We start from the raw sequence: 69,128 nt of genomic DNA, 5'->3' as shown, positions 1-69,128 counted from the left end.
CATTTAAAAAATTCAAAGAAACAAAATTACCTCCAAAAGAAGAGTTTTATTCGATTTTAAATGAAACACACATATCTGACAACGAATATGAGCATGCTAAAATGTTTGGAATAAATTTGAAATAAAAACAATAGGAGAATATCATGATTTGTATTTAAAAACTGACGTATTACTTTTAGCTGATGTTTTTGAAAATTTTAGGAATTTTGTCATTACTTTAGTAGTCCTGGTTTAGTTTGGGATGCAATGTTAACAAGAAACGCGGCAATGCCACGAAACCAGGTTTTCAACACTTTTCATAAGAATAAACAAGAGTACCAGAATGTCACAATATACGCCCGTCACAGCAAATTTCTTTACTCTAGCACCTGTATTTGCAGATATAATTTTAATTTTGTGGTTGTTTAGTAATCATTGTAATTCTTTTGTTTTTCCAAGTCCACAAAAAAACTCCTTACCAGGTAGAGATACCTTAAAATACACCTAAAAATAGAAAGTAACAACTATGTTGTACCACAGAAAAGTGGTCTTGGTTTTTCCCTACGGTCAATTATAAAAAAGTTACAATATAAGTTATTTATAGTAACAACTAAGGGAAGTTAATCTAAAAAAAAAAAAAAAAAAAAAAAAAAAAAATACAAAAAAAAAAAATGTAAGTCCACACAGAAATCCTTACCAGGTAGAGATTGGTCAAAATACACCTCAAAATTGGATGTAACATGCATGTTGTACTACAGAAAAGTGGTCTCGATTTTTCCCTACGTCTAGTAATGAAAAAGTTACAATATAAGCTATTTATAGTAACAACAAAGGGAAGTAATTCTAAAGAAGGGAACTGCGCAAGACACTTCGTCTCATGATGGTGTATAATTGTGCCAAGTTACATCAAAATCCCTCTATGCATGAAGAAGATATGCTCCGGACAAAGTTTTCATTCTTGTATCCTTTGACCTCTAAGTGTGACCTTGACCTTAGACCTAGGGACCTGGTTCTTGTGCATGACACTCTGTCTCATGATGGTGAACAATTGTGCCAACTTTCATCAAAATCCCTCCATGCATGTAGAAGATATGCTAACCCTAACCCTAACCTAACCCTAACCCTATTTTTAGTAACAATGACCTTGACCTTGATCCCAGAAACCCCAAAATCAATCCCAAGCTACAACTTTATATAAGTTTTCTATACACCAAGTTTCATCATGATAGCTCATTCCTAAGTTAAGTTATTGACCGGAAACCCTTTTTCTATTTTAAGTAACAGTGACCTTGACCTTGACCCCAGAAACCCCAAAATCATTCTCAGCCTTTGTCTTGATATAAGCTACATACATACCAAGTTTTATTCAAATATCTTTACCGAAACAAAAGTTATTGACCGGAAACCCTTTTTATATTTTAAGTAACAGTGACCTTGACCTTGACCCCAGAAACCCCAAAATCAATCCCAGCCTTTGTCTTGATATAAGCTACATACATACCAAGTTTTATTCAAATATCTTTACCGAAACAAAAGTTATTGACCGGAAACCCTTTTTCTATTTTGAGTAACAGTGACCTTGACCTTGACCCCAGAAACCCCAAAATCAATCCCAGCCTTTGTCTTGATATAAGCTACATACACACCAAGTTTTATTCAAATATCTTTACCTAAACAAAAGTTAGTGACCGGAAACACCAGTTTGACGCCGCCGCCGCCGCTGCCACCTGCCCGCCCGACCGACATCTACCCCAATCTAATAACTCAGGTTTTCGTTGAAAACCTGGTTAAAAATGAATAAATCTGGATTTAATGACTGATATTGATATGTATCTTTTTATTGAAAAGGGACTGAGAGGAGGAATAAGTTATATAGCTAATCGTTAAAACAAAGCAAACAATAAATATATGAAAAACTATAATCCAAAATTTAAATCTAAATACATTATGTACCTCGACGCCAATAATCTTTACGGTTGGGCCATGTGCCGACCTTTACCCTCTGGAAATTTTAAATGGATCACTTTAAACAATATAAGAAGTTAATTGCAAAAGGTAAAACCAACTTTATAATTGAATGTGATCTTGAATATCCCAAAGAATTACATGATCTTCACAATGATTATCCCTTAGCTCCTGAAAAGATACTTATTCAAGATCAATGGCTTTCAAATTATAGTATAAATATTTTAAAAGAATTTGAAATAGAAATAAGTAATGTAAAAAAAGTAGTTCCAACGTTAATGAAAAAACTAAACTATGTTGTTCATTTTTAAAATCTTGAACTATATGCACAGTTACGATTAAAAGTAACGAAAATACATAGAATTTTAACTTTTGACGAAAGTCCTTGGTTAAAAGGATATATTGATTTTAATACTCAAAAAAGATCTAAAGCAAAGAATTATTTTCAAAAAGACTTTTTAAACTCATGAACAACTCTGTATACGGTTAGACGATGGAGAATTTGCGAAAAAGAATCAATATTAAATTAACACATGATGAAAATCTTTTATTGAAGTATATAGCAATCCTTCATTTATTAGTTCAACAATGTTTAATAAGAATTTGTTTGGTATTCATAAAATAAAAAAAGTTTATTATTAAACAGACCTTGTTATGTTGGAATGTGCATTCTGGATTTATCTAAATATTTGATGTATGATGTATAAAGATTCAGCAAAGCTGTTATTCACTGACACTGATTCATTATGTTATGAAATAAAAACCAAAGATGCATATGAAGATTTTCATAAGGACAAAGATTTATTTGATAATAGTGATTATGATAGTAATTCAAAATTTTATTTCGATAATAATAAAAAAAGTAATTGGTAAATTCAAAGATGAGGCTGCCGGCATTCCCATTGTTGAATTTGTTGGATTAAGAAGTAGAATGTATTCATATTTATTAGAAAATGCAGTTAAAATTAAGAAATGTAAAGGAATTTAAAACATGTTGTAAAGAAAACAATAGCTTATGAAAATTATAAAGATACTTTGTTTAATTCAACCCAAACTAACAATACCTTTAAATTTATTTGTTCTGATAAGAACAATCTTTCCAATTATGTTATTAATAAAACATCTTTATCATGTTATGACGATAAAAGATATATTCTTGATAATGGTATTAATACATTAGCCTATCGTTAAATTAAATTCCACCATAAATTGTTAATTGAATATTTTTAACGTTTAAACCATGTATATAAATAATATCATTTGTTTGAAATTGGTCCGCATAATTAATAGAAATAGATTAATTTCTTCTGTTATGTTTTACATTGTAACTTTGAAGAATTTTATTTTCTTTGTTTTTTAATTCTAATTTAGCTTCTCCTTTATCTAATTTAATTGCATCTATAAGAATAATTAAGATGCAATTTTGTTTAATTGTTACATTACTGTGAAATCATTTAAATTCGCTGGCATGAAATTTCGCGCAAATGTGAAAATGGACTGCTTCGCGCGGGCTTTAATTCGCGCATTTTCAATTTTAGAAATGAAAAATAAAATTAAAAAATAATAATAGCGTGGTCTTTAATTCGCGCATCGGTCCTAGCGCGAAATACGCGAAAATTCGTCCTAAGCGAATAAAAATTATTTCACAGTATTACAATTTTGAACTAAACCAGAACTAGCATTACCAACATTCCATTTAAATAATCCAACAGCATCTTTCTGTTGCAGATGTTAGAATCAATGGAGGTTTTCTTACTATTTGCCTTTCTATTTTACTTACTTTTTCATTGATATTATTAAATATTCCCATTATATAAAAACAGTTAAATAAATCAGTTGACTGGATTGACATAAATTCCTGGTTCTATAGTAAATTCATCATAAGCTTTACCAGGTATTGTTGATATGTCTGAATCTGGTAAAATTGTAAATGTTATTCCTTTGCTTAAATTAATTTCTTGTTGTTTTTTTTCTAAAAAACCAGTGTTGTATTTTTAACTTTAGGTGATATATACTCTTGTCCGTTTGTGAAACCACTCCACCATTAAAAATCAAACGATTTTGGACCCTAAATGCATTATCTTCCGATCCTTGGTGGCCGAAGATTTCACATCCTCTTACTTTTTTAATAAAGCTTTTATAATTTGTAATCTTATTAACTCGTATTCCAAATAATGCAAAAGAAAGATCTGAGGTCTTTAATACCTTTTGTTGTAACTGTTTATCTTCAATATTATAAAATAACGACGAGCCAAAATCTTTGTAATATTTTACATGTAGTTGCCTGCTATTGTAATATTAAAATAAAAAACACTTCACGTCTTACTTTTTGTATTTCTTCTTCTATTGCTTTATAATTTTCATTAACTTTAAGAATTACTTTAGTCAAATCAGTAAATCATTTTGTTGTAGCAACATCAGAAGCAGACAAATCGTTAACAATATTTTTTATCTAGCTAATTGTGTTTCCTTTTCATTTTTTTAAAAAAAAACAACATTTTTTACTTTTGTAATTTCTTCAGCATTAGAGGCAATTGCTTCAGCATCAGAGGTAATTGATTCTCCTTGTTTAACTGATTTTTCAACACAAAGTCCAGTTCATTTTTTTTTTAATTTTATCATTAAGCTGCGCTCTATCTTTTTGTAATAGACCTGTAAGTTTAATTAATTCCGCGTGCTTTAAATTATGACGTGTGTCAACAGTAGTTGTTTCTTCAAATTTTCTAAGTTAGAATTTAAGTATTTCCAAAGATTATCTAATGTTTTATCATGGTCATCACCTCTTTGTGAAGCTGCCTTTTCAAGTTTAGATTTATATTCTGAAAGTTTATTTGAAAATGTGTCAAGAAAATCTTGGTTCTTTTTTGTAAGGTCAGTATTTAATTTATTTACTTCTGTTCTGATTTCTAACTGATACATATTTTGTAACTTTTTCTTGGCTTCAGTAACCTTTTCTTTTTAGTTCTTCATGTTTAATCATACTATCTCTTAATTCCTGAGTTTGCTCATGTAAATTTTTTAATTAACCCGGAATACTTCTTTCAACTGTAAAATCAGATTTCTTTTCAAGTTCTTCCATTGCATCAGACATAGCTTTCATTTCTTTTTCAATTTTATCTTGTAACTCAACCATTAATGTTTCATTGTTTTTTTAAGTCTTTTGTTAATTCTTCAATATTCTTTACTTCTGCTTCTAGTGTCTGTTTAATAGATTTGATGTCTTCAAGATTATTGTCTTCTATTACACACAAACCGTCTTGAAACTGCATCACCGGGTTTATCTGGATTTCCTTGGTTGATTATTTCATTACCTCCCATATCTAACGATTTAAACATTTTATTGTCAAGTTCTTTATTTCTGTGAAGAAACGATTTCGATTCCTTTTTAAGCTTTTTGAATTGTTTTTAGTTGCATAATCACTTAAATCAATATCAAATTTAACTTTACTTATACTGTTGGGTTCACTTATTTGTTTTACATCATTTAAAACTCCCATCTTTATAATTCCCGTAAAGTTTTTTTTTTTTTTTTTTTTTTTTAAACTTCCATGGTTTGTCAACATATAAGAAATCATATTTTTGTTCTGTTGCATTAGCAAAAGAATCGTAATATATATTTTATTCATTACACATGATATTATTTTCCTTTTTACCTGGACTTTCAAATAAAAAATAGTGTGAACAGTTAATTCGAATATCTTTCGGTGTTTTATAGTAAGACTGACTTATATAAATAACAGAACAGTTTTTGTGACGTTCTTGAATAAGTATTTTGTAATTTCTTTTTGAAACCTTTTTTCTTCACATATAAAATCATCAAATATTACTACTTTTTGTTTTGTTTTTTTTTTTGGATTCAAGATCATTAACATCAATTATTTCATTATTAGAATATTCAAGTATTTCATTTGGGTCTAATTCAATTTTTTTGCAATTAAAAAAGTTTGTTTGTTTGTTTGTTTGTGTTGGGTTTAACGCCGTTTTTCAACAGTGTTTCAGTCATGTAACGGCGGGCAGTTAACCTAACCAGTGTTCCTGGATTCTGTACCAGGATTCTGTACCAGTACAAGGGGGCCTCCGTGGCCGAGTGGTTAAGATCGCTGACTTCAAATCACTTGCCCCTCATCGATGTGGGTTCGAGCCTCACTCGGGGCGTTGAATTCTTTATGTGAGGAAGCCATCCAGCTGGCTTACGGAAGGTCGGTGGTTCTACCCAGGTGCCCGCTCGTGATGAAATAATGCACGGAGGGGCACCTGGGGTCTTCCTCCACCATTAAAGCTGGAAAGTCGCCATATGACCTACCATGTGTCGGTGCGACGTTAAATCAAAAAAAAAAGTACCAGTACAAACCTGTTCTCCGCAAGTAACTGCCAACTTCCCGACATGAATTATCAGAGGTGGAGGACTAATGATTGCAGACACAATGTCGTTTATCAAATAGTCACGGAGAACATACGCCCCGCCCGAGGATCGAACTCACGACCCCGCGATCCGTAGACCGACGCTCTACCTACTGAGCTAAGCGGGCGGGTTAATTAAAAAAGTAAGTAAGTAAGTTATATTTGGCACAAGTGTACATGACATGGCAAAATAGCGATAAAACAAATGACAAATCAATGCATAATAAATATTACATAGTGACAAACCAACAAATCATTAGACAGTTATATCATATTACTCAGCAAAGCCATGTCATGCTCACCAATACCAGGAATAATACAAAAAAGATGAAATGATTCTTCTTATTTCCATTGTGGTCCCTGTTATTGGCGGCATGACACAGAAAGTCATGTTTAACTGTTATATTTTGAGTAATAAAGCAAGATACATAATCTTAAATACTGAATAATTTATGAAAGCTAATTGAGATCACATATATGTATCACAGTAAAGGATTTATCACATAATATTTCATGAGGAATGATCAGTGAAGGATAAGATGATCACAAAGTTGTCAGCCAAAATAGAAAACTCACTACTTCTGACGAAAATAAAAATATTTATACTTTAAAAATGTAAGAATAGCTACATTTAAATGAAATCAGTACAGCAGCAAAAATAAAAAAATATAAATGACTGAGATAAGAATTATATTTCTAAGACTTGTCTGTTTAAATCAATTAAAAGATTTTAATATGCTACAACTAAAAGACTATTAAAATCAATTAGGCATTAAAAAGGATTTGATGGCATGCTTAAATGAATGGGAAGATTCAATATCCCTATGATGTTGAGGGAGACCAACCAATTTAGAGACTTGAATTGCTCTGACCCAATATGAGACCTACTATCCATGTTCAAAACAAATCTGATCATTTTGTTTTGAGTAGTTTGAAGCCTATTTTTCCAATACTTGGTCAAACTTGGATACCAACTAGAGCATACATTGTATTTAAGCAGTCTATTAAATCCTGATATTTAGATTGTTCTAGGATTTTAGTATACAGGTATAATTTATCATAATATATGAGGTTTTCGATGCATAAGCATTAATGTATTTGTTTTTCCTGATCCGGACTATCCACATATTAACATTATAAAAACATGAATCTGGCATAAAAGTATAGAATTGCTTAAAGTTATTAGGTTTATCGTTTTTTTGTATCATAACTTGGAATTTTCATTATATAATAATATTACATTACCTTATATTATTATATACATGCAAGCAAAACTTAATGAAATCATTTTGATTTTGAATTTGGTGAATCAAAAATTGCTCCAGTAGGTTTGGTATTTGATTTAAGTAGTTTAAAAATCCTTATTTCAATTCATGATAATTTTTTGTTGAATTTAAGAATATCAAATTTTCATACATTGCATTGATTTGAGAAAAAAGCTTTGAGAAATACCAAATGGGGAACTACAACACCAAATATAACTAACTTTGTGGATACAATTTACATTCATTGTGATCTTATTGATAATTCACTTGTTGATGGTAATTTTAGTGGTATTATCTATACTTTAAATACTGCAGATTTAACAAGAGTTTATCCATTTACAAAAGAACCACAAAGTGTTGGATATTCTGAAATTAATAAAATTATTATCAATTCAATTAGAATATATATTACATATGTGTTTGGTAGAATAATCAATTTTAATGAAGTTGAAACAAGTTTTACACTAATTTTAAAAGAAAATATAAATATATAATATACAAAAATGTTTATGATAAAAATAGAGGAATATTTAATTAGGTTGATCCTTGGGTAGGAGAAGTAATTATACATGACTCAGGTATCTTTGACACTTTAACAAAATTGTTTTCATCTACTGTTGCATCTTCTTGGTAATGCTGGTAAAAAAGCTCTGAAAACAGCAGGAAAAACTGCACTTGAAAGTGGAACAAAAATGATTGGAACGGAAATCGGGAATTTAGCTGCTAATAAAATTACAGAAAAAAATAAAAGTTTTAAAAAACCTGTAACACCTGCTGTTGGTAATTTAATTGCTTAGGAATTACAAAAACAAATTCAAATTATGAGAAGGATATTGATATAAGAATCAATAAAATATTGTCAGGTTCAGGAGTTTTAGCTCCTTATGGGTTTAATGCCTGTTCAGAAAGACGTAAACGTATTAACAGATTAATTCATAAAAAATAAAAAATATATAATATACATGTTAAGAACAAATCAGTATTGTGGAAGATACAAACTAACTCCTATTCAATGAGATACAGCTTTATTATTCGTCTTGGGAAATAATGTTAAACAGCTAAAAAGTGGATATCATTTTACAGTTAATGATAGAAGTTCATATTTTGATTGGTTTCATATTTTAATTGGTTTAATGGTTATTTTGAAGTAAGTTTTAAAGTTTATAAACTTGCTAATGGTAAAAATTATGCTGATGGAGATCAAATTGCTTTAATTAATAATGCAGCTTCAATAATTGATCAGCTAATAGTTAAACAAAATGGAAAAATTGTCTATTATTGTAATAATTTATATAAGGTAATAAATGTAAAACATTTACTTGAAGTATCTAAGGATTATGCAGAATCAACTAGAACAACTGGAATTTATTTATTTAGATAAAATGCTATTGCTGAAAGCATAAAAAGACCAAGATACATATAATTCAGGTTTTGCTGCTAGGAAGTTATCAATCCAGGGTGGTAACGAGACAAATGCTAAAATTCCGTTGAATAATTATTGATTTTTTTAGGGTTTGGAACTAAACATGTTACCCCCGAGTCAAATACAAATAACACTCCAATTAACAAATGATGATGAATTAATTTACAGAGCTAATGCTGCCGACGCAAGTAGGGTAATTGTAACTAAATTTATCCTGTGGGTTCCACGTTTAATTTTTGATGATTATGGAATTAATTTAATTTCTGAAAGGCATACAAAAGCAATGTGGAATCACCTCCAATAAATGTTAACCCAGTCAACAGATACACAACAGACTAATATAACTTTAGAATAACAGCTGGTGTAACAAAACTCGAACATGTGTTTGTTTATTTACAACGACCTGATAAAAGTAATTGACAAGAACATGATCCACATTTATTAGATGCATTTAAAATTAATGCAGCAACTGATAATTGTAGGTTGGAATCTTGCCGTCTTGAAATTGGTAATGGTGTTTTTTATCCCGAAACGGAATATACAAGTTTATCAAGAATTTATGATGATGTTATTAGTTATTTTCATGAACAAATTAATAAAACTACTGGAAGTCTCTTAAATTTTTCAAACAAATTTTGGATTTGTTCATTTTAACTTAGAATTTAAAAAGGAAGGAATTGCAGAAGATACTAAGCATATTACATTAACAGTTAAATTAAATATTCCGCCAGCAGCTAATATCCGTGTTTACGCAATTGTATTGTATGAAGAAATAGTTGAAATAAATACTGTTAGAAATGAACTTGTTGTTGTTTAAATTATATATATAATATATAATGACATCAAATTATTTTGAATATTAAGTAAATTTATCAGATGGACAAAATGATAAATGATAAAATCCCATATACTTTTAGATTGAAATATGAACAATTGCGTGGAAACTTTCCTTTAATTTTAACAAAAACACAAATTAATCAAATTGAAAGGTCTATTAGGAATAAGTAGGGATTAGAAATTACAATTTCCAAAAAAAAGACGTATGTCCAGTCAAGGTCAAAATGGGGGGTTCTTGGGAGCTTTGGCTGGTTTGTTAGGTCGAACAGTACTTCCGGTAGCTGCAAAAATTTCTCCAAAAATATTAGGACCGTTAGGCGTCGGTGCTTTGTCAGAACTTACCAGTACTGGTGTCAGTAAGTTACTTGGAAATGGTATGATTTCGGTAGCTAATAACATGACATCACCTTATCTTACACCTAATCAAAGAAAACAACTATTGGGAACTGGTGTAATTAAATTAACACAAAAACAGAAACAAGATGGTGGATTCTTAGGTATATTGGCTGCTAGTCTTGGAATACCTTTGATTACATCCATTCTTAGTGGAAAAGGTATACAGATTATTTTTCAACAAAGACCTTACAGACGAATTCCTATTGTAAAAAAAAAAAAAAAGAACAATTTCTAACTTTGAAATTGAACAATGGGTAAAACATTTAAAAATTAAACACTTTAGGGGTGTATTTAGTAGAAATGATTTACCAAAAAAAAGCCCAAAAGGACCAAAGGTCGAATGTGGAATAATCAATTTGGACGACTCTGTTGGATCTGGAACACATTGGGAATGTTATATAAATAAAATATACTTTGACCCATTCGGTTTACCACCACCAAAAGAAGTAATTAGTTATATTCCGGGTGTAAAATACAATAACATTCAATATCATGACAAAACAAGTGTATTATGTGGTTACTATTGTTTACTTTTCATAAAAATGTTACAATGCAAATACCGTTGTATAATTTACTGTACAAAATACTAAATATTTATAATCAAAGAGAAAACGAACAAACAATTATGAATTATTTAATCAATAAGAACAAAACTATTGTAAATTGTTTTTCAGTGTGGAGTTTAAAGTTTTCTTCTGGGTTTTTAATGAAATATGTTTTATATCAAATATATGTTTTCTTCACTTTGTTAAATCCTGCAGTTAAACCAAAGGTTTTCATTTGGTTAAACCAAAGGTTTTCTCAGTACTTTGAAAAAAACTGTGTTATTTTGAGTTTATCAGCATTGGTCAGTTTAGGTCAAGGGTAAGGGTTAAGTTGGGGTCAAATCGGGCAAGAACCCTCATTTCTTATACTACTCAGATATAATGTCATTTTATCGATACTTTTATTCTTACAACATTTCATCAAATATATGTAACACTCATGGTAATAACTTGTATGTACAAGAATGTCAAATACTTGTGTATTTCTTTCAGTAAATGAACAATAAATAACGATAAGTGTGACAATGTTCCTGTATTCTAAGTTTACAGATGAAATTTAAAAAAAAAACGATAATGAAAATGGTCAAACAGGTGTCCCGAACTCACAGCCTCGAGACTGGTAGTTGAACGTTTTGTCAGCACAACTATATCTGCATGCACGACCTGGTGGTAAAGAAATGTTTATTTTTTATATGGTTTTCAATATTTATATTTTTATTTAAGTTTGGGTACCAAACATTTATTTACGGAAGCATACGGATTATTCTTGAGTGCTAGTTCAATAGTTTCGGACAATACTAAATAATCCTCATTAGACAAAATAATAATGATTAGTTAGGTTATTCAGTTGGGGGAAAACCAAGCCACCAGTCAAGAGTCAATTGAGGGTGGAGATCCCGGTCGTGTCGTGGTGAGCTATCCGTAAAATCTGTAATGTTTTTGCGGTTTTGTTTAAATAGACCACAGGCGCCGCAAGCCTGTAAAAAATCTGACACTATTTCACAATGATCTTGAACAGACTATTTTGACTGCCTATGTTACAAAGTTATGGTAAAGTAATAAGACAGCATATATAGTCATGCTACTAACAGTAAGAAAATTGTTTTGATCTGTTGTACACTTAAATATTTCTATTTTAACAGCAGAGATTTTTTGTCTTCCCTTCTGTTATTTCATTAAGAAACATATATTTGATTTGACCTTTGTGAAACTGTGTGCTTCTCAACTTTTAATATCAAAACTAGTCTTTTTGCCAAAGCTCAGAACAAAAAATGTCACAATACTCTTGGGTATTTATCCAGTTGATCTATCCAGTTCTTTCCTTGCAAAACACTTATATTTGACAATTATAATTATATATCATTTATATATTTGACAATAGACGGGTAAGTTCAATTACATCTATAGTCATATCGCTAAGATGCACATCTCCACTTACAGTATATTAGCTTTGTGCTGAATATTCCGTATGTCTCAAGATGGAACATTTTCTGTCGAGTGAGGAGCTTCAATTTCCCAGTAGATACCCAGTACTAGTATGTCTCGAGATGAATCCTTTCCTTTCCAGCGTGGAGCTTCAATTTCTCGATAGATGTCCAGTATGTCTCGAGATGAAGAGTATGTCTCGAGATGAACCCTCTCCTTTCCTGTGTGGCGCTTCACTTTCCCGATAGATATCTAGTATGTCTCGAGATGAACTCCCTCCTTTCCAATACTGAGCTTCACTTTCCCGATAGATATCCAATATGTCTCGAGATGAACCCTCTCCTTTCCAATGTTGAGCTTCACTTTCCCGATAGATATCTAGTATGTCTCGAAACGAAACCTCTCCTTTCCAATGTTGAGCTTCACTTTCCCGATAGATATCTAGTATGTCTCGAGATGAACCCTCTCTTTTCCAGTGTTGAGCTTCACTTTCCCGAAAGATATCTAGTATGTCTCGAGATGAACCCTCTCTTTTCCAGTGTTGAGCTTCACTTTCCCGATAGATATCTAGTATGTCTTGAGATGAACCCTCCCTTTTCCAGCGTGGAGCTTCAATTTCTCGATAGATGTCCAGTATGTCTCGAGATGAAGAGTATGTCTCGAGATGAACTCTCTCCTTTCCTGTCTGGCGCTACACTTTCCCGATAGATATCTAGTATGTAGAGATAGTACCTAAGTTTTTCAAATCATAGGTTTGAAGTTAAAAAGCTTTGAAATGAAGACAAATGTCCATATATTTCTCAAAAACAGAAATATAGACAATATTTTAACCAGAAGTGCGGACTTATGAGCATTTAATATTTTCATGTTAACGAAAATTTTGTGATCAAGGAAATGTAACTCTTCTTGAACATGGAGAGCATAAACATCAAAGGGACATAATATAGTCAATATTTTCTAATTGGGTGAATTTGATTTAACATTCAACTTCGATCTGGATTGCTAAATAATGATCCATGATACTGTGTGCTAAAAATTTAGAACATCTGGAACAGTCTATTAACAGCAAAACTATGCTTTAGCAGAATCTAAATAGTTAAGCTCTAACTGGGACTCGAACCCAGGACCTCTCACACCTAAGGCAGACACTCTACCACTTCCCTATAACAGCAGTAGCTAATAGCTATGCAGTTTAATTGCTGGATTACATTGCGTGAACTGGAACAATAATCGGTGAACTCCGGATTATCGGCGTACTCGCTTTGTTACCTAACGGCAATTTTTGTGTAAAAAAAAAATATAATCTAAAGCTGCCAACGTCATAATCGGTCAAATCTGCCCAAATTTCTCTGACGTGTTGTTCAGAGTATGAACTTACTAACTGGTAGTACCAGTGAAATATTACTTACACTGAATCTTTTATATGTGCCCTTTTTGCAGCTGTCGAACGGCAAAGACGGTGAGTTTTGTCCAAATATAAGTAATTATTTTACCAGTTTTGAGAGGATTTCAATTGATGAGAAATTACAGTTACAAACTAAATACCTTTCTGCAACACATGGAGTCATTAGTATTCACTGTCAATCAGTATTATGACTAAGATCGACTGTCATTCATTCATTTCAAAGTTTCATATAGACAGAGTCCGTTGTTTACATTTTTATCGTAACCGGTGCACTTGTAAAAATCACTTTAGTTTGAAAAATCAAAGTATGCGAAGAGCTATGGTACGGTCTCTATAGTATGTCTCGAGATGAACTCTCTCTTTTCCAATACTGAGCTTCACTTTCCCGAAAGATATCCAGTAGGTCTCGAGATGAACCCTCTCCTTTCCAATGTTGAGCTTCACTTTCCCGATAGATATCTAGTATGTCTCGAAATGAAACCTCTCCTTTCCAATGTTGAGCTTCACTTTCCCGATAGATATCTAGTATGTCTCGAGATGAACCCTCTCTTTTCCAGTGTTGAGCTTCACTTTCCCGATAGATATCTAGTATGTCTCGAGATGAACCCTCTCCTTTCCAGTGTTGATGGAGACAGAACCTCTCCTATCTAGTGTGGAACTTTATTTCCGCAATAGATACTGAGTACATCTATAGATGAAACTTTTCCAGCGTGGGACTTCAAGCAGATACCCAGAATGTTTAGAACTGAAACCTCTACTTTGAGTGCGGTGTTTCATTTTCTCAGTAAATTCCAAATGCGTCATGAGATGAAACCGTTTCCAGAGCCAAGCTTCAATTTTCCCAATCAGTCTGGAGATGAAACCTTTCCAATACGGAGCTTCATTTTACCAATAGGTACCTAGTGCTTCGAGATTATTTGGCTTCAGCGGTCTAGTCTTGAGTCTACTTTTCATACCAATCAACTAAACATACCATGCAATTCATAGAATTGTTGATAAACTCGACAAACAGCCTGTTAACAGCAATAGAAACAAGAGGGTCATGATGATCCTGGATCGCTCACCTGAGTAATATGAGCTACATGTTTCAAATTTCAAACTGATGATTTTTAGAATTACCCCGGGGTCATGATTTGAACAAAGTTTTTAGAAGTCTACTAGGCAATGTTACATATCAAATGTCTAAGATCTAGGCCTTCTGGTTTATTTTTAGCACATTTATTAAGATTTCTCTATGTACAATCAAGTAACCCCTGGGGCTGGGTCAATTTGACCCTGGGGGTCAAGATTTGAACAAATTTTGTAGAGGTCCACTAGGCAATGCTACATATCAAATATCTAAGTTTTAGACCTTCTGGTTTATTTTTAGAAAATTTTGAAGATTTTTCTATGTACAATCAAGTAACCCCATGGGGCGGGGGTCAATTTGACCCCGGGGGTCATGGTTTGAACAAAGTTTTTAGAAGTCTACTAGGCAATGTTACATATCAAATATCTAAGATCTATGCCTTCTGGTTTATTTTAGCAAATTTATAAAGATTTCCCTGTGTACAATCTAGTAAAACCTGGGGCTGGGTCAATTTGACCCTGGGCGGTCAAGATTTGAACAAATTTTGTAGAGGTCCACTAGGCAATGCTTCAATCCAAATATCTAAGCTCTAGGCCTTCTGGTTTATTTTTAGAAAATTTTGAAGATTTTTCTATGTACAATCAAGTAACCCCATAGGGCGGCAGTCAATTTGACTCCGGTGGTCATGATTTGAACAAATTTTGTAGAACTCTACTAGGCAATGCTACATGTCAAATATCTAAGATCTAGGCCTTCCGATTTATTTTCAAAAAAAAAATTAAGATTTCCCTATGTAAAATCAAGTGACCCCTGGGGCGGGGTCAATTTTGACCCCAGGGGTCATGATTTGAACAAATTTTGTAGAGGTCTACCCGACAATGCTACATGTGAAATATCTAAGCTCTAGGGCTTCTGATTTACTTTAAGAAAATTTTTGAAGATTTTCCTATGTAAAATCAAGTGACCCCTGAAGAGGAGTCAATTTTGACCCCGAGGTCATGATTTGAACAACTTTAGTAGAGGTCCAGAAGGTAGTGCTACAGGTCAAATATCTAAGCTCTAGGGCTTCTGGTTTTTGAGAAGAAGATTTTTTAAGATTTTCCTATTTAAAATCAAGTGACCCCTGGGGCGGGGTCAATTTTGACCCCGGGATCATGATTTGAACAAATTTTATAGAGGTCCACTAGGCAATGCTTCATTCCAAATATCTAAGCTCTAGGCCTTCTGGTTTATTTTTAGAAAATTTTGAAGATTTTTCTATGTACAATCAAGTAACCCTATAGGGCGGGAGTCAATTTGACCCCGGGGGTCATAATTTGAGCAAATGTTGTAGAGGTCTACTAGGCAATGCTACATTTGAAATATCTAAGCTCTATGCCTTCTGGTTTACTTTTAGAAAAAATTTGAAGATTTTCCTATGTAAAATCAAGTGACCCCTGGGGCGGAGTCAATTTTGACCTCGAGTTCATGATTTGAACAACTTTAGTAGAGATCCACTAGGCAATGCCACATGTCAAATATCTAAGCTCTAGGGCTTCTGGGTTTTGAGAAGAAGATTGTTTTAATATTTTCCTATGTAAAATCAAGAGACCCCTGGGGCGGGGTCAATTTTAACCCAAGGGTCATGATTTGAACAAACTAGGCAAAGCTTCACACCAAATATCTAAGCTCTAGGGCTTCTGGTTTTTGAAAAGAAGATTTTTAAAGTTTTGCATGGAATTCAATTCTTTGAACAATTTTGAAAAGGGCCACCCAAGGAACATTCCTGTGAAGTTTGGTGTAATTCTGCCCAGTGGTTTTCAAGAAGAAGATCTTTTATAGAAATTGTTGACGCACAACGGACGACGCAAGACGGACGACTGACGACGGACGACGGACATCAAGCGGTCACAAAAGCTCACCTTGTTACTTTGTGACAGGTGAGCTAAAAATACTTCAAATAATTATATATCGGTTACATGAACTGAATACAATTGTAAAATAATAAGATAGTAACAATATTTGTTTGTTTGTTTCATCTTTATTGTATCACCTTTCAAGAAAAATTTCAAAATACTAGTATGTTTTATCAAAAAGGGTACTAAAACAGTTCCCTGATCTGTAATGTTGTATGCAGCTCAAATGTATTTGTCCAGGCCGTGATCCCAAGGAAACCCAATACATCAATGCAGATCAAGATTAATTCTGCTTTAGCTGGATCTCCAAAGAGCGTAATGCATCACTGAAGATCAAGATTCTGCTTAAACTGGATCTCACAAGAGCCCAAAACATCACCGCACATTTAGGTTCTGCTTTACCTGTATATCGATCGAAGGAGCCAGTACATCACTACCTATAAATATTCTTCTTTACCTGGATCTCACCAGACCCCAATACATTCCTGTACAAAAATCAAGGTTCTGCTAAACCTTGAGCCAAAACATCACTGCACGTCAAAGTTCTGCTTTAACTGAATCCAACAAGAGCCAAATACATCTGCCTTAACTGAATGGCACAAGAACCCAATACATCACTGTAGATCAATTTTTTGCTTTACCTGTATCTCACAACAACCCAATACATCATTGCAGATCAATGTTTAGCTTTACCTGTATCTCACAAGAGCCTAATACATCACTGTAGATCAATTTTTTGCTTTACCTGTATCTCACAACAACCCAATACATCACTGCAGATCAATGTTTTGCTTTTCCTGTATCTCACAAGAGCCTAATACATCACTGTAGATCAATTTTTTGCTTTACCTGTATCTCACAACAACCCAATACATCACTGCAGATCAATGTTTTGCTTTACCTGTATCTCACAAGAGCCTAATACATCAAGTAGATCAAGGTTCTGCAATGACTTGATCCTACAAGAGCTCAATATATCAGTGCAAATCAATTCTACTTTACTTGTATCCCACAAGAGCCACATACATCATTGCTTATCAAGGTTCTGTTTTACCTGTATCTCACAAGAGATCAATACATCACTGCAGGTCAAGTTTCTGTTTTAACTGGATCCACCAAAAGCCCAATATATCACTACAGATCAATGTTCTGCTTAACTTGGCTTTAGCTGGATCTCCAAAGAGCGTAATACATCACTGAAGATCAAGATTCTGCTTAAACTGGATCTCACAAGAGCCCAATACATCCATCACCGCACCTTAAGGTTCTGCTTTACTTGTCTATCTAAAGAGCCCAGTACATCACTACTTACAAAGGTTTTTCTTTACCTGGATCTCACCAGACCCAAATACATCACTGTACAAAAATCAAGTTTCTGCTAACCCAGAACCCAATACATCACTGCACGTCAAAGTTCTGCTTTACCTGAATCCCACAAGAGCCAAATACACCCGCCTTAACTGAATGGCAAAAGAACCCAAAACAGCACTGCAGATCAAGTTTTGGTTTCACCTGGAACTCACAAGAGCCCAATACATCACTGCAGATCAAGGTTTTGCTTTACCTGTATCTCACAAAAGCCCAATACATCAATGCAGATCGAAGTTCTGCTTTACCTGTATCTCACAACAGCCCAATACATTAACTGGATCCAACAAGAGTCCAATACATCACTGTAAATCAAGTTTCTATATTCACTGAATCCCATAAGAGCCGAATACATATGCCTTAACTTAATGGCACAAAAACCCAATACATCACTGCAGATCAGTTTTTTGCTTTACCTGTATCTCACAACAGCCCAATACATCATTGCAGATCAAAGTTTTGCTTTACTTGTATCCCACAAGAGTCTAATACATCACTGTAAATCGAGGTTCTGCATTCACAGGATCCTATAAGAGCCCAATATATCAGTGCAAATCAAGATTCTACTTTACTTGTATCCCACAAGAGCCACATACAACATGGCTTATCAAGGTTCTGTTTTACCTGTATCTCACAAAAGATCAACACATCACTCCAGGTCAAGTTTCTGCTTTAACTAGATCCACAAAAGCCCAATATGTCACTACAGATCAATGTTCTGCTTAACCTGTCACTCATGAGAGTCCCTCACGCTTTGGTACAGGGAAACTAAAATGCTTGATTTGACGTTCAAGTGCTACCTTGATTTTGGACCTAGTAACCTTGTTGTACACACTGCATGTCATTCTGGTGGGACAAAAGATGAAAATCTTCCTATTGGTTAAGAAGATATAGCAGACAAGAAGATAACTTATTTCACCTTAAACCTTTAGGTGTGACCATGGCCTTTGACCTGTGTGCTCTGCCTATCATCATGATGAGTTGAACAACTGATGTTCATTTTTTGAAAATGTTCAAAGCGGTTAAGACAATATAAACAGTTGACACGAACTTAAGCTACTTGACCTTTGACCTCCAAGTGTGACATTGACTTTTGACCTAGTGACCTGCTTGTCGTTTTGATGAGATAAACAAGTGATATTAGTTCTGAAAATCTTCACAACGGTTAAAGACGCACCACAAAATAACAATTTTCTGTATGTTCATGGTGGTAATTTTACATAATCTGCATGAAAAATATGAGATATATAAATATTTAATTACAAATTGACAGTGACGTTTATTAGGCTAAGACAATATGTGTAATGTCTTACCATTTTATTGAATTATTGTAGGAGTATGTACAGAAATTAAGTTAAATTTCAATCACATGTTGTTTCTACAGTGTAAATTAGTTATTCATCTATATTTTTGAAACTATGCTGAAAAGAGATCGACTGCGTAAGTTTGCAGATGAAGCTGTCACAACACATTTATTCTGGACGGGCCTAAATTGTCCACCTTTGAAAACTTGAGTATATAGCTTATAAAGCCTGTATTGTAAGAATGATTTTCATGAAGTTTTGTGGGTAAAAAAGTAGGTCACTAGGTGGTGATGGGTCCTAAAGACGGTATGGAGCGTATATAATGGAATGGATGGACATGCGTGACTCCGGCATAATCATAATGATCTGCAAAAAAATACATTACCTCTAAAAGAACTACCATCTGAAAAACTGTTCTATACTTTCTATGGGAACATCATTGTAGGTGTTTTCTACAACGCCAAACATTTACTAGTCTCTCAGTGTCCTGTTGGTTTCCTTGAACCTGAACATGTACCTTTGTGAGACCTGATGTATCATGAATATTATTCGTCGTTATGAAGCACCCCGTCAATTTCTGAAGCAGTATGATAATCTCAGTTTGAGGGTAACCATTCATGTATTCACCACCCTGTAAAAATCAACATAAAAATTTCTTCCCCCTTTTTTTTTTGTTAAAACAGATAGTTCTGGATTTAAGCTATCAAAAATTATCCTCATTATTGTTGTGTGATATAAAGTACAGCTAAATACCTAAAATCGTACTGTATTTTCGATTTGTAAGGGTTGGCATTTAGCCAAATCTTAGATCCTGTACCAGTATTAATCTGTCTCGCAAGTGAGTACTTGTAATCTTCTCTACATGAAGTGATGGACAGAGATTTTAAAAATGATATGAAACCGGGCAACAAACACATGACGGCAATTGTTACCCTTTCATGATCTTTCTTGGAAGAATCACCTTATCTCACTTTCTATCTAAAATGGAAAATAGAAAGATAAAAGTCGCAATTTAAAGATTAATTTATGGAGTAAGTCTATATCATTGAATACCAGTCGGACGTTCAAAATGCATCAGATTTGTTTACCTGTTAATGTTATTTGCGGTGATAATTTGTCCATGATTAAGTCTTGATATCGTCAGTTTTAAAGTACGTTTGAATGCATTCAACTGCGTGTTCAAGATTATTAAAACCAATTAATCTTGTAAAAGATACAGCAAAATGTTTAATTTTACCATCAGATACGTTTACCGGAAGATCAAGGAATGCTAAAAGAGTAACTGCAAAATGAAATATTTACACCAAACTTCAAATCTCGGGATTGCGGCAGTTCTTTAAAGGTAAGTAGTTTTGTTTGACTTTCACATATTTGAAGTAATTACAGCTTATGATACATTATGTATAACGCCCAGGTAACTATTGTTTATAAAGTCAGTGCGTTTATTGTGCGAAGATACCAGTAAAGAAGTTAACATATCTGACCATTTGTTAACGAACTTGACAGCAGTAATTTTCGTTTTTATAATAAACATACATTAATGTTTAACATGTTTGGTGTATATTCCCATGTACATGTAGAGTGGTTATAGTGTATACACTGATGTATACAACTGATGCTAACGCTTGGCTATAAGTTGGGTTAACGTATCTGGTGATTTTGTTAACGTATCTGATGATTTTTTTTTGTGTACGACCAAATGCATATCTATGTCCGGACTATTCACCAAATGTGAAAAGGTCCTTTGCACAGGTTATTTGTTACCTATTTTCATTAATAATGTATGTTAAAATCTGTACTTCTTCATTGTTCAGGTCTTAAGTGTGAAAAGTCGAGCTCAATATTAGAAAGAATATTGAGAGAAAAAAAGAAGAATGATCCATCATTACGAGCTAAAGAAAACCGACAGTCCATTAACAAGCACAAATTCGTTTGAGAAAAAAAGTGTAAAGTCAGAGATATAGAGACAGACTGAAGACCCAAACAAAGTTAAACAAATCACAAACCAATTCAGTGACGACTACAGAACAAAATCCAACAGTTTCAAGTTTCAGGTTCAACAGATAAGATCGTAAATGAAGAAAACACTCAGGTGATTTCAAGGCAAACAAATAACTTATAGAAAACGACAAAGAAATTCACTTTCAATAGTGATAAACAGAATCGAAATAGAAGATCTATATGTTTGCGGCAGACAAGGTATAAAATTAAAACACTTGAGAATAAGGTAAAAGAGCTAAATAGAGAAAAGAAAAAACTGCGAAAGAGAGTCGAAAGATGGAATAATTCAAACAGAAAACTCATGAATAAAAAGACAGCAAAGCCCATGAAGGTAAAAAGAGACAAGTGCATATCCTCAATGATTATTTAGAGAATATATATCAAAAGTATAAAGCAGAAAATCCAAACATAAAGATTTCGAAATAAATCCTTGAAAGTAAAACTGACAATGAAAACGCAAAGTGACAGATGAAAGTTCCTGTTGTTGGATCATTTGTTTTGGCTAAATATAAGGACAAAACCGTATGTGGGCAAAGTCCTAGAGGTCGACTACGATGTCAAGGATGTGCATGTTTAGTTCATGGAAAAAGACTCGTGGCAAAGGGCCGATACCACTGTTCAGGTGGCCTTCAATAGCTGATGAATTGTGGTTAGACTTTGAAAACATTACGTCTTTAATCGAGGAACCTTCCCGCTATGGCAAGACCAAAAGGCAGTATAGATTGAATGATAATGACTCTGCTTTCTTTGCTAACTGATGTTCAGACTGATGTTCAGTTTATGACAATTTAAATTTAGAGTTTGTGTGTTAATGTATCTGATGACATATTTTGTTTGACTTCACTAGCAATAGCAGAAGTACTAGTATAAGTTATATTCACATGTACATTAAATGTGTTTGTGGAAATGCAGTAATCCGTATATATTACTTTTCCTACTGAATTTGCATTTAAACTGTAACCATGATAAATAATCAATTTTTAACTGTTTTTTTTTTTAATTTTACTGATGTATGGACATTATAATGCAGTAGAAAATATTGTAAGGTATAAAACTTAGACAAACAATATGCATATGTTATTATAATGTTTGTTGTAATAGTTCTTTTTCACATTTCCAATCTTTAATTAACATTCACACTTAAAATACATGTAAGTCACACAACATTTATACCGGTGGAATATACTCACGTCTTTTAATAACAAATTAAATGTCAATTTCTTCTGATATTAAAGCTGTCTAGTAAAAAAGAAGCAGTAGCCTCAATCAAAGATGCATATTCTTGGGATAAAATCCACATAAATAGGTTCTGATCGTCATACGTGACATAATGATTGTTTAGCTTGTGTACTAATTTTAATCACTGAGTTCTAAGATTGGCGTTGATCGAACAGTGTAATAAAAAGTGCATTTCGTTCTCAACAGCTTTACATGTAGAACAAACTCTATCCTCTCGTTTAATGTTATTATACCTGCCAGTTTCAACATGTAAATTATGAGCACTGATTCTAAATTTACAATATATTTGACGCAGTTTAAAATCATTCAAAACTGACAAATAAGGTTCTTTGCCAAATGACATTTTGAAACTAAAATACGTTTCCAGTTTACCAGGCACCATTTCTACAGCTGTCCATTCATTAACAAACGTTTTAGTTAACTGCTGAGCAACAATTTTAGAAAATTCTTCCACAGAATATTGTTTAAGTGACTTTAGGCCAAAGTTAACACATTTAAGTAAGTAAGTAGCACTTGAAAACCATGAATGTAGACCAGCAATATGCAGATCTTGTGAAACATGATATGCATTTCTTAATAACAAATTTTGCGGATTTTCTAGTCTATGCAGATATTTTAAGATAGTAACAACAATACTAAATTAAATGTACATCGGATATCTGCCTGATTCTGACAAAACCGCTATATTAGATGCACTTTTTTGAACACCTAAGATATATTTTAGATATCTGATTTGTGACTTGTCTGCAATATTGTCCTTGAAAAAATTGTCGATGGTTGCACTATTTTTTTGCACGTTTTTGAGTTAGTATTTATCTCACCCCATATTTCAGCTCCATATAACAATATTGGTATAACCATAGCGTCAAACAAATGTAAACTTGTATCGATAGAAGGATTAGCCGGTATAGTTAATTTTGACATTTTAAAGGATGCCTTGATGCTCTTATATATAGCTCGTCTTTAGCTTTTGCGAATCCACCGTTGATCGAGAATATCAGACCAAGATAGTTGTACTGCTGAACACATTCGATGTTGTTGTTATTGTAGTTAAACTGCTCCTTGATAAATCGACATTGCTTATTGAATATCATAACCTTAGTCTTATCAATGTTTACTTCTAGTGCCCATTCGTCGCAGTAATGATGTAAAATGTCAATTTTCCATTGTAGACCTTCTCTGGTAGACGCTAGAAGGACGAGATCATCTGCGTACATCAAGCAGTTAATTATCTGGCCGTTAATATTGATGTTGTCTTGACAGTTATTGAATTGAGTTGGAAAGTCATTCATGAATATTTTGAAGAGATTGGGACTCAATACGTCTCCTTGTTTGACTCCGATGTAGGACTGGAACGAAGCAGTTAATGAATTGCCTATCTTCGCTGTCATTGAGGATTTATTGTACATGCTGGAAATTATTTTATAGAAGAGTCCTCCGATGCCTATATTTTATAGCTCTTTGGTTATATACACAGTGGAATTCCTGGGATCTAATCCTACAACATAAATAAACAGACATCAATATCATCTAAAAGGGCACACTTGGTAATTAAGCAGTTTTAATTTACTAATTTACTCAATTATCCTAATATTATAAACTTTCCAAACCTATATCACATTCAAAAAGAAAAGATCAACACAAGGAAACTTTTATGTTCTGCACTTTTACAATGTCATTTTGATTATTCTTGTTCGTCCTGGTATGAAGGTCTGAATAAACGTTAAAAACACAGATTACAGGTAATGCAAAACAAAATTATTAGATTCATAAAAGGTTACTCTCCTAGGGATTCTGTTACTTGGCAAGATTATGTGCATCTAAATATGTTGAATGTAGAAAATAGAGTGAAGCAACTACGACTCAATTATATGCATGGAGTGTTTTATGGCACTTGTGTTAAAAGTTCCAGAACCACTCAGAAAAAAAATATTTTACCTAGTATTAATAATAACACTAGTAAACAGATATTTTGTTGTACTGAATGTAAGGAATGGAATCTTCCTGGAAAAATAAAAAAATGTTAAAAATATTAAACTTTCAAATGGTTAATTAAGAAATTTCTTTTGGATAAGCAAACTTCAGAATGTAAAAGTGATTTTGTACATTACTGATCTGTATATGATAAGTGTATCTGTGATAAATAAGTTTAACACAAATGTAATAAGTTGATAAAAAAATGTATTGATTTTAATAAATTTTATGTAATACGTTATGCATACTTTTATTAATCCCGCGTTGTACCAAAATCTGGGTATTTCTTATATTATTTTTCCTTCCTTACGCTGTATCTTTTATTAGATTAGCATGGACCCCTTTGGAAATAAGCTTTTAGCTTCATGGGTCATCCATAGGTCTTTAGCTTTCTCTTAATTATAACACCTGGCTTAGAATTTTCAGTTTTATTAAAAGTATGCATCTTACCCTAGTCTTAAATATAGATTTGTAAAGAAATTGTTTTTTATATGCTGTGATATTATATTTATTGCCTTGTGTTGTGTTTTATGCTATTGATCTTAAATGTCAATAAATAAATAAATAAATAAATAAATCCCATTTTCGTCATTCTATTGCATATCATACATAGTATCTTTAATAATTACCTCTAAAAGGGATAAATAAATACACCACTTTTCAAATAAATTAACACTTTTTAACCTACTATACATATCATAGAATGGGATCGAAATGTCAAAGGAGTTGGAGTTGAAATGTCTTGGGGTCGATTTGTCTCTTGGGGTTGAAATGTCTCGGGGTCGAAATGTCGGACTTTCCTTTTGGCTAACCCTCTACCGTATACAATTCTGGCTATCGATGAAAGGGTTCGGTTGTGTACCACTAAATTGAAATCTTCATACTATACTAAACTAGGAGGCTTAGTTAATCCCCCGCTACGACAGGCTATGGGGGAGGGAAAGCAACGTTCTCTGTCCATCTGTCCGTACAATCTGTAACACTTGATACTGATGATATAAAACAAATTCATGTGGCATTTTACCGTTTCTGTCCATGGCATGTAAAATATCAAACAAAACCATATTGCGTTTTACTATGTCTATCTGTGGCCTGTAAAATACTTCGATATTGATGATATCAAATAAAGTCATATTCTATATATGGTCTGTAATACGCTTCAATATTGTGATATGCATCTCTATTAATGATATAAAATGAAGTCATATGTCATTTTTCTACGGGTATTCATGGCCTGTAGTTTTCTGGACACAACGAGCACAGTCATAGGACATTTCACTGTGTCTCTTCTTGGACGGTACATAATAAGTGACGATATAAGGCAAAGAGATATATGATACCACTGTGGCTATCCTTGGCTTGTTATATACTTATATATTGATTATTGAAAAGAACGTGATATACAGTTTCACTGTGTCTATCCTTGACCTATTATAAAGTGCCCCTTCACTGTGGCTATCCATGGCCTGTCATACGCTTATATATTGGTGAAATCAAACAAAGTAAAGTGTTATTTCACTGTGGCTATCCTTGGCCTGTTGTATAATAATATATTGGACAAATAGAACAAAGTAAAGTGTTATTTCACTGTTGGTATCCTTGGTCTGTTGTATAATAATATATTGGACAAATCGAACAAAGTAAAGTGTTATTTCACTGTGGCTATCCGTGGTCTGTAATATACTTAAATATTGGACAAATCGAACAAAGTAAAGTGCCCTTTCACTGTGGCTATCCATGGCATGTCATACGCTTATATATTGGACAAATCGAACAAAGTAAAGTGCCCTTTCACTGTGGCTATCCTTGGCCTGTAATACGCTTATATATTGGACAAATCGAACAAAGTAAAGTGTCATTTTACTGTGGCTATCCTTGGCATGTAATATACCTCTATATTGGTAATATAGAACAAAGTATTATGTCATTTTACTGCGGCTATCCTTAGCCGGGAATATGTTTCTATATTGATGATATCATACAAGGTCATATGTCATTTCACTGTGGCTATCCGTGGCCTGTAATATACTTATGTATTGATGATATCCAACAAACAAGGTCATATGTCATTTCACTGTTGCTATCCGATGCCGGTAATATAATTATATATTGATGATATCCAATAAGGTCATATGTCATTTCACTGTGGCTATCTTTGGCCTGTAATATACATTTGTACTTCTATATAGGTGATATACAGCAAAGTCATATGTCATTTCACTGTGGCTATCCGAGTTCTGTAATATACTTCTATATTGATGATATCAAACAAGGTCATATATCATTTCACTGTGGCTATCCGAGGCCTGTAATATACTTCTATATTGATGATATCAAACAAAGTCATATGGCATTTTATTGTGGCTATCCGTGGCCTATAATATACTTCTATATTGATGATATCTAACAAAGTCATTTGGCATTTCACTGCTGCTATCCGTGGCCTGTAACTTACTTCTACATTGATGATGTCCAACAAAATCATATGTCATTTTACTGTGGCTATCCGTGGCCTGTAATATACCTCTATATTGCTGATTTCTAACAAAGTCATTTGGCATTTCACTGCTGCTATCCGTGGCCTGTAACTTACTACTACATTAATGATGTCCAACAAAATCATATGTCATTTTACTGTGGCTATAGGTTGCCTGTAATATACTTCTATATTTATGATATACAACAAAGTCATATGTACTTTTACTGTGGCTATCCCTGGCCTGTAATATACTTATATATTGGTGATAATCAGCAAAGTCATATGTCATTTTACTATGGCTATCCGTGGCCTGTAATAAACTTCTATATTCGTGATCTACAGCAGAGTCAAATTATGTCATTTTCTTGTAGCTATACTTGGCATTAAATATACCTCTATATAGCTGATATCAAACAAAGTCATGTGTCATTTTACTGTTGCTATCCTTGACCTGTAATATATATCTATATTTGCAATATTCAACAAAGTCATATGTCATTTTACTGTGGCTATCCTTGGCATGTAATATACCTCTATATTGGTAGTATACAACAAAGGCATACGTCATTTTACTGTGGCTATCGTAGGCATGTAATATACCTCAATATTGGTAATATACAGCAAAGTCATATGTCATGTTACTGTGGCTATCCTTGGCCTGTAATATACATCTATATTGCTGATATCCGTCAAGGTCATATGTCATTTTACTGTGGCTATCCTACACTGTAATATACTTCTATATTAATGATATCCAACAAAGGTCATATGTCATTTCACTGTGGCTATCCGTGGCCTGTAATATACTTATATATTGATGATATCCAACAAGGTCATATGTCATTTCATTGTGGCTATCCGAGGCCTGTAATAAACTTCTGTATTGTTGACATCCAACAAAGTCATATGCCACTTCACTGCGGCTATCCGTGTCCTGAAATATACTTATATATTGATGATATCAAACAAGTCATATGTTATTTCACTGTGCTGTCCGAGGCCTGTAATATACTTCTATATTGACGATATCAAGCAAAGTCATATGCCATTTCATTGTGGCTATCCTCGACCTATAATATACTTCTATATTGATGATATCAAACAAAGTCATGTGTCATTTTACTGTGGCTATCCGTAGCCTGTAATATACCTCTATATTTCGGAATTCTAACAAAGTCATATGGCATTTCACTGCTGATATCCGTGGCCTGAAACATACTTCTACATTGATGATGTCCAACAAAATCATAAATCATTTTACTGTTGCTATCCTTGGCCTGTAATATACCTCTATATAGCTAATATCAAACAAAGTCATATGCCATTCTACTGTGGCTATCCGAGGCCTGTAATATACTTCTATATTTTTGATATCAAACAAAGTCATATGCCATTTCATTGCGGCTATCCGTGCCCTGTAATATACTTCTATACAGCTGATATCAAACAAAGTCATATGTCATTCTACTGTGGCTATCCGAGGCCTGTAATATGCTTCTATATTTTTGATATCAAACAAAGTCATATGACATTTCATTGCGGCTATCCGTACTTCTATATTTATGATATACAACATAGTCATATTAATTATTATGTCATTTTACTGCGGTTATCCTTGGCCTGACATATACTTCTGTATTGATGATATACAACAAACTCATATGTCATTTTACTGTGGCTATCCTTGGCCTGTAAGATACCTTTATATAGCTGATATGAACCAAAGTCATATGTCACTCTACTGCGGGTATCCGAGGCCTGTAATATACTTCTATATTTTTGATTTAAAACAAAGTCATACGACTTTTCATTGTGGCTATCTTTGGCCTGTAATATACTTCTACTTTGGTGATATCGAACAAAGTCATACGGCATTTCAATGTGAGTATACGTGGCTTGTAATATACTTCTATGTTGATGATATCCAACAAAGTCATATGTCATTTCACTGTGGCTATCCATGTCCTGTAATATACTTCTAATTTGATGATATCGAACAAAGTTATATGGGTTTTCACTGTGGCTATCCGTGGCCTGTAATATACTTCTATTTTGATGATATCGAACAAAGTCATACGACATTCATTTCACTGCGGATAACCGTTGCCTGTAATATACTTCTATGTTGACGATATCAAAGTCATATGACATTTTACTGTTGCTATCCTTGGCCTGTAATATACTTCTGTATTGATGATATACAGCAGAGTTATATTTATTTTACTGTGGCTATTCTTGGCCTGTAATATACTTCTATATTGATGATATCAAAGAAAGTCTCATGTTGATTTACTGTAGCTATCTACGGAGTGTAATATACTTCTATTTCGATGATATCTAAAACAGTCATATGTCATTTCACTGTGGCTATCCTTGGCCTGTTATATATTTCTTTATTGATGATATCCAACAAAGCCATGTATCATGTCACTGTTTCCATCCTTGGCCTGTAATAAACTTATATATTGGACAGATCGAACAAAGTCAATTAAATGTCATTTCACTTTGGCCATCCTCTGCCTGTAATTTACTAATTTATTTGTGGTAAAGAACACTATGACGTTTCTCTATGTCCATCTGCATCCTGTAATATCCTTTTGTATTAAATGTCATACCACTGTGGCCATCCTCGACCTGTAATATAGGGTCGAACAAAGTCAAATGTCATTTCACTGTGCTTATCCGTGGTATGTAATACATTTAGATATTGGACAGATCGAACAAAGTCAAATGTCATTTCACTGTGCCTATCCGTGGCATGTTATACGCTTAGTCGAACAAAGTAATATCTCATTTCACTTTGTCCATCCATGGCCTGTAATATACTTAATATATTGGTGGTATATGTATTGATAATACCAAACAAAATCAAGTGATTTCAATGTGGCCATCCTCGGCCTGTAATGTGATAATATATTGGACTAGCTTGCCTCAATTGTTACCTCACTTTGTGTTAAAAACTTTGTCTCTCCGTAACTGTAAGATATACTTTGTTCAAACTTTAAATTCTTATAGAACAAATTGAGGGGGTATTTTACCGACTTCCTTGCTTAAACAGCAAACACTTAACTTTAATATATTTGCTTAACCATGTTTTTGTAACGATAAACTGTGTATATGAGGTTAATGTAAATAAATATATATGCTCGTCAAAGATCAACCCGGTTGGACACAGAAAAATGACCTTTAACTTTGTTGGATATCACCAGTATATAAGAATAATAACAAGTCTTGGATGACCACAGTAAAATAACATTTTACGTTTTTCGGTTTCACCAATATATAAGAAATAATGGGCAAAGGATTTGATACTGTGTAACTGCATGTGATATTGTTCAACCTATTCATTATGAATGTCAAATATAAAAGCTTTTCATGCCATAGATGGCCGCAGTGAAATGGCATTTGTTTGTAAAAGACATAACAAAAATATAAGTATATTACAGGCTGGGGATGGCCAGTGAAATAACATTAGTCTTTCTTTAATATGTCAAATATATAAGTTTACTACAGGCCACGGATGGACACAGTGAAGTGACGTTTGAAGTTGTTACATCTGTCGAATAAATAAGTGTGTGACATGCCACGGATAGGCACAGTGCAATGACATCTGACTTTGTTAGATCCGTCCAATATATAAATGTATAACATGCCACGGATAGGCACAGTGAAAAGACATTGGATTTTATTAAATCCGTCCAATATATTTATTTGTTTATTACAGACAATGGATAGACACTGTGAAATGACATTTGACTTTATTTTTAGATCTGTTCAATATATAGGTGTATTACATGCCACGGGTAGACAATGTAAAATGATATTTCACTTTGTTATATCTTTCCAATAAATAAATGTATAACATGCCACGGATAGACACAGTGAAAGACATTTAACTTTGTTATATCTATCCAATAAATAGGGTGAGCCGGTGGTCTAGTGGTAACACCTTTGACTGTAAATCCAGGTCCAGGCACTGGAAATTTCTGGTATACTCTTAAGTGTCTCCCTTTTGGCTAAGCGCTACCGTATACATTTCTGGCTAACCTCGCTGGGGCGGTGTCGTACCACCAAATTCTAACGAGGCCCGTACTGGTTCTTCCTAGGAAAGACGGCTTCGCATGTATCGGTGCTATACACCGGACAAGTTAAAGAACCAGAATCATAAAGAATCATCGATATAGAAGTATATCACAAGGCACGGATAGTCGCAGTAAAATGTCATATGACCTTTCTGTATATCACCAATACAGAAGTATTATACAGGCCAATGATAGCCACAGTAAAATGGCATATGACTTTGTTTGAAATCAGCTATGTGGAGGTATATTACATGCCACAGATAGCCACAGTTAAATGACATATGACTTTGTTGTATATCATCAATATAGAAGTACATTACAGGGCACAGATAGCCACAATAAAATGACATATGACTTTGTTCGATATCAACAATATGGAAGTATATTACAGGCCACGGATAGCCACAATAAAATGATATATGACTTTGTTGTTTAATATCAATACAGAGGTATATTACAGGGCACGGATAGCCGCAGTGAAATGGCATATGACATTGCTGTATATCACCAATATAGAATTACATTACAGGCCAAGGATAGTCACAGTAAATTGACATATGACTTTGTTTTATATCATCAATATAAAAGTATATACATGCCAAGGATAGCCACAGTGAAATGACATATGGCTTTTTTGTATATCATCAGTATAGAAGTATACTATAGGGCACGGATAGCCACAGTAAAATGACATATGACTTTAATGTATATCATCGATATAGAAGTATGTTACAGGGCAAGGATAGACGCTGTAAAATGACATATGACTTTTCTTTATATCACAAATGTAGAAGTATATTACAGGCCATAGATAGCCACAGTAAAATGACATATGACTTTGTTTGATATCAGCTATATAGAGGTATATTACAGGCCAAGGATAGCCACAGTAAAATGACATATGACTTTGTTGTATATCATTAATATAGGAGTACAAAAATGTATATTACTGGGCACGGATAGACGCAGTGAAATGGCATATGACATTGATGTATATCACCAATATAGAATTACACTACAGGCCAAGGACAGTCACAGTAAATTTACATATGACTTTGTTTTATATCATCAATATAAAAGTATATTACATGCCAAGGATAGCCACAGTAAAATGACGTATGGCTTTGCTGTATATCACCGATATCAAAGTATATTACAGGCCACGGATAGCCACAGTAAAATGGCATATGACTCTTTTGTGTATCATCAGTATAGAAGTATATTACAGGACACGGATAGCCACAGTAAAATGACATATGACTTTTCTTTATATCACCAATGTAGAAGTATATAATAGGCCAAGGATAGCCACAGTAAAATGACATATGACTTTGTTTGATATCAGCTATATAGATGTATATTACAGGCCAGGGATAGCAACAGTAAAATGACATATGACATTGTTTTATATCATTAATATAAAAGTATATTACATGCCAAGGATAGCCACAGTAAAATGACATATGGCGTTGCTGTATATCACCGATATCAAGGTATATTACAGGCCACGGATAGCCACAGTAAAATGACATATGACTCTTTTTATAACATCAGAATAGAAGTATATTACAGGACACGGATATCCACAGTAAAATGACATATGACTTTAATGTATATCATCGATGTAGAAGCATATTACAGGCCAAGGATAGACGCAGTAAAATGACATATGACTTTGTTCGATATGAACAATATAGACGTGTATTACAGGCCACGGGTAGCCACAGTAAAATGGCATATGACTTTGTTGTTTAATATATATATAGAGGCATATTACAGGGCATGGATAGCCGCAGTGAAATGGCATATGACATTATATAAATATCATATGGCAACGTGTGTGACATCGATATTGTCAACCCGAGGGCAGAATGTCACCCGAGGCGAAAGCCGAGTGGTGACATTCTGTTTCGAGGGTTGACAATATCAATGTCACACACGCTGCCATATGATATTTATTTTATTATACCGAACAAAATTAAGTACATAAAAAAGTAAAAAATAAAGTTTTTAATTCATTTAATTCAACTGTTTTAATTTTTGTCTGAATCGTCTGTTTACACATTAAACAGTGACGTCACTACTATATGTGTACAAGGGAGGCAATCATTTCATGATTTGGCTGGAAACATTGAAGCAGTTATTTGCCCTTATATGACATTCAAAATATCAGCGCGGTCACATGACCTGACAGTCACTTTCGCTCGGTCACGTGGCAAAAAGTTTGAAAATGTGTTTGATAGTCATAATATCTCTTTTATGGGTAATGGGATTTTATCATTGTAGACAAAAGTGAGGTATAATAATGCTGTATATCACCAATATAGAATTACATTACAGGCCAAGGATAGTCACAGTAAATAGACATATGACTTTGTTTTATATCATCAATATAAAATTATATTACATGCCAAAGATAGTCGCACTAAAATGACATATGGCTTTTTTGTATATCATTAGTATAGAAGTATACTATAGGGCACGTATAGCCACAGTGAAATGACATATGACTTTAATGTATATTATCGATATAGAAGTATATTACACGGCAAGGATAGACGCTGTAAAATGACATATGTCTTTTCTTTATATCACCAATGTAGAAGTGAATTACAGGCCAAGGATAGCCACAGTAAAATGACATGTGACTTTGTTTGATATCAGCTATATAGAGGTATATTACAGGCCAAGGACAGCCACAGTAAAATAACATATGACTTTGTTGAATATCATTAATATAGGAGTACAAAAATGTATATTACTGGGCACGGATAGACGCAGTGAAATGGCATATGACTTTGTTGGATATCATCAATATAGAAGTATTTTACAGGCCAGGATAGCCAAAGTACAATGACATTTGACTTTGTAGGATATCCGCAATATAGAAGTATGCAGGCCAAAGACAGTCACAGTAAAATGACATATGACTTTGTTGGATGTTGATCAGGTATATAGTGGCATATTACAGGCCAAGGATAGCCATAGTAAAATGACATATGACTTTGGACGAAATATGTTACAGGCCACGTATAGCCACTGTAAAATGACATGTGACTTTGACCTTGACCTTGAGCAGACGTAGCTGAATCATGAGGTCTGCAGATTGTCTCGATGAGGTGATAATTTGATCAAAGATTTACGAAAATTCCTCAAGTGATTTAAAAGATACAGAGCTGACACAAAATGGATAGCTCAAAATTTGACCTTTAGTTGTCACCTTGACTTTGAACCGACATGGCTGACTCATGAATTCTGCACATTGTCTTAATGAGGTGATTATTTGACTAAAGTTTCATAAAAATCCTTCAAGGGGTTTAGGAGATACAGAGAGGACACAAAATGAAAGGCTCAAACATTTGACCTTCAATTGTGACCTTGACCTTGAGTCAACATGGCTGACTCATAAGTTCTGCACAACGTCTTGATGAGTTGGTTTCTTGACCCAACCTTCTTGAAAATTCTTCAAGGGACTTGAAGATACAGATCGGGAAGATTAAAAAAGGATAGGCTTAAACATTTGACCTTGAATTGTGACCTTGACCTTAAGCCAACATGTCTGAGTCATGAGTTCTGCATATCGTCTAAATGAAGTGGTCATTTGACCCTTGGAAGTTTTATGAAAATCCTTCAAGGGGTTTAATATATATGGACTGGACACGAAATACTACGGGCGGATGAACGAACGGACGGACAGAGACCATTCCTTTAACCCTCCCCTCACCATCATAGCCACTCGTGATTAAGAATTAACTAGGCCCCAGAATTATCATATTATGAACAACTCAATTTTAGAATTTGGTGGTACGACACCGCCCCAGCGAGGTTAGCCAGAAATGTATACGGTAGCGTTTAGCCAAAAGGCGTGTCCGAAATGTCTTGCTAGCATTTTAGAGGTTGATACTTCTCAGAACAGATTATTTTTCTTATATACAACATAACATATCAGTATTTTATATTTTTGATAAGAAGACATGTCATATTAAATTATCATATATGGTTTTCATATCATTGAAATGCTCTACAGTGCTGAATGAGGTCTGAATATTTTATTGTTAATAATAATATGAAATAAATAAGGAACTGAATTGGTAGAATGTAACCTGAATACAATTGGTGTTCTCTAACCTTTTAAAAATCCGCAATCAGACGCTTGCTTTATAGCGGAAGGGACGTGTTAACAGCCAAAAAATAAAAAATAAATAAAAATGTCTTCGCAGGTAAAACATATTTTATCTTACAATGTGGGAAGATATAAAAACCTATTTTTCTAAAGATAGCGATAATGTCATTGTATTTACGGTATTGTAATTAAATAAATATTATTCGATAAACATGAAAGTTTTCGTCGGTGTAAGAAGACGCTTATTAAACTAAGGAATGTCAGACGGTTTGACCCCATGACAGTTTGACCCCTTAAATTTTTTTACCAAAGATGACACCTTGACCCCTTAGTGACACTTTGACCCCTATTTTCAGTGACACCTTGACCCCTACTTTTTTTTTATTTGACACTTTGACCCCTTAGATTTTTTGTGGCTAAGGGTATATTTTTCTGCAGTTTAATTTCTTAATGTGCATGCAAGTCTTTGATAAAAGCAGTATTGATGGACTTGTACAAGTTCTAGGCTATGAGTAGGTGACAAAGTATGGTTTATGAGTGTTAGAATTATTAACAATGATGTTTCACAAACGTTTGCAGTTATCTAAGAAATTATTTAGATGAAATTACTAATCATGTTAGTAATTAGATATAAATAACTTCATTTACTAATTGAAATAATAAAATTACTCTCTGTTCGAAACTTCTCATTTACTGGTATACTACTTTATTCATAAATGTACATTTTTATAAATAAATACAAGTAACGCTAAACTATTTACATGAAACAGAAAACATAAATATAAACCATTATACAAAAGACAGAATACTCTAAATCAGAAAAGTCAAACAAAAGACAACAATGACACAAATAAGAAAAATACATCACATAAAACATAAAATACATTGAATAAGTGCACTTTTTACACTATTTACATGAAATAGACAACATAAATATAAAACATTATACAAAAGACAGAATACTGTAAAACAGAAAAGTCAAACAAAAGACAACAACGACACAAATAAGAAAAATACATCACATAAATCATAAAATACATTGAATAAGTACACTTTGTACACTATTTACATGAAACAGACAACATAAATATTAAACATTATACAAAAGACAACAAAGACACAAATAAGAAAAATACATCACATAAAACATAATACACTTTGTACACTATTTACATGATGAGCACTAGTCAGTCTATTATTAAGCACTGGCACTGTTTTTTTCAATTTAATTGAGTTTAGATTTACATACGGCCATAGATCTCACCAACCCGGGCAAGAAAGTCTTCACACACGATGTCATGGTCATCGTACTTGTCCCAAAGCTCGCCAATACGGTTGTCCATTGACACATACACTTGACGACGGTTTCTGATCACTGCCAGTTGAGAGACAAGAGCAACAGTGATTGATACCAACTTTCCTTCCTGATGAAAAAGTGGAACTAGCACGTAGAATGGGAGCGTGCTGCGTCCAGATTTCTGGTTGAGGCGCCGGTGCTAACCCTCACAGTCGTTGTTTGTGCGTACAGGCTGCCTGTAGACACTCCACTCGTGACCGTCCACAAACTTGAGCACAACCACTGGTCCCAGACGTTTTGGAAGAGATCCTGCACTGGCTGCGAGCTGGTCATGGCGCGGTCCCGCAGACGTTGGAACACTCTCTTGATGTCCCGACCTGGTAGAAAAGGAAGAGCAATTAGCTTGCTTATCAGCTGATGAACGGTTGTCCTGTCCTGGTAAGTTTTGGCGAGACCGTGCTCCTTCAAATGACGAATGATGGACTGTATCAAAGAAGTTGTATCAGTATATAAATGTGTGTAAGGTTATTGAATTATTATGATTAATGAAATCACTTTAATGTTTTGCTCACATTTTCTGTAAAGTTAATTCACTATCTTCGAACTTTTAAATATATTCAACTTAGATAAAAAAAACATTTTGATTTTAAGGAATTTTCATAAAAAATTAGCCTGATAACCTTTAACACCATACATTTCAATTAATATACAGTACCTACTAGTTACATGTTGTGAAGGTGAGACCCCATTAGGTAACATGTTTATTGTATTGTACCTAGATTAGAGTAATTAGGGGCACACTTCAGTTTACAGTGCAGTGTAATCCAATTATCACACCTCAGTAAGTTTTTAATCCAATCACCACCCTATTGATGGAGTTCAAGTATGCCTTTAAACAATAAATTAAATGATAGATAAATTTGATAATCTGTTTAAGAATAATTGTAATTGATGTTATTTTTGAATAATTTTATATTTGAAATTAGTTTAATATTGAAATATCATTTTTATGAAAATACATTGAAAAATTGATAAACGTGAAATAAAATGCTATTATAATAAGTATTAGACTTTAATTGCTCAAATCTTATTAGTGAAATTTTACACTCCACAAAATATATATTCATTTACATTAATAAATCAACAAACACATCCTTGATATTCTATCTATTCTGACTGCAATAACTACAATACTACTATACTTAGTAAATCTTATAAAATCATTTTGCATTTATTTATCATTGACATTTTTTAATGCAACAAAACATGTTATAATGTACAATTATATGAACACTGCTTTGTGTGATAAAATATGTCCTTGGGTTGTCCAACAACTCATAATATTTATAGCTTAGTGGAAAATAATTGCATTCATTCCAACATCTTATCAAACATAGCCAAATATGTGTAATTCCGACAAACATCTCAAATGAATAAGTCAGATTCAATTTATTATGAGTAAACAGAACATTAATTAGACAATGCAGTCCAGATACACAAATGAATTTACAAAATACAATATCAGTTTGACTCAGTTAGATATTAATATAACCATGGTAATATATAGATATAGAGCTAACATTTTACACTTACCTGACTGACATGTTCTATGAGTCCATCTTTATCTTATAATTACTTGCAAATTAGCCCACTTACATAAAATTGAAATCAATGATTTCTTTGATTCAAAGTCATTCTATATTTTAATACAGCATTTATACTTACCATTATATCATTATCGCCTTTTTACATATTCTTTGATGTGTCTTGTGATGTCAAAATCTTCAAATAATGTGATTAAAATTGTATTTATTTTCTGATGTCTGTTCCTTTTAAAACACTAAAATAATGTTAAATATTTGAGCCAGAATATCTGTCAATATTCAACAAAAACTGTAAAAGCTAACTATAAATACTGCACATTGACATATAACATGTAAATTTTTCACTTAAACCAAGCAAATAAAAAAAAAAAATTAGGGGTCAAAGTGTCACTATGAAAAAATTGAAAATAGGGGACAAAGTGTCAAGGGGTCAAGGTGTCATCTTATTTTATTAGGGGTCAAAATGTCAAGGGGTCAAAACGTCTTGCTACCAAACTAAGTAAGTAGCCTTGCTCATTTGGCTTATCGGGATGACTTATTTCATGATCTGATATTTTATAGTTGTCATCCTTCTAAGCCTTACCTGTATCTGCATTTTACTGTCAGGAAATCGAAGACTTTAAAAAATCTAAAAAAGTCATAATAGACCTGCCCTTTTCTCTTTATTCTGAGCCCCTTAAAGGCCTAGATTCACTACTATATAAGTGTCACTTTCATTATTGTGAAAATAAGTTTCTGATTATTTTATTATTGCGTTTTTTAATATTAAGAAAATATTTTTCTTTACATAGAAATGCCAAAAAGAAATCTAGTATAACTTTAAAACAGGGGTGTGTCCGACTTATCCGACTCAGGACTTTTTGACGGCTGACAAGTGAGTTTTTGCATTCCGTTTATCTGCGAACAAGCACAAATTTTCTGGTTTGAAATGAAAGAAGGAAAAAATAATTTAGAAACGCTGAACAGTGCTTCAAGTTTATAGAGTTAATAAAAGAATTTGACGTACAAAATGGATGTTACACCTGCCGAGGGCCTCTCGATTTCTCCAGAAAACCATACTGCGTCTAAATTTAGCATCTCTTTCTCTGCTTTTTGATTGGTTTCCTGTCAGGAACTTGGCGAATTGAAACTGGAAATGTAAACAATTATCACAAAGTTGTGGACAAACTCGTTGTTACGACCTTGTCTGCCAACAAAAATGGAAGTCAACAGTCAAAGCATAAAGAGCTCGCTAGTATGAGTCAGGAAGTTTCATGTTTTCAAACTGTAACAGTCAGAAAGTTTCATGCTTTCTCACATGATTTCGCATGGCATGATGGGCAGTCTTCCAGGTATTTCTGTTAAATGTTCGACGGCCTTGCAGACGAACACAAACTAAAGTGCCGAAAGCTTAATTTTTGAAACAGCTACAGTATTACAATTTATTATGTTTGCTTTTGTTACTACTTGTAGATTTTGTCCAAAATAAAGAATTATTTGCATGCTAAAATGTTGAAAATCCGGGCAAATAAGTTTTGACTGCAGACAAGTAGATTTTTAAGTCTCATTTGTCCGTGGACAAGTGAAAAACGTTGGGATTTCCACACCCCTGATTTAAAAGTTATCAATTATTCATTAATTATGTCTCCCACCACACAGTGGTGTGGGAGACATATTGATTTACTCCAGTCTGTGTGTCTGTCTGTCACAAAGCTTGTCCGCACTCTAAGTTGAACATTTCTTATCCGATCTTCACCAAACTTCAACAAAATGTGTCTGCCAATAAGTGCTCGGCCAAGTTCGATAACTAGCCAAATCGGCCTAGGCACTTCGGAATTATGGCCCTTGAATTACCAAAATCACCCTGATTTCTTGCAAAGTTTTACCTCCAAACCTACCCCTATACTACTAGTAGTATAGGGGTCCTTTTGGTGTCAAGAAAGCGCATGCACATGTGAATTCAGTAAACAGTATATAAAGACTGACTTATTATTTAGATGATTAGGCAGTTGTGGGAGACATGCACTTTTCTCAAAAGCATCTCTAGTTTAAAATAGATTACATTGTTTCCCCTTCTCACTAATAGATACTCATGTAAGGTAGACTGACTCTCCAACAAATAATGACCCTTGTTTATTGGAGCCATACTGTGATGGTCGTTAGCCCCCAACTGTGCTGGTGAAGACAAAAATCCCTTGGCCCACTGCCAAAATCTAGGCCTTTAAGGCCTATGCTATTCTGAAATTCTGAATTAGGTGGGTGGGGTACATGATAATTATTTCTGAGGAATTTTGAAGTTACTATAAAACAAATTTTATTCCCATGTGACAGTACATTAAAACCATGTAGTGCTGAGCTCTTACTTTAATTAAAAGACTAAAGTGGGGAAAGTTATCTGTATGTTACGGTCACAATTTTCAGGGTAAGTATTCTATATCATCAAGCATAAATGCGAAAAAGTATAACGTACATGATAAAGCTGAACTATCCGTGTAAATGAGCTGAGAGCTATTTTTCTATTTCCATTTATTACTTTTCTAAAAAACACATTACAATAAACCAGGTGTCTGTAAAATTTGTCATTTTTGTGCACATGCCTTTACACATCAAAGAAGTCCGAACTATAGGTATGGTGTGCAAGAAGGGCCTGAGCGCTTACGTAGTGCGCATTTACAGGGAATGTACTGCTCAGATTTATATATATATTATATATATATTTACCATCGTTTATATGACTGAAAAAATGTTGAAAAAGACGTTAAACCCGAACACACATATATATATATTTAACTTTATCATAATTATGTCCGCAAAGTGCACCAACAGAAATAGCATTATTAATTTTGTAATAACATCATTAATTTACAAGCGTATGTCTGACAAATGGCATCGAGAATTCTAACTTGCCTTTTAGAAAGCTGCATTTCCTGATATTTTCAACTCTGGTTAAAAAGCATTTTTACATTACATTTTGTGTAGATAATGACTGACAACAGAAGGAATATCGTGGTAATGAAAGTATGCTTGACCTAGAGTATGCTACAACCAAATGGATCCGTCACGTGCTATGATAGCGGGAAAAAATTATGATAGAGGGGATTTTTTTTTTGTTTAAAATGTTTCTTAGATGAAAATTCAAGAACTTATATGTGAAAAAAAAATCATCCATAAATAACATAAATATAAGCAAGGGGTGGAACATGGCCAATTTCGATCTTGTCAACTACCTTCTTGTACCCCATTCTATCGCGCCACATATTTGTAACATCCGACTCATAACCACTGAATTACATGAGGGTGGTTTTCAAAATAATGAAGCTTTTTCTTCTCTCTCACCTTACTTTAATTCAGTTTAGTTTTAGAATGTGTTTTGGAGCAAATTATATCCAAATCAATGTAGTCAATAAATGTGTGCAATTTTATCTTGATGGCTCAAGCAGTTTTGAAGTTATATTAAATTATATAGCTAATTTTGTCCCCTGTGCACCCAAAAAAGTGTGACATTTTACATGAAGTATGGTTTTCAACTGTGGCTTACTTTTTAAAACCATGTTTTATTGTTACAGCTTTGGCCTTTTTATGTAACTTAAACTCTGCACATTTAAATAAAATACTTCTTTTCATTATCTACATCTTACTGTTACCAATATTTCACATCTTGTGAAGGAACCCCCTTCACAAAAAATAGTGAAAAAAATACTAAATTTAAATGTTGAACACTACAATTTCATAACCTTATTACTTTTCTGAAGTCTTAATGTTTTTCTAAGATCTTTATCCTTTCAGCTGTGAAGACACATTATGATTTTTTTCTTTAATAAATCAACTTTCTCAGAAACTTGATGGGTGTCTATACACCTAAAAATGTCCCCTGTGCACCTTTTCAGTTGTTAAGTGTCAGATTTCTTTTATTCTTTAATTAAAATGGGATTTTACTTTATTTTCCTTGAAAGGGAGTTACAACAGATACAAAAGCAGTGTTCAACTTCACATATTACTGACTGTTAAACATTCACAGAGCCAAAAGTGATGTCCCCTGTGCACCCTTTTTTGACATATATCAATTGTCATAGCATTACTGTAATTTGTGGGGGCAGTTCTATATTCTTAGCAGTGTGAATGCAAAGTTTAGGCATTTCTTGATAATTTAGCATTACATAAGAAACCCTGGACAATTTAAAATTCACTGTTTGCATTTTTTTCTGAAGTTGCCAATTTTCAAGTTTAAAAGTGGAAACATCAATTTTATTGCTTCTTAGGCAAGCGGCTCTGTTGAAATTTAACCAAAATATGTAATGTTCACAGTAAATATTATGTAGTTAAAAGAATTTTACTTACCATGAACATATTCTATGAATAAATTTTTTGATACAATTTGTCCCCTGTGCACCCTTTTTAGTAAAATTATGAAGTATGTATGAATTTAACTATTCCATTTTATCATGCATGGCATTTTGTCATTTTTCTACTATGAATAAGCATTGCATGTAAATTAAATGATTTCAATGTGTTAGTTATGTATAAAGTCACTTATTTTTCATTTAAAGCGTTACATTCTGTTGAATTTTCATGTTCTTGTAGTGAAAATTTTTAATTTTGTAGTTATTTTGTGGAATAAACTAATTTTTTAATAGTATTTGTCTAAAGTTGATTACCATTAGTCTTTTTATGAATAGAAAACTAATAATGGATGAATATTACACTGATCTTCAGTATGTGTCCCCTGTGCATCTGTAAACTAACTCAATTTTGAGTTGACAATTCTAGAAATTAGAATTACTGGACATTCTTGAAATTTGGCATGTGGTTTATAAACATGCAAAGTGTGAGAAAAAAATAGGTTTTGTAATTATATGTTAGTTATTTTGCATTCAGCAACAACTTTTATAGGTAAAGTTTTATTTTCATGTCAGATTTGTGCAGAAAGGGTGATTTTAAAATCCAATGTCCACAAACATATGATTAAATAAGTTTCAAACCATACACATACACGCATTACTTATCATTTATGTTGAAAAAATTACTGTTATACATATTTCCTTGTCATAAAACCATGCAACATTTATCACCCATCTTACTGGAAATTCACTGAACTTTCAAATTAAAGGCTGAAATATTTTCCGATTGGCATTTCTCAACACTTTCCTAAAGTTATTTCCTTCAAATTTGAAGTATTTGCTATCATAAAAAATAGGTGACAACCATAAGAAATCAGTTTGAATTTTCAACCCCTATGTCACACTTTTGCTTCATTATTTTGAAAACCACCCATGAGCAAAGGCTCACTCTAACTGAAAATGTATACTTTTCCCACATTAAAATGTTCAACAAAGCCGTAATTTATAATTTTATATATGCCGACACAGCCGATTTTTTAGATTTTTAGATGCACATTTGAACAGCATTTACTTATTACTTTAAAATAATTTCTCTACTTTTTCCAGCTATAATGAAAGAAAATATAATGTTTTACACCTTATACTCAAGAGACATAAGAAAATTAGTCTTTTTTTTTTTTTTAAAGGTTATTTGCTAAATAAATTATTCAGCAGTGTGTAAATGACATCATAAACACACTTAATTGTCTGCCTCCATTATCAGCCATCTTCTTAAATTTCAAACTGCCAATAGTTGTCCGATTTTAAAAATTATTTCAGCGTTATGAAAGGCTAGATGATGACTTTCATATAAAATCAACTTATTTTCAAGCTTTCCTTACCCTTTAATTAAAGGTGAAAAATAAACTAGAATTCTACGATAAAAATCGAATAGATCGTTTTGGAAATGTCAGAGAGTGAGAAAGCAAACCTATCGTACGTATTATTTAGCATGGATGGTTTTGCACTGGGATCATGGGATTTGTTCTGAAAAGGCCGGTTCATCAGCCGCGAGCTAGTTAAATGAACGGTTAAAGACTTCTATCCCCATGGCACCTGGCATAGTGGTAGGAGTTGGGAGGTAATTGACAAGCACAATAAAGGTGTTTCATAAGCCGAATTGGCTGGCCCTTTCAATAGGGCTGACACTATAATAAACAAGACCTTTACCTTTATACAGAAGGGATATGTTTCTTTTACATGTAACATCAAAGCAAGGAATTCGAACTAAGCGACCTTGGCCATCCGGTCATGGAGGCATCTATAGAAGTAACGTTTGCGGCCTGTCAAGTTTCAGTCAGATTGCCCTAGTTAATCCCCCGCTGTGGCGGAGGGATTATAGGAATGGTCTGCGTCCGTTCGTCCTTCCGTCCGTCTGTCCGTCCTTCCGTCCGTAACAAAATCGTGTCCGGTCCATATCTCCTAAACCCCTTGAAGGATTTTCATGAAACTTGGGTCAAATGATCACCTCATCAAGACGATGTGCAGAACCCATGAGTCAACCTTGTTGGTTCAAGGTCAAGGTCACAACTCAAGGTCAAAGGTTTGAGCCTGCCATTTTGTGTCCACTCTATATCTCTTAAACCCCTTGAAGGAATTTTATAAAACTTGGGTCAAATGATCACCTCATCAAGACGATGTGCAGAACCCATGAGTCAGTCATGCCGGCTCAAGGTCAAGGTCACAACTTAGGGTCAAAGGTTTGAGCCTTCCATTTTGTGTCCGCTCTATATCTCCTAAACCCCTTGCAGGATTTTCATCAAACTTGGGTCAAACGATCACATCATCAAAGCAATGTGCAGAACTTACGAGTCAGCCATGTCGGCTCAAGGTCAAGGTCACAACTTAGGGTCAAAGGTTTGAGCCTTCCATTTTGTGTCCACTCTATATCTCCTAAACCCCTTGAAGGAATTTTATAAAACTTGGGTCAAATGATTACCTCATCAGAATGATGTGCAGAAATTATGAGTCAACCATGCCAGCTCAAGGTCAAGGTCACAACTAAGGGTCGAAGGTTTGAGCCTTCCATTTGGTGTCCACTCTGTATCTCCTTAACGCCTTGAAGGATTTTCATCAAACTTGGGTCAAATGATCACCTCATCAAGAACTCATGAGTCAGCCATGTCAACTCAAGGTCAAGGTCACAACTGAAGGTCAAATGTTTCAGCTCTGTATCTCCTAAACTCCTTGAAGGATTTTCATGAAACTTTGGTCAAATGATCACCTCATCAAGACATTGTGCAGAATTCATGAGTCAGCCATGTCAGTTCAGGGTCAAGGTCACAGCTAAAATCAAAGGTTTACCCTTTCACTATCCATAGCAGTGGCGGGGGATTTAGCTGTCTTTCAGACTGCCTTGTTATACCAGAGTTATGGCCCTTAGAAATTTTTAGTGTTAACTATATAGGGTACTATAAATATGGCAATTTCTGCATCATAACTTTTGATATATGTGACCTCAAACTATGAAACTTAAACAGAATTTAGATCACCATAATGTGGTTGTGTTGGTTTTTTTTGCCATCAATATTTATTATCAACATGTAAAATTTTGTTTCCTCACCCATTCCCCTGCACCCCCACCCCCTAAAACAATAAATATATACATATATCTATATTATATAGATATATATGTTTCCGTTCCTTTCTTTTTTTTTAACTGTTCAAACCTTCAACATGTTAAGTTGTGACTGCACGAACCTTGCCACTCAGCCATGTTCAAAATATTTTACTTAATTGTGTTCTCTTAAAGGTGTTCTTTTAAGTTCAAATGTACATGTTAAACAGCAACACCTGGTGCCAAACCATTCAAAGACAGTATTTTGTTCCAGTTAAACTTCAAGCTCACATTTCAATTAACTGCATTTAATTTTAAAAGCTAAGCTTATTACAGTAAGCATATCCCATTCAAAATAAATTCTTTAGTCAGGTTCAAAGTATCATACATTTATTATGTACTCTTTAATTATGTCTCCCCCAGGAGACAAATTGTTTTTGCCCTGTCCGTCCGTCCTTCCATTCGTCTGTCCGTCTGTCCGTACGTCACACTTCATTTCCGAGCAATAACTGGAGAACCATTTGACCTAGAACCTTCAAACTTCATAGGGTTGTAGGGCTGCTGGAGTAGACGACCCCTATTGTTTTTGGGGTCACTCCGTCAAAGGTCAAGGTCACAGGGGCCTGAACATTGAAAACCATTTCCGATCAATAACTAGAGAACCACTTGACCCAGAATGTTGAAACTTCATAGGATGATTGGCCATGAAGAGTAGATGACCCCTATTGATTTTGGGGTCACTCCATCAAAGGTCAAGGTCACAGGGGCCTGAACATTGAAAACCATTTCCGATCAATAACTAGAGAACCACTTGACCCAGAATGTTTAAACTTCATAGGATGATTGATCATGAAGAGTAGATGACCCCTATTGATTTTGGGGTCACTCCGTCAAAGGTCAAGGTCACAGGGGCCTGAACATTGAAAACCATTTCCGATCAATAACTTGAGAACCACTTGACCCAGAATGTTGAAACTTCATAGGATGATTGGTCATGAAGAGTAGATGACCCCTATTGATTTTGGGGTCACTCCGTCAAAGGTCAAGGTCACAGGGGCCTGAACATTGAAAACCATTTCCGATCAATAACTAGAGAACCACTTGACCCAGAATGTTGAAACTTCATAGGATGATTGGTCATGAAGAGTAGATGACCCCTATTGATTTTGGGGTTACTCCATCAAAGGTCAAGGTCACAGGGGCCTGAACATGAAAAACCATTTCCGATCAATAACTAGAGATCCACTTGACCCAGAATGTTGAAACTTCATAGGATGATTGTGCATGCAAAGTAGATGACTCCTATCGATTTTGGGGGTCACTCCATTAAAGGTCAAGGTCACAGGGCCTGAACATTGAAAACCATTTCCGGTCAGTAACTTGAGAACCACTTGACCCAGAATGTTGAAACTTAATAGGATAGGTCATGCAGAGTAGATGACGCCTAACGATTTTGGGGTCACTCTGTGAAAGGTCAAGGTCACAGGGGCCTGAACATTGAAAACCATTTCCGGTCAGTAACTTGAGATCCACTTGACCCAGAATGTTGAAACTTCATAGGATGATTAGGCATGCAGAGTAGATGACCCCTAACAATTTTAGGATCACTCTGTTAAAGGTCAAGGCCACAGGGGCCTGAACATGGAAAACTATTTCCAATCAATAACTTGAGAACCTCTCGACCCAGAATGTTGAAACTTCATAGGATGATTGTTCATGCAGAGTAAATGACCCCTATTGTTTTTGGGGTCACTCCGTTAAAGGTCAAGGTCACAGAGGCCTGAACATTGATAACCAGTTCCGATCAGTAACTTGAGAACCACTTGACCCAGAATGTTGAAACTTCATATGATGATTGAACATGCAGAGTAGATGACCCCTATTGATTTTGGGGTCAGTCTGTTAAAGGTCAAGGTCACAGTGGCCTGTTCATGTAAAATCATTTTTTGGAAATAACTTGAGAACCACTTGACCTACAATGTTAGGATGATTGGACATGCAGAGTAGATGACCCCTATTTATTTTGAGGTCACTTGATCAAAGGTCAAGGTCACAGGAGCCTGAACAGTGATTTGAGAACCACTAGGCCAAGAGTGTTGAAATTTAGCGGGATGACTGGACATGCCAAGTAGATGATCCCTATTGCAGCCAACTATCAGTGTCTCTTCGACTTTCGCTCCTGACCCCTATTGACTTCTTGCCTATAGGACTTTGCATTGAGGGAGACATGCGCTTTTTTACAAAAGCATTTTCTAGTTAAACATTTGTTTTCTGTTAAATTGATTTTGACTAATGAAATTATTTGCTTCTTATTAACATCCTTAACTTTTTGCCGGATATATTTTTTTGCCATTCCTCACCACAAACCCTTTCGGCGGGGGATATCAATTCATCGAATTTGCTTGTTATTATTAGTTTCTCTTTGATCCCCGCACATTTCTCATGTTGTTACGACAATCTCAGTTTTACGTAGGAATTTTTCATTGTCAAAATAACATAGTCCTTAACCGGTATTTCAGTTCTTATCAGGCCCGCCCGTTTAGCTCAGTAAGTAAGAGGGTTGGTCTACATATCGCGGGGTCGTGAGTTCGATCCTCAGGCGGGGTGTATGTTCTCCGTGACTATTTGATAAACGACATTGTTTCTGAAATCATTAGTCCTCCACCTCTGATTCATGTGGGGAAGTTGGCAGTTACTTGCGGAGAACAGGTTTGTACTGGTACAAAATCCAGGAACACTGGTTAGGTTAACTGCCCGCTGTTACATGACTGAAATACTGTTGAAAAACGGCGTTAAACCCCAAAAAAAAACAAAAATAAACAAACAGTTTTTATCAGAAACAGTTTTAACTTAAATTTAAGTTTCAGAAAAGGTTTTGCTATAGTTAGATACTCCAACATCTAAACTTAAAAAATCCCCATAATGAACATTTCTAAAGATTGTTGTCAATGAATAATTTAGGCTTTCACATGGTGACGCCCTCACCCTCTGAACAGCCAAATGCTTTCTCGTTGAACCGAGACTAGTGATCATTTGTATTAGCTCTTTAAAATTCAGGCTTTTTTTTTTAAAGTTATTTTTTTAAAGTTAAGAACAAATATATAATTGTGTTTGCAGTCAAAAAAGTTTTATAATAAGTGGTTTCTGTTTTCTTTAAGAACGTTATATATTACCACAGTGATTTTAAAATTCAGATAAGCAAATTTTGTGCCAAAATTTTCTTCTGTGTATATTTCTAGTTTAATGTGATTAATACTATTTTCTTTTTATTTTTGTTTAACTGTCATATGATATGCCACAGCATACATAAAAATTAGAGACAGGAAATAGCTGTAAGTGCAAATTTTCCAAAGGCGCGGATCAATGAGAAGACTTGGATCAATGAGAAGGCTCGGAATGGCGGAATAGGGGAAAGAGGCATACTGGTCAAACTTACTTGCCTTGATAAATTAAACATTAATATTCATGTAGGAACTTCATATGGGTAGAATTTAGGAAGTGTCTAGCTTTCCAGTAATGGACGTCTAGCCTGTGTTCTAGCCATCCGGTTACTGAAGAGAAACCTCAGCCTAAGGAAATATTCTAGCCGTCCGGTAATAGATTTCCTAATCTCTAATGAATAAGTAATGATACCTGTTATTTACTTAAGAGATCAATGCTTATCTGCAAACAAAATTTTTAATTGTCTTGAATAATTCACTGCATTTTTCAGCCGATGATTAAACGAACGTTTACCTAAATCAATATTGTGAGATCTCCGTGATGTCACTCAATAAAATCTGTTCATCTGGTGTTTTTATGGGATCAGAATTCTTAAATTATATGTAACTTTTTCACATGATTTTCAAAATTAAAACAGTTTTAAATGCTTACAATTTTCATATTTAAGTATTCAAATATTTTTTGAATGAATAACTGTTTTAAAAGACAAATTTAACTTCAACAGCGAATTCAATATCTAATTTTAAGACATTATGTTGAATTATTTAAACGTGTAGGATGTTTTTATATTATATTTTAACTTAAAAAAAGATAATAACCAGGAGTGTAGAATTCATATGTCCGACACTGGACTTTTTGCCAGCGGACAACTGCATTTTTTCATGCCATTTGTCCGCGGACAAGCATACATTTTCAGGTTTAAATTGAACAAAAAGCAAGAATAATTTATTAATGCAGTTGCTAGAAGTTAATGGAGATGATTATTGATAAAATAATCTTACCTACAAAATCCATGATTTACCAAATTGCTGCAGTTTTGAAAAAACATACACCTGCGTCTAAATGTAGCATCTTTTTCTGCATTCTGATTCTCAGTCTCGCATGATTTTGCACACAGTAATTCTAAGAATAGAAACTGGAAGGGTAAACAATTCTTGCAAACTTTTGGACACATTTGTTAATAGAACGTAAGGTTGGTAGCCAATAATCAGGTAATAAAAAAATCAAATGCACAGAGAGACCACGGGCAAGTGGATTTTCATGTCTCACTATTGGTGTCTCCACACCCCTGGTAACAGTGCCATTGTGATCAATTTACTCACAGGGTGCCATTAATTAATTTTCGTAGGCCGAATCCAAGCTTTATACTACATTTTCCAGATATATTATTATGACGTTACGGTTGATCAAATGTGCAGAATTACCTTAATACAGGATAAAACTATTTTCAGTCAGCTTAGAGTGCTGTCTTGGAGATCCCGACCTTGTATGCTTCCAAAGTGGGTGCCGAGACCAGGCTGTCAGGTAGTCTGTTCCATAGTACAGTGGTGGATGGGAAGAAGGACTCTTTCTGTCTTTCATAGCATTGATGTGACAGAAAGGAACAACAAAGCGCATTGAGGGGCCTCTCGTGGAAGATCCTTGAGGCTTCAGATGAGGGTCTCTTGGAATGGCTACTAGGTTGTTAACAATTCTGTACAACATGACAACCTTGGCCTGCTTTCTCCTGATTTGCAGTAGTTCCCGGCCGAGTGTGTCAGGCATGGCAGTAACATTGCTCTTTTGATTATAATCTCCAGATACATATCTGGCAGCTGGTTGTTGAATTGCTTCAACGTTGGTCACATTGGCTTGGGTGTAGTGGTGCGTATTCCACTTGTGGTTTTATGTGTTTTGTAGCTGGCTGCCTTGATGGTCTTGATGCAGGAAGACGGGATTTGGCTGAGGAAGGCAATTGTGTTGTTTGCTTTGCAGCAGATGGTGTTAATATGGTGATTCCATGAAAGGTTATCGGGAAGTGTTGTACCTAGGTACCTTGCCTTCCTTGGGGTTTGTAGTTCTTTATCATGGATGAAGTATGATGCTTGTATTTTCTTCTTTTGTTGGAAAATCGCACCACCTCGCAATTGTCTGGGTTAAACTCCCATCAGCCAGGTTTATTCCAATTCCTGCAGACGATCAAGGTCATTCTGCAGGGCAACGAAGTCTGTTTCTTACTTTTTCACTTGGTAGTGTAGGGAGTCATCGGCAAACAGTCTGCATTGTGAGTTGACCTTGCCAGGCATGTCATTGATGCAGATGAGAAACAGCAAGGGACCCAGAACTGTGCCCTGGGGGACGCCTGAGGACCATGGGCAGGCTTGGAGGATTTCCCGTCTACCAGCACTTGCTGTGTTCTGTTGCTGAGGAAGCTTGAGATCCAGTTCAGTGTCCGTTCGCAGACCCCGTAATGGTCAAGCTTGTTGAATGCCTTGGAAAAATTGAGGAGTATTGCGTTGACTTTGTTGCCACTGTCCAGACTGGAGGCTATGTCGTTGACAGTCTGGATGAGCTGGGTCTCACAGGATCCCATCCTCTTAAAGCCGTGCTGGATAGTACTCAAGATGTCTTGGTCATCGAAGAAACACATTAGTTGGCAGAAAATTATATGCTCAAGGAGCTTGCAAGTCACCGATGTTAGTGAGACTGGCCGATAGTTGGATGGCTTCCCTTGTCCCCCTTCTTAAAGATGGGCATGACATTTTCACCTTGTGACGTTCATAGCTCTAAAAGTATTTGATATAAATTGATGAAAACTTGCATGAGTCTTTATCATGGTATAAACTTGCACACTTCTTAGTTTTCATCGGGCTCCACCCATTATTTTTAAAGTTGTGGCCCCTGAAATAGTCAAAAATGCACATTTTAACAATGACATGCCTAGCTCAAAAAATATTTGATGTAAATTCATGAAACCTTGCCGGAGTCTTGATCAAGATGTGACCTTGCACATTTGGCATTCTTCTTGACAATCTTAGCGCTTATTACAGAGTAATGGCCCTTGAAATAGACAAAATAGTGGAATTTTTGTTCGTGATGCTCATAGCTGAAAAAGTATATGGCTTAGAATAATGAATCCTTTATATTAAATGTTTGCTGAGGCTATACCCCATTAAGACTGCAAACATTTGAATGATTGTCCTTATTTGTGACAAATGTACCAGTGGGGGCATACCCTGTGTCCTACAGACACATTCTAGTTCTGTGGTACAACATGGATGATACATCAGATTTTTAGATGTATTTTAACCTATCAACCTGGTAATACTTTTTTAGTGGCTGCTGGTCGTTAGAAGTAACATTTTTTAGCTATCAGATTTTTTTTCACAGTACATTGTCAGATGGCTTATCTGTTTTGCTAATAGTGCATTTATTTTGTTTACAGTTTTGATAGGTATTCTATAGTTGGATTTTTGAAGCAACCCATCTTCTGTATCTCTCCTCTACAGTTTCTATTAGCCTACTTTGTGACGCATGTCTCTGGCTGTGTTTGCTGTGCTCTGTGCTTATGGACAATCAACCATATCCTTTTAATTTCTATAAGTAAAAACACTTCCAGCGAAAGTTAAGCATTTACTGTCCATATATTTCAGACGCAAGAGTTTCAGATGGAGATGACATGTGAGGGATGTTCAAATGCTGCCAGACGAGTGCTGGGAAAACTTGGAGGTAAAAATTATCCTTTGATTTTGGCAAGAAATTTGATATACATTTAGCTATATATTTTGTAACAATTTTGTTCTTGTAGTAATGGAATTAAGTTTCTATCTGATCTAAGTGTAGCTGGTCATTTCAGGCTTGTACTGACTGGTTTGTTTCTACTAACCTGGCTGACCTTATTTTCACAGTCTGTTTAGTAAGTCAAGAAATATAAGATATACATGTATCACGGGTGGTAAACGCGCAATCCAATTACCAATGGGAATACGCTAAAAATGGGTTGCGCGACTTCCGGTGCTGGTGTTGCGCATCAATATATACAAAATCGAGGTAGGTGGGTTTTTGTTTTTGTAAATAATGACACATTTACGAGTGCTTTCGAATAAAAGCAAAATGCTATTCGACACAAAAATGAATAAAGATCATATGTGTGAAATACCAACTTATTAATTTAAGAATCGGCCCTGTTATCACGAAAACTTTGCTGGCTCGAGCTGTCAAAAAAGCATGGACTCATGAAAAATGCAAATTTTCTAACTCTTGTGCCTTCTTTCTGGAAATGTGACGCTTCTAATGACCAAACGCGTGTAAAACAGTCATGAATATTACATACACTTGAATGAAATGTTGCTTTTGGGGGAAAGATTGGCAAAAAAACATCGGGAATGGGGTTGCGCCCCGGGAATGGAGTTGCGCGTATACATTATATACATTATGATGTATACGAGCAGCTCCATTCCCGGTGCGCAACCCCATTCCCGATGATTTTTTTGTCAATTATGTCATCTTAAGCAGGATTTGAAGCAAATAATTTTGATATTCGTTACTTTATAACAGTTGAGTATCATAAAAAGCATCAGATGTCCTCAGATTAGGCATATGAGATCAGAAACTCCCATTTTTGTTGATTTCATACTTTTTTCACGCTTCGTGTCGCCTGAGTTTTTGTGATAATAGAGCCGAATCATAAATTACAAACCAGATATTTTACACATATGATGTGTTATCATATTTGTGTCGAATAGCATTTTGCTTTTTTCGATAAAATTTATTCTTGTCTCATACTAAGCAAAATCATAACTTCACATACCTCAATTTCGTCTTTTTTTACGCGCAACGCCAGCACCGGACGTTGCGCAACCCATTTTAAGTGTATTCCCGGCGGGAATTGGATTGCGCGTTTACCACCCGTGTGTATATTCAAACTCTTCGTACAGAAAAAGTTCCTTTAATGTTAAATTTACCATGCTTGGGAAATACTTTAGTACACAGTTAAGTTAGTTTTCAGTAAAATCATTTTAAACTGTTCTACATATTCAAATGAATACTGTCTAGCTAGTGATATGCATAACATATTGCATCAGTGGCATGAAGAATACACACAATGCCATACTGCTTTCATGACATTCTTAACATGTCTCAAAATGCCTTTGGTGACTTATTTAAAATCATTGTAAATCTTGAAATAGTGAAGATAATTTCCTCAAATTTTCAGATTTGAAAAGTAAAAAAAAAATGTTCTTCATGAATATTTTGTTTTATCAATTTTCAGTTTTTGTTACTGGAACAGCCCATATAATAGATACTATATTGGGGTTTGCCTTGGCAATGAAAACAAAACCACTATTTACTTAATATTAAGGAGAAGATCATGAGAGACTTGACAGTTACTGTCTTTAAACTTGTAAACTGCAAATTCAACATGGACAGAAACATGTCTTAATGCCTGCCAACTTATCATCTGATGAGTGAAACACCAATTGACAGTCTTTTCATCAAGTGACAGTTTTAAATGTTTGACATTTCATTTAAAGTCCCCTTGAAAATGACATTTCAAATATTGTTGTGGTTAAAATAAGTTGCTACATCATTGTTCTCCTTCTGTTTGTTACAAAATAAAGTTACAGGTTTTGATATTGCTGAACATACTTTATCAAACTGTTTTTTATAAATATTTATATTAATTTAAAGATGTGAAAAATGTGTTGTTTTTATCAAACAGTATAACTACAATGACAGTCATTAAAAAAAAAATTGTGCACGCTGGCATACTTAACCCTTAGCCTGCTAAATTTCTAAAATGGATTGGTCCATCATTCAGTTTGGGCAATACCATTTATTATAAGCTCACCTGATTTTTGGGGAAAAAATGAGTTATTGTCATCACTTGATTGGCGTCAGTGTTGCCTGGTTAAGTTTTATGTTTAGGTCAGCTTTTCTCCTAAACTATCAAAGCTATTGCTTTGAAACTTGCAACACTTGTACACCATCATAAGCTGACCCTGTACAGCAAGAAACATAACTCCATCCTGCTTTTTGCAAGATTTATGGCCCCTTTTGTACTTAGAAAATATCAGATTTCTTTGTTAAGTTTTATGTTTAGGTCAACTTTTCTCCTAAACTATCAAAGCTATTGCTTTGAAACTTGCAACTGTTGTTCACCATCATAAGCTGACCCTGTACATGAAGGAACATAACTCCATCCTGCTTTTTGCAATAATTATTGCCCCTTTTGGACTTAGAAAATCAGTTTTCTTGGTTAAGTTTTATGTTTAGGTCAGCTTTTTTCCTAAACTATCAAAGCTATTGCTTTAAAACTTGCAACACTTGTGCACCATCATAAGCTGACTGTGTAAAGCAAGAAACATAACTCCTCCCTGCTTTTTGCAAGAATGATGGCCCCTTTTGTACTTAGAAAATCAGTTTTCTTGGTTAAGTTTTATGTTTAGGTCAACTTTTTCTGTTAAACTATCAAAGCTATTGATTTGAAACTTGCAACACTTGTTCACCATCATAAGCTGACCCTGTACATCAAAAAACATAACTCCATCCTGCTTTTTGCAAGAATTATTGCCCCTTTTGGACTTAGAAAATCATGGGTAGGACAATTTTTTTATTATACAAAAAAAAAATCAGATGAGCGTCAGCACCCGCAAGGTGGTGCCCTTGTTCGGAGGGGTGTTCACTGAAAATTTGCAGGCTGATCTTGGTCAGCACTGGTCGCAAAAGCAGAATGACTTGCCGCCAGCAGGATAAAGGTTAATACAATGTAAATTGCTTATAAAAATATTCCTTATGTGATATGATAGTTGTATTTTTATATGCTCGTCTCTGAAAGAGCAGGCGTACTATGTTTAACTCCCTGAGGCCGAAATGCGACTATAGGCGCTATATTTTCTACCCCTGTAGCGTCGATATGCGACTATAAGCGCGTTATCAGGACTCCCCAGGACGGCGATTGACGACTATAGTCGCGGTACCGACATCATGCTAACTGCGTCACATACTTGTTAATTTTTGATAAATCTGATAAAAGCAAAATTATATTGCCTTCTGGTTATTATTTCTCAGATGTTATAATTACTAAGTGTGCTACTAATCAGTTCCCTTGTTAAGATAAATGTTTATAATGATGCGGTCATGTAAAGGAAATAAAAAGACGAACTCCGCTGTGTTTTTTTTTCTTTCATACTGTTCATACATTTTTTCAAAAGAGTAAAATAATGTCGTTGGCCAGAGATCTTTCTTAAAATGAAGAAAATATTTATTATCATGCTGATTCTGACATATCAGCTCCGTCGGGTGATGAGACCGATGATGAAATTCCAGTATCAGAGAAATGAATGGTCGGGAAATACTAAGATTTAGAAGGCTGAAATATTCGTACATTTATATCGCATACGATACAAATGGATACAAATAACACACCAAAACATGTTTGAACACAATAAAAATGTATGTAAATAAATGCATGTTTGTAAATTTAATGATTATTTAACCGCTGATGTAAATGTTGCAACTTAACTGTCTAAGCGCGTTTCACACAATATTTATGTACATATTTAGAAATAGATTATACATCAAAATAAACCAACGATATTCACACAAAAACAGGTGTATATTTCAAGTAATACTGATTTAAATATTCTGTGTATATAACGTATCTATCAATTGGAATATAATGTGTTTACGTGTGAAAAAGGTAAGAAAAGCAGAAATGTTCAAATATTTATCAAACGCATTAGGTGTGCTTAAATTGTGAATATTTCGAAGTGAAATTATTATTCAATTTGGATATAAGCCACGGGCGAAATATGATATAAAAATATTTGTTTAAACTTCGAAGATTTTGTTAGTTTATTTTAACTTACACAAAAGTTAATAATGTTTCCCTGCATGATCTCAATTGACCGCATGTGAGTGTGATTATGATAAGATCAGATAATGTCTTCGACGTCAGGTGGTAATTTTTATCTCGCCGCAGCAGGTATGTTACACTATCGGCCTCAGGGAGTTAACACACATGGCAGGCGGGTGGTCAGCGTCCAAAACATGTCAGCTCTCTTAGTCAAACAGTTTTCATCTGAACTGGCTGACAATGTTTGTGGGCATACTATCTCAGCTAAGTTCAATAACTAGCCAAATCGCCCTAGGCACTCTTGGATTATGGCCCTTGAATTTGGCCAAGTTTGATGACTGGTGTATTTTGTGACAGTCTGGCACTCTTGTTTTATTTCAGTAAGTGAATCTGATATTCAAACAGATCTACAGGCGCAGAAAGTAACAGTGACCTCGACTTTCAGTAAAGAAAAACTTCTGGAAACTTTACAGAAAACTGGGAAAAAGGTCTCCTTTATAGGAGTTAAAAAGTATGTTGTTTAAAATTTTGGACTTCCATTATAGCAGTACTGAATTAAGAAAAATTCAGTGAATACTGAAGGAATTAGAGCTATTCTGTACTCGAAGTTTTCCAGTATTCACATATACAGGTGTACTAAACACTGGACATAACACATAATGTATATATTTCATGTAGAAATCAGATAAGAAACAAATTTGTTTTTCAAGAGCCACATGGCAGTAATTGAAACTTCCTGAATTTTGAAGATTTCTGGAATCATTTTTAGCTCATCTGATTTTTTGAAAAAAAATGATGAGTTATTGTCATCACTTGAGCCGTTGTCGGCGTCGGCGTTGCCTGGTTAAGTTTTATGTTTAGGTGAGCTTTTCTCCTAAACTATCAAAGCTATTGCTTTGAAACTTGGAATACTTGTTCACCATCATAAGCTGACCCTGTATAGCAAGAAACATAACTCCATCTTGCTTTTTGCAAGATTTATGGCCCCTTTTGTACTTAGAAAATATCAGATTTCTTGGTTAAGTTTTATGTTTAGGTCAACTTTTCTCCTAAACTATCAAAGCTATTGCTTTGAAACTTGGAATACTTGTTCACCATCATAGGCAGACCCTGTACAGCAAAAAACATAACTCCATCTTGCTTTTTGCAAGATTTATGGCCCCTTTTGTACTTAGAAAATATCAGATTTCTTGGTTAAGTTTTATGTTTAGGTCAACTTTTCTCCTAAACTATCAAAGCTATTGCTTTGAAACTTGGAATACTTGTTCACCATCATAAGCAGACCCTGTACATCAAGAAACATAACTCCATCTTGCTTTTTGCAAGATTTATTGCCCCTTTTGGACTTAGAAAATCAGTTTTCTTGGTTAAGTTTTATGTTTAGGTCAGCTTTTATCCTAAACTATCAAAGCTATTGCTTTAAAACTTGCAACATTTGTTCACCATCATAAGTTGACCCTGTACAGCAAGAAACATAACTCCATCCTGCTTTTTGCAAGATTTATGGCCCCTTTTGGACTTAGAAAATATCAGATTTCTTGGTTAAGTTTTATATTTAGGTCAACTTTTTCTCTTAAACTATCAAAGCTATTGCTTTGAAACTTGCAACACTTGTTGACCATCATAGGCTGACCCTGTACAGCAAGCAACATAACTCCATCCTGCTTTTTGCAATAATTATTGCCCCTTTTGGACTTAGAAAATCATTTTCTTGGTTGAGTATTATGTTTAAGTCAACTTTTCTCATAAACTATCAAAGCTATTGCTTTAAAACTTGCAACAGTTTTTCACCATCATAAGTGGACACTGAACATCAAGAAACATAACTCTATCCTGCTTTTTGCAAGAATGATGGCCCTTTTTAGACTTAGAAAATCATGGGTAGGACAATATTTCTATTACACAAAAAAAATCAGATGAGCGTCAGCACCCGCAAGGCGGTGCTCTTGTTATATTTGGGCCAAACAGTACTCCCTCTCTACAGCAACATCTTTTGGGAGAAGGAAAATTTATTTGTTGTTCGGAGGGAGTTGTTGTAAAGAGGTAAAATAAAGAACAGTTAGCATCTTTTGGAGTCAGTAGCAAGTGTTGTTGCAAGGAGGGAGTTGTTGTTCAGAGGGCCTCTGTAGAGAGGGTGCACTGTAAACGTAAACCATGTAAAAAAATTAAGGTAATTCTGAATGTTTAGACCTTGCGCAAGTTTTCATAATAAAGAGTGTGTATATGGGAAAATTGCAGTTTTGATGATATTTTCACTTATTCCGAATGTAGATTTTAATGAAACTTTTCACAGTTGTATATCATCAACATTATTATCTATTATATGACGAAATTAAATGTGTATGTGTGTGCACTTATTTTTGAGCAAATTTCAAGGGGATTTAAAGGCATTGATTGGAATTATTACAATATTTTTATTATCATTTGTTTATCTTTAAAAAGCCATTGTTTTTATAAATGATCACATGGGATAATGTTACATTAGGACTTGGTTCATCAGACGTGCAGAACTATACCTTAAAAAAGCTCATAATGCCACCCTTTGAAATGATGTATAATATCAAAAGCATTGTTTTGTACAAAAGGAGTAATCAAGAAAGAAACTTGTCACTGAAAACATTACATAACAAGCAAAAAAACTTCTGAAATTGTCTTATTTGATAAAACTGTATGTTAGGACTGAAATTCACTTTAATGTAATGTGATTTTAAAAATTTTGTTTGGTAACTTCATATTTTTACCAAAATTGATGAAAATGTTGCTTTAAAATAAATGTTGTTTTTTTTTTTTTTTTTTTTTTTTTAATATGCAGTTAATTACAACTTGAATATTCATCATGTGTGTAATTCTGTTTTTACATTTCAGCTAGTTGTCCTGTGTAGAGATACTCACACTGCAGAATACAGTCTCAAGCTTTCCTGGATATTTTTCAATGTTAGGTTACTTCATGTTGGCCTTGTTTTCATAAGTAAACATTTAAAGGTATACCAGACCCAAATTTTACTTTAAAAGTATGAACAGTGACTATATATAGTTCATGTAAACATAAAACAAACATGATTATGTGTGTTTACAGTTTGAAATAGTACAGTAACATACTCAGTACATGTATAGATAAACACAGTGTAAATGTGTACTATCACTAAAGACTGGAAGTTTTTTAAACAGTCTACTATAAGTGTATGTAGCTCTACATGCAGAATCGATTTATATATTTAGAAAAGATAAATGAATTTAATGAGGATCTCCTGTGTTTTAAGTAAATATCTAAAGATAAAAAAAATTTAGTAAAAGGTGGGCATTGGATATCTTTAAACCATGACCATTATTTGAGCTGTACCATGAGAAAACCAACATAGTGCATTTGCGACCAGCATGGATCCGGACCAGCCTGTGCATTCGCAAAGTCTGGCCAGGATCCATTCTATTCACTTTCAAAGCCTACTGCAGTTAGAGAAACCATTAGCGAAAAGTACGGGTCCTGACCATGCGCTGGTCTGGATCCATGCACTATGTTGGTTTTCTCATGGTGTAGCTTATTTTATGTTGTAATATATGTTAAAATCAGTGAGAAAGTTTTTTTTTTTCTTTTAAGCATGTCCAGGGAACTTTTTGCCTATTGCAGTAGTTCCTTTCTACACAAACAAAGTGAAAATAAAGTATTTCTTCTTATTAATATACTTTCATGATTTTTAAATAGATTATTCGGAGAGATATTTGTTGTTACTTGTGTTAATACAAACCTATGTACATGTGAATTGTATCACGTTTCTTGACGATAGTTGCTTGTGTGTGTGGCTTTATGGTGACTAACTGTTATTCAATACTCTGCAGATATATCTCTGCTTTAAGTTAAAGAAATGTTTACTTTTTGTGCAATATATAAGTAGATTTGTTAGCATTTTACTAGTTGCAGAAAAAAATTATGTCTTATACGAACTGTTGTTCTTATCTGATAACAAAGATTTGGTATTGTATTAATTTGGAACAGCATACAGTCGGCATAGTTTTAAGTATTCAGATACAAGAGTATGAGTTAAAGATTTATTTTCTTCAATTTTCTATGTTATACAGGTCAGAAATGTCCAGGTTGATACATTGCTTTAATACTGTTGCAATTCAACATGATTTTTCTGTTTTTAGAAGAAAAAAAATCTTTTTTTTCCCCTTAATTTTTATTTTTCCATTTCTCTGTATTTTTAATGTTTGGTGCAAATACAAATGTATAACTGAATGACATTGTGTATGTAAGATGTTTGAAAACATTTTTGGTCATATTTTACTTGTATGCTATGTTGTAAAAATTTTATTATATAACTATTATGATTTAACATAGTTCTTCCCTACTAAACACTGAACGGCTTCCTGATCAAAAGTCAAAACTATTGCCTAAGATCTATTCTGTAAGTATTTTATTACATGACATCAGAAATGAATTTTCACATTTTTTTCCTTCAAGTTTTAACGTAGCCCAGCAAAAATAAGTGTTCAACGATTAACGACTGTTAATAGCACAAATTCTGGACTCGTGAATTATATAAGGAGTGTTGTTATAATAGTTAGTGAAACACAATAAAGAATAGTTGGTTGAACATTATATTATGGAGGATGTATTCATAACTCTAGCAAAGTAACGCCTAAATCATTATTTCATTTTGATTTACATATTGAATGAATAATAGATTTCAAATTGATAATCTGTCGATGAAAAGATTCAGTTGAAGTTGATTCAGGAAGTGAATATGAATACATTTTGCCTTCTTTCTTTACTTGTATTTAATTGGTTAGAAGTTGTTGAATTTTTATCAGGCATGTAATTAACCTGTGATGTAAGGATTTTTCAACATATATGTAATTGTGTTTGATCAAAACCAACTATGTTTAAAGAACGTTTTTGCTTATTTGCATAATATATTTTGGTATGCTTGAAATATAAGACAACCAGTTTGCATTCTTATTTAGATAGTGTTTTTCATTCATTTCATTTTCCCACTTTACATACTGTTTATCACGGTTTATAATTCACACTACACTGTATGTATACAGAAAATTTACATATCAGTATATTAGGTTTAGAGAAAATGAATTAAACTGTATTACCGAAGGGCACTTTTTGTCCTACACATACTGGTAATGAGCATTCTATTTAATGACAAGTGCTTGTATTTAAATGTGATCTTGATCTGAAATAAAATTTTATTTATCATCAATGAATATCTAACAGGTTGATGTTTTTCCTTTCTGCTCCAAAAATTAGATGGCCAAATGGTCCTGTCTTTATGTACCATATACCCTGTTTAACTGGTAAAGCCAGACCATTTCAGATTGTGCACACCCACAATGCTTGGGATGGGATGTTTGCATGTGTTTTGAGTTATCTGCTGTTTGTACAAATCAAGTGGTTATTAGTTCACCATGGGCACTTTTCAGCTTGGGGCTTCTGGTGAGCTTTGAGGATTGTTTGATGTCTGTCATCAGTCTGCCATCTTCCACAATTTCTCTGAAGAAAATTTCATAAACCACTAACCTAATTTTGACCATGCTTTACAGAAATGTTAACTGGATGGTCTTCTCCCAGATTTCCTCAAACCAGGGTCATCTATTTAGGAGTCAGGTTGCCCTGGCAACCAAAAGAAAAATATTGAAAGCTGCATAGAAACCACTTACTTGATTTCTAGCTCACCTGAGCACAAAGTGCTCAAGGTGAGCTTTTGTGATCTCCCTGTGTTCGTCGTCGTCCGCCCGTCAACAATTTGATTATTGACACTCTGGAGGTCACAATTTTGGCCCAATCTTAATGAAACTTTGTCAGAATGTTACTCTCAATAAAATCTTGGACGAGTTCGATATTGGTTATCTGGGCTCAATAAAATCTTGTAGGAGTTCAATATTGGGTCATCTGTGGTCAAAAACTAGGTCATCGGGTCAAATCAAAGGAAAAGCTTGTTTACACTCTAGAGGTCACAATTTTGGTCCAATCCTAATGAAACTTGGTCAGAATGTTACTCTCGATAAAATCTTGGATGAGTTCGATATTGGGTTATCTGGGCTCAAAAACTAGGTCACCAGGTAAAATCAAAGGAAAAGCTTGTTTACACTCTAGAGGTATCAATTTTGGTCCAGTCTTAATGAAACTTGGTCAGAATGTTATTCTCAATAAAATCTTGGACGAGTTCAATATTGGGTTATCTGGGCTCAAAAACTAGTTCACCAGGTCAAATCTAAGGAAAAGCTTGTTAACACTCTAGAGGCCACATTTGTGATGTATCTTCATGAAACTTGGTCAGAATGCTAATCTTGATGATCTTCAGGTCAGTTTCGAATCTGGGTCATATGGGGTCAAAAACAAGGTCACCAGGTCAGATCTAAGGAAAAGCTTGTTAACACTCTAGAGGCTAATTTATGACTGTATCTTCATGAACCTTTGTCAGAATGTTTATCTTGATGATCTTTAGGTCAAGTTCGAATCAAGGTCATGTGGGGTCAAAAACTAGGTCAACAGGTGAAATCAAAGGAAAAGCTAGTTTACACTCTAGAGGCCACATTTATGACCATATCTTAATGAAACATGGTCAGAATGTTAACCTTGATGATCTTTAGGCCAAGTTTGAATCTGGGTCATGTGGGGTCAGAAACTAGGTCACCACCAGGTCAAACCAAAGGAAAAGCTAGTTAACTCTCTAGAGACCACATTTATGACCGTACATTGTATCTTTATGAACCTTTGTCAGAAAGTTAATCTTTATGATCTTAAGGTTTAGTTCCAAGCTGAGTCGGGTGGGGTCAAAAACTAGGTCACCAGGTCAAATAAAAAGTAAAGCTTGTTAACAATCTAGAAGCCACATTTATGACTGAATCTTCATGAAACTTAGTCAGAATGTTAATCGATTTTTAGGCCAAATTCGAATCTGGGTCATGTGGGGTCAAAAACCAGGTCACTAGGTCAAATTGAAGGAAATACTAGTTAACACTCTAGAGGCCACATTTATGACCATATCTTAATGATACTTGGTCAGAATGTTAATCTTGATGATCTTTAGGTCATTAGGTCAGGTGAACGATACAGGGCCTTTATGGCCCTCTTGTTACATGGACATCAGAGGCTGGAGCTAACTTTTTATACCCCTGTCGTTGAAAGAGTGTGGTGTTCTATGTGAACACCAGTGGTGGCGGGTGGTTGGCGTCCAAAGTATGTCCACACTCTTAAGTCGAACAGTTTTCATCCAATATGCACCTAACTGACAATGTTTGTGGGCATAATATCTTGGCCAAGTTTGATAACAACCCAAATCAGTCTTGGATTATGGCCCTTGAATTACTCTAAAAATTGCGAATTTAGCCTTGTCCACTCTTAAGTCAGTTTTCATCCGATCTTCAAACCTGCTGACAATGTATCTCGGCCAAGTTCAACAACAACCCAAATCACCCCAGACACTCTTGGATTATGGCCCTTGAATTATGCCAAGTTCAATGACAGGCGTATTTTGTGACAGTCCGACACTTGTTCCAGTATGGCTTTATGGAAAACTTTGGAAATTTTCTCCTAAGAACCAGCTGGCCCAATTCAGAATAATTGTGTAGAAACATTCCTTGGGTGAACATCTACCAAATGCCAGTAAGCACTAGTTTTTAGCTTGACTATACAAAGTAGAGCTATGCTACTTATATTTAAACTATGACCTGCATCCACATTTTCGTTGAAGTTTTTATGCATTTTTATGCCCCCCTTCGAAGAAGGAGGGGTATATTGTTTTGCAGATGTTGATCAGTCGGTCAGTCTGTATGTAGACCAATTCGTTTCCGGATGATAACTCAAGAACGCTTGGCCCTAAAATCATGAAAGTTGATAGGGAGGTTGGTCAACACCAGCAGATGACCCTTTCCTCTTTATCTCTGTAATTACTGGATGGATTTGCTTCAAACTTAAAATCAAGGTCACAGGGGCCTCAACCTTGAAAATGGTTTCTGCTTAATAACTATAACCACTTGATCCAGATCATTCAAAGTTTATACCTTAATAGGACTTATGAAGTTGATGAAACCTCTTAATTTGATGGTCAGTAATACAAATAATTTTGTGGTGTGTAAGGCAAAGGTCACTGTCACGGGCTATAACCTCGAAAACTATTTCCACTCGATAGCTTGAGAACCTCATCAAATTTGATAGAATGATTTGGCTTTTGGGGCGTGAGAGGTATTGAATTTGACAGCAGTATTGGGCTTTTACAGATGACTGCTATTTTTGATGGGTATTGGTATGGCAAAGGTCAAGGTCACAGAGTCCTGAAGCTTGAAAACTGTTTCTGTTGTGACCTGTGAACCACTTTACCCAGTACCTTCAGGCTTGGTAGCATGGTGGGCTTATGAAGTAGATGAGCCACATTGTTGTTAGTTTTAATAGGTGAAAGGTCATGGTCATAGAGAGCACAGGACTAAAAATAGGACAACCAATCATGGGGGTGGGGGGGGGGCATGCATACCAGTATTTTACAAACAGCTCTTGTTGATTTTTAAATAATTTCACAAAAATATGATTCTTCAAAATCCACAACATTGAGAACTAAAGGTAGAAATATCTTCAGTCAACATAATAATAATAATATTATTCTAAAAAATACTTTGATTCTGAAATAATTTCATAGAAATGTCTGTGGATAGATCCCATTAGCCAAAGTAACTGTACTTAAGGTCACAAAGGGTAAAAGTTGGTGCCCCTATCAGCCCTAGCTGTACTTAAGATCACAAAGCATTAAAGTAAGTGCTCCTGTCAGCTTTAGATACAGTTTTACTAAAGATCACAAAGGGATAAAGTAGGTCCCCCTGACAGCTCTAGTTATAGCTGTATTGAAGATCACAAAGGGATGAATTTGGTCCCCTTGTCAGCTCTAGGTATAGTTTTACTAAAGGTCACAAAGGGATAAGTAGGCCCTCCCTGTCAGCTCTAGGTATAGCTGTACTGAAGATCACAAGATGAATTTGGTCCCCCTGTCGGCTCTAGGTATAGTTGTACTGAAGGTCACAAAGGGATGAAGTAGGTCCTCCCTGTCAGCTCTAGGTATAACTGTATTGAAAATCACAAGATGTATTTGCTCCCCCTGTCAGCTCTAGGTATAGTTGTACTAAAGGTCACAAAGGGATGAAGTAGTCCTTCCTGTCAGCTCTAGGTATAGCTGTATTGAAGATCACAAGATGAAATTTGGCCCCCCTGTCAGTTCTAGGTATAATTGTACTGAAGGTCACAAAGGGATACAGTAGGTCCTCCCTGTCAGCTCTAGGTATAGCAGTATTGAAGATCACAAGATGAATTTGCTCCCCGTCAACTCTAGGTATAGTTGTACTAAAGATCACAAAGGGATGAAGTAGGTCCTCCCTCTCAGCTCTAGGTATAGCTGTACTGAAGATCACAAAGGGATGGATTTGGTCCCCCCTGTCAGCTCTAGGTATAGTTGTACTAAAGGTCACAAAGGGATGAAGTAGGTCCTCCCTGACTGTCAGCTCTAGGTATAGCTGTATTGAAGATCACAAGATGTATTTGGTCCCCCTGTCAGCTCTAGGTATAGCTGTACTGAAAGTCACAAGGAGATGAAGTAGGTCCTCCCTGACTGTCAGCTCGAGGTAAAGCTGTATTGAAGATCACAATGGGATGAATTTGGTCCCCCTGTCTGCTCTATGTATAGTTGTACTGACGGTCACAAAGGGATGAAGTAGGTCCTCCCTGTCCAAAGGGATGAAGTAGGTCCTCCCTGTCAGCTGTAGGTATAGCTGTGTTGAAGATCACAAGGGGTAAATTTGACCCCCCTGTCAGATCTAGGTATAGTTGTACTGAAGGTCACAAAGGGATGAAGTAGGTCCTCCCTGTCAGCTCCAGGTATACTAGTAGCTATATTGAATATCACAAAGGGATGAATTTGGCCCCACTGTCAGCTCTAGGTATAGATAACTAAAGGTAACAAAGGGATGAAGTAGGTCCTCCCTGTTAGCTCTAGGTATAGCTGTATTGAAGATCACAAGGAGATGAATTTTGGTCCCCCTGTCAGCTCTAGGTATATTGTACTAAAGATCACACATGAATGAAGGAGTTCCTCCCTGTCAGCTCTAGGTATAGCTGTATTGAAGATCACAAGATGAATTTCACCCCTCTGTCAACTCTAGGTATAGCTGTACTGAAGGTCACAAAGAGATGAAGAAGGTCCTCCCTGTCAGCTCTAGGTATAGCTGTACTAAAGGTCACACATGGATGAAGTGGGTCCTTCCTGTCAGCTCTAGCTATAGCTGTACTGAAGATCACAAAGTGATGAATTTGGTCCCCTGTCAGCTCTAGGTATAGTTGTATTAAAGGTCACAAAGGGATGAAGTATGTCCTCCCTGTCAACTCTAGGTGTAGTTGTACTGAAGGTCACAAAGTGATGAAGTAGTTCCTCCCTGTCAGCTCTAGGTATAGCTGTATTGAAGATCACAGGGAAATGAATTTGGTCCCCCTGACAGCTCTAGGTATAGATGTACTAAAGGTCACAAAGGGATAAAGAAGTTCCTCCCTGACTCTCAGCTCTAGATATAGCTGTATTGAAGATCAAAAGTGGATGAATTTGGTCCTCTTGTCAGCTCTAGGTACAGATGTACTGAAGGTCACAAGGAGATGAATTTGGTATCCCTGTCAGCTCTAGGTACAGCTGTATTGAAGATCACAGTGGGATGAATTTGGTATCCCTGTCAGCTCTAGGCATAGATGTACTAAAGGATGAAGTAGGTCCTCCCTGACCGTTCTAGGTATAGTTAGGCACCAAATGCAAGTACCTTTCAAGACCTGAAACAAGCATGCGTACTGAAGGTCACAAGATGAATTTGGCCCCCCTGTCAGCTCTAGGTATAGCTGTACTGAAGGTCACAAGATGAATCTGGTCTCCCTGTCAGCTCTTGGTATAGCTGTACTGAAGGTCACAAGGAGATGAATCTGGTCTCCTTGTCAACTCTAGGTATAGCTGTATTGAAGATCGCAAGATGAATTTGGTCCCCTTGTCAGCTCTAGGTATAGATGTACTAAAGGTCACAAAGGGATGAAGAAGGTCCTCCCTGACTGTCAGCTCTGGGTATAGCTGTATTGAAGATCACAGGGGAATGAATTTGGTACCCCTGTCAACTTTATGAGTTAACTGGACACAATTCTGTAAAGCAGAATGGAGACTATTCTATTTACCTAAATGACAGAAGTACACAAGATTTCCAAAAGCGAAGCATTTCAATTTGGGCTGGAAAAGAAAGAGACTAGGAACAATCAGTTAATTCAAATTTAATATATATTTGTTCATAAAGATAATGTTTAAATACAATACCTACAAAGAAATAGAACATAAATAACTGTTGTAGCTACTCTCAACCCCTAAACATCCCTTGATCAGTACTGAAGCAGATTTTTTCCTAATTAGTTCTAGTTACTCTAGTATAATGCTTTGTCTCCCGAGTACAAACTGTTGTTCAAAGCTACTTATTTACAGAAATATATGCGTTTTTATATATGTTAAAAGGACCTTGCATACTGTGTTATTGATGACTTTTATTCAGTGCAAAGCCATGATGGTGCTGTAATGTTTTCTTCCAGCTAAGAAAAATCAATATTCTACATTTTGGTGTTGAGTTTTTTTTTGTTTTTTTTTTAACAACAAAATTGTAACTTTCTAACTTTGAGGAAGAAGACTCCTGAATCCCAAATATATATAAGTACAGACACCTTGATAGAACCAGAGAACCTTACCTGGTCTGCTATACAGCTTTTTCATGTAAAATATTTTTAACACAATAACAATAACTGCTCAGCAATGACAGCTGCAATAGAAACTATATATTGAATGCAGGCCATACATTTACAAGTGCCCATGGAGGTCACACTTTTAACAGGTTTTTACTACTTCATTTAACGTACATTTAGTATCAAAGTTTATGTCAATACATGTCTGTTCACTGGACTTCTTTCATCCATAAATAAATAGCTTTAAACATCTTAGTTTTACACAAACAATCAAGAAAGTTTTCAAAGTTGAACAATATTTTAAGATCAGTTTATGATAGCAAAAGTTTTCTTGTATTAAAACTTTAAAAAAAAAACCTCAAAATATATACAAGTGTATGTTTATAATCACAGAAGCTCCAGCAAACATGTATTAAATAATGCTTAAACATGTACAACACATGTACGTAATTATGTACAAAAATATTCAACATGAGCACACAAATGACATAGCACATAAGTGTGTTTCAGTGCACACATGTGATACAGTGCTCATATGTATGTAAAATGAGACCATTGTAGATACATGTATTTTAAGTAATCTGCCATCATCTTTATAAATCCATTAACAAACCCCTTAAATTGCAGGGACTACATGTTTAGTAATATACACACCATTCATCGTGTTTTTCAAAGAAACATTTTGAAGAAGTTTAGCTGAAAATCACACTGTATTAAATGTTAATTTACAATAAACTCATTTATTTAACTCCATTTTATAACTAAAGGTAAATAAAAAAAACTCTTGGATGTGTTTTGTAAATCAAACAAGAGGGCCATAATGGCCCTATATCGATC

The 69,128-nt window shown here is 34.6% G+C and overlaps 1 long non-coding RNA gene across 1 annotated transcript; it reads left to right on the top strand.

The window, feature by feature from the left end:
* Positions 1-35,192: 35,192 nt before the first annotated feature.
* On the top strand, positions 35,193-61,762 carry LOC128551368 (uncharacterized). The gene is made up of 4 exons (XR_008368772.1): positions 35,193-35,272; positions 52,344-52,419; positions 56,930-57,059; positions 59,414-61,762. It is a non-coding gene; the product is annotated as an uncharacterized LOC128551368 (long non-coding RNA).
* The last annotated feature ends 7,366 nt before the right edge of the window (positions 61,763-69,128 follow it).

This window comes from Mercenaria mercenaria, unplaced genomic scaffold (assembly GCF_021730395.1).
Source record: "Mercenaria mercenaria strain notata unplaced genomic scaffold, MADL_Memer_1 contig_1024, whole genome shotgun sequence".
Lineage (NCBI taxonomy): Eukaryota > Metazoa > Mollusca > Bivalvia > Venerida > Veneridae > Mercenaria > Mercenaria mercenaria.
Note: the sequence above shows the minus strand (reverse complement) of the source record. Positions and strands in the feature narration are given on the sequence as shown.